Below are 72,089 nucleotides of genomic sequence, written 5' to 3' on the forward strand. Positions count from 1 at the left end.
TATTGGCTTTTGTTTCTTTTTTCCACTTTTTAACCATGTCATTTATATACAAACAGAATAAAATTAGGAAATGACTGCAATCTTGTTTAACTTCCTGATTAATTATAATGCCATACTTATTTACTTTGTTTCAGTTTTTATTACAAATTTGGTTTGGTTGTATAAATTTTTTATGACCCATATGAAGTGTCACGGAACTTCATTTTCTTGTAATACTGATCAGAGTCTTGTCCTGTTTCATCTCTCAAACATCTGGACGCAGTCCAAAAAGGTGTGTGAGTCACACTATTAAATTCTCTGAAGTTATTTATCAATATCTTCAGCGGGTGTTTGATGTAACTGTAATGAATACAAAAAGAGTTCGAAGATAAAAGTTTTACGCTAAGAAAATTCATCACTTTGTATGAAACAATGGTACCTTTCACAGGGCTCTCAAGTAAAATTATAAAAATATTGTATCAAAAAATGACATCGTTCTAACCCGAAGGGATGCAGTACGACATACCAACATAAAGAATCATTTGGTTATCTGAAGGGAGGTATCTCTAACACAATATTAGCTAATTAGTGAATCAGAGAAACAGCATTTGGTTTCTAGTGAATATCACGTCTGTGGTACACAGGACACACACAGGATACGCAATGTGCTAGAGTATGCATAGATAGATAACAGATTAGTCCCCTGTACTGCCAGGGAATTTTGCTTGGTGGATGGACTGCAACAGGGTGCACTGAGGCTCATAATGGAATTTGAGGAGCTGCGTGAATGAGAACCAACGGCCCCAAGGGATGGAAAGTCGGCAACGGCTGAAAGTAGAGGGAAGTTCAACCCTCTCACCTCCATAACGCATCCGCATCCGCGTGACGCCATATGGCAGAGGATGAAACGGCGGCCATTTGGCATCGCTTGGTCTTCGGGGCTTGATTGCACAGTCTAGTTCTCTTTTTTAATTTTTATGTTGACAAAAGTCCCTGGCCACCCGTTGTTGTCATTTCTAAAGGTGACGGCCGTTGTAAGCAACTGCCACTGTTAAACAGCATCATCTTTGGCAAAAGACTTACCATACAGTTCCCATACACTCAAGATGATTTATATTGTGGAGCAAACAATGGTTACCACGTTTTTATGCACATGGAAATATCGCTCTCGTACATCCCAAAGGCATCAATGAAAATCATTTTGAGGCTTTGAGCAGGACACGCTCGCCAACCTAACTGACTTTTTTTCGAACCACAATGTGATTGCCTTTCCATTAATATGATTTTCGCACTAATAAGGAAAATATTTTCTTGCAACTCTTTTCGTGTTGATACAGACATAACAGCTTAAATTAATTTTTCCATCGATCAAAGCTGTTAGTGTGAACACAACACTCTCGTCTAAATAAGTTCATCCGCGCTTATCTGAGTACCAATATTTCAGCTTCAAGCGCACTACCCCCTCAGGTTTTGCGTTGCTGCAATTAAAGCAGAAACCAAGAAGGATTGTTAGGGTTTAAAGTACGGTCGGCTGAGAAGTCATTAGAGACGAAGCATAAGCCGTATTTTTTTCTTTTGAATCAACCAGGCATTTGTCCCAAAGCGATATAGAAAAGCCACGGATAATCTTACTCCGGATGGATAGACAAAATATGAACCTCTACATTCCCAAATACAACTCTAGTGTCTTGAGCACTACGACTACTCATTCACTGAAGCTACAAAAGGGAGAGAGAATACCATGTCAGAATATCGAGGGATCATAATTTTTTCTGCACCTAGAAACTTAGCATTATCCAGTCACAGAGATTAAGATTCGCCATTGGGAAGGTACCACATCTAAGTGGCGAATCTTAATCTCTGTGACCACCATAAAAGGTAGGGATTAGTATAAAGTGACTGGTTGCGCAAAAAAAGACATTTAGAAAAAAACAAATTTAGCTAACTGAATGGAAATTTTATGTATGGCAAATCAAGGCTTTAATACTATATTGTTCGAATCAGGATGCGGGACAAGCGTGGCCGTTTTTGATTCCCGATGTACCTGTAATAGTCCAAACATAGCTATCTGACTAAAAGACGAAGGCGGTAAACGACTAGCCTCAAGGAAAAAACATTCTTTCAGTACCGGAGGTGTCTAATATCCCCCTTTAAAGATAGAGATCCTTCATTTGGTTGTCCCATCACGTAATCGCAGCATCACATAGAACAAAAATTTGTTAAATGCAACTGAGGAAGGAGACGACACCAATCGTTACATTTATGTCATACTAGCTGACTATGTGGCATTGTCCGAGTATATATTTATTCTAATCTTCCGTCAGTTCATCTCCTCCTTCCTCCTCTCTCTGCTCATCTCCACCTCTTCTCTGTCCATCTCCTCCACTCCAGCTCTCTTTATCCATCTCGTCCTTTTCCTTCTCTCTGCTGATTTCCTCCCCCCTCCCAACCCCCACCCCCTCTGCTGTTCATCTCCTTTCCCCTCTCTCTGCCTATCTCGTCCTTCTCCTATCACTGTAAACCCTTTCTCTTTCCTTTCTCTGTCTACCTCCTCTCTCTCTCTCTATTCCCCCATCCCTTTCTCTCTTTCCATCTTCTCCTCCCCTCCTTCTCCCTCGCTGTCTGTCGATCTCCCGCTACAGATTCTTTCTCTCCACATTATGACGCTGACCCAAATAGGGCGCAGTTGGTTCTAATCCCCCACAGTATTTCCTTCCAGAATGTAACAATATGTGTTCCGAATTTGGTTGAAATCGTTCCAAGGGTTTATATGGACTTTTTTCCAGTGGTTTTGGCAGCGTACGTAAGAATGAAATTATTTCACACGTATTTAACATATTCAACATGTGCCTGTACACATTTTTCAACTGTATCTCCTGCTAATTTCACACTGCTGTTTTGTTTTCACGCAGCTCAATTTTTATGACGTCATATCTCCTGAAATATGTGCTGTACTATAATGTAATTTTGTGTTACATTCAGTGTAATATTTTAATAGTGTATTCAAGATGTTTTGCGAACAGAATTACTAGAAAAGAAGTAATGAATTAAAACGTGAAGAATGATATGCCAGTTTTTCACTCATCTCAGTGTTCATGACGTCATATCTTCTGGAGCTATATGTGGTAAAATGATATATTTTTCCAAGTGCATTCAGCGGAATATGTGGATACTGTCTGCGAAATGTGTTGTGAAAAGAGTTAGTAGTAAAGAAAGAATAAACTAAAACGTCATGCATGATGTGGCTTTTTTCACGCACCTCAGTGTTTATGACATCGTGTCTGCTGAATTACATGTCGTACAAGGATTTTTTCTGGTACATTCAGTGGTATACGTGAACACAGTCTGCAGAACGCATATCGAAGTCAATTAGGAGTAAAGACAACTAAAACGTCATGCTTCACGGGGCATATTTCCTGCATGAACAGTAGAAACGTAGTAAATGATGAACTTTTTTCTTTCATCATTTTGTCGGGGTGGTCAGAAAGAAAAGTTTTCGTAAAGGTTTGAAATTATGTGTAATATTTGTCGCAAGTCTCTAAGTGATCTCATTTTCAAATATTGGATGACTAAAATATGAGTATTCGTGGGTGGTGGGCAATACTGCTTTTCTACTCGCACTCCTTTGAGAGGTAGGTGGTACGGTGGTACTTACCGCCCCCACAGTGATAATATCCAGACATAAAGTGATATGTGTACTAAGTCTGGTTGAAATCGATCCAGTGGTTTAAGAGGAGATGTGAAACATACACACATACAAACATCGATATTTATAACAATTAGCGGTCTCGTGTCATAGGACCGCTCATTCTCCCCTCTGCCCCGTCTACCGTAGTGCCTACGATGATCACAACCGCATCAGATGCGTAACCGTTGTGAATGTCTGATTGTTGGGGCAATAATGGTCGCGTGTTTTCTGCGAGTGTCGCCGTATGTCATTGATCCATAGTCCTGTCTTTACCCGGTGTGGAATATTTTCCTGCCACAAAGTCTGGTGTGATTCTCTGGATAATGGGCTGGACCTTGACATGTCTGCATGGAAATGCTCATCACTCGCGCCTAGATTGTCGGCAGTGCATCTACATCTACATTTATGTTCTGCAAACCAACGTTAGGTGCATGGAAGAGGGTACGTTCCGTTGTACCAGTTGTTAGGGTTTCTTCCTTTTCCATTTACGTGGGAAGATTAACTGTTTGAATGCCTCTGTGTGGGCAGTAATTATTTTAATACAAACAACCCAGTTGGCAGAACATCCGTAATTGAGCATTATAGCAGAGGTTGAAAATACTGCTTCAGTTGTAAATTACTTTATTTTCACACGACCGGTTTCGGACTGCTATAAGCCCATCCTCAGTTGCCGTAGCTATGCTGTGGGCATGGTACACGCGGCGTTCGGAAACCACAGCACAGCTACGGCAAATGAGGATGGGCTTATAACAGCCCGAAACCGGTTGTGTGTAAATAAAGTAATTTACAACTGAAGCGGTATTTTCAACCTCTGCAATTATTTTAATGTTATTCTCACGATCCTGTGTGAGTGATACTTATGAAATTGTAATATATTCTTAGAGTAATAATTTAAAACCGGCTCTTGAAACTTAGGAATAGTTTACATGTGTCTTCAAGAGTCTGCCATTTCATTTCCTTCAGTATCTCTGTGGGACTCTCCCACCTATTGAACAAACCTGTGACCATTCGTGCTGCCCTTCTCTGTATACGTTCAATATCCCCTGCACAAGCGAGGGTTGAGCGCTGTTCCCTTTATCACGCGTATGTTGACAAATGTTTGAACAGCGTTTTTATCACACCCGCTACTATAGTGCGTTTAAAATTAGTTGCGAGCTTTGACGTTTGGTTCATCGGAGGGGACGTGACGCCGTTGCCTAGGTAACACCAATGGCGAGCCGGCCATCTCTACCGATCCGACAGCTGCTCGGTTGGTAAGGCGCTACACTGTGGATACACATTACCACGTGGTGTCGCGCAATAGATGCATCTACGTTCGTCATCTCTCGTTGGGGAGTGGTATTTTCTGGCGCTGAAGTGTTATGCTGTCGTTAATAAAAACAGTACATCACGTCTTAAAACACTAGATTCGTAGTTAAAGTGGACGTTCAGGAGTACATTCACTGGCTGTGAAAATAATGTCCTGCTGCAAAATATTCCTCCGAATCCGACAATAATAATGGACATCGCGCCATACCACTATGCTGTGATGGATAACGCTACAGCAATGCAGAGGACGAAAGCGGATATTTGGTTCTTGGTATAAAGAAATTTCCACTAGAGAAAGTTTAACGTAGGGTGTATAAGGCGAAGTTAATGGAACTTGAAGTGCTGTACAAGCCAAAAACCCCACGGTACCACTTCGACAAAGTGGCTGATGCTAAAGGACGTAGTTTAATCAGGCTTCATCCGTATCACGTTAATTTAAATCCGATTCAGAATACGCTCTGTGAGGCTAAAATGCTAAAAGAAGAAGCCATTTGAAATGTTACGCCACAGGACAGGTCTCGAGTTGTCAGTCGTACCAAGAACGTCGTTGAGGAGAGATGGATTCACGAAGGACTACGGTGAGTTCTGAATAAGACATATCTTCTCTTGTTGCCATGTTAAAATCTGCTCCTATTGTCAACACATAGCACAGTTTACAAATATTCATCTCACTAACATTCTAATGCGGTTGAAATTGCGACAGAATCATACAATAGTGTATTATTACGCTAGTAATTGAGGGCAAGTCAGGTCCATAGTTTATGAAACATCCCATTCTCAGAATAAAATAAACGAGTAACTTTTTCGCTAATATTGTGACAAAACCCACAGCAATGCTCTATTCACCAGCTATCTTGGTCCTAAAACATTACATTATTTCATTGAAAAAATGCTTTATTATCGTGGCACATATGAAAGTTCCGCATATTAATCATATGGCGAAATACTCTGCTCTTTCTATGCCATTTTTTGCCAAAATCGTGTTTCGATGCCTCGAACGGTTTATGAGATACGTGTGATTCATGACTATTTCATCTGGCTTTTTCGCTGGCGCGTGCTTTCATGACGGAGTGGTTTTCTCGAAACTGCAAATGGCGCAAATGGCTCTGACCACTAGCGGACTTAACAATCTGAGGTCATGAGTCCCCTAGAACTTAGAACTACTTAAACCTAACTAATCTAAGGACATCACACACATCCATGACCGAGGCAGGATTCGAACCTGCAACCGTAGCGGTCGCTGGGCTCCAGACTGTAGCGCCTAGAACCGCACGGCCACTCGGGCCGGCTCGCTCAGGATTGGCATCATGTTCTCTTCACCTATGAGTGTCGCATATGCTTTCAACCAGACAATCATCGGAGACGTGTTTGGAGGCAACCCGGTCGGGCTGAACGCCTTAGACACACTGTCCAGCTCGACCAGAGTGGCGAGAATGTTCTCCAGAAATGAACCCTATGGAACATGCTTGGGATAGATTGAAACCAGCCACTCTGAGGGATATACGCCGAATCTCCGCTGAGGAGTGGGATAATCTGGACCAACAGTCCGTTGATCAACTTATGGGTAGTATGCCACGACGAATACAGGCGTGCTTCAATGCAAGAGGACGTGACACTGGGTATTAGAGGTACCGGTGTGTACAGCAGTCCAGACCAGCACCTTTGAAGGACTCACTGTATGATGCTACAACATGCAATGTGTGGTTTTCATGAGCAATAAAAAAGGTGGAAATGATGTTTATGTCGATCTCTATTCCAGTTTTCTGTACTGGTTCCGTAACTCTCGAAACCGAAGCGATGCCAAGTTTTTTTGATGTGTGCACTTGTCTTTTTTTAGAAACGCTTTTCTTCTTACTGCCAGTCAGTCATTTTGCTGCCGAAATAGCGAAACCTGTCTACAACTTTTAGTATCTCATTTCTGAAACTAATTCCTTGAGCATCGACTGATTTAGTTGCACCAGATTTCACTACTTTGGTTTTCTTTTCTTAATTCTCGTCTTCTACAGCGTTTTCAAGACATATCCTCTCCGTACAGGTGCTCTTCCAAATCTATTGCTACCTCTGACACATTTAAAACGTCATTACCAAAAGTTAAAGCTTTTATACCGTCTCCCTTAACTTTAAATCACTCTCCAAATGTATCCTTTGTAAGGTAGCAGGTTTTGCACCTTACATGATGCTCAATCATTACTAATACACCGAATAATAATTGATAATTGGCCCACCGGTAGGAGAGAATGGACACAGAAAAGGAAGTTGTGTGTGTCATGTCAGACTAACGAGATGGGCTCAGAGGCTGGAACACGGCCAGAACCCCTAAGGAAGGTGTTTATGTCATGTCAAACTGACGGGATGGCCGCGGCCGGATCCCTTTGTCGGCTGGCACCTCAGACCACCAAAGACGTTCGGAGAGGCTGGGCCATCACAACAACAATCGAGAAGGAGCTATATGCGAAAGAGAGAAAGACGATTTCGCGCCAAAGTGGAAAATTTGCGGAAGACTGTGACGGGATTGGCGCAGAGCGCATAGAGATACGTGTTAAAAGTTTGGCGGCAACAGTAACCGTGGGAGAATTCTGTGTAGTGGTTGGGCACAAACGGGCACGGATACATGGAAGTCTGTGTCGTGATTGGCTACCAACGCGCACGGATCCATGCGGCGAAGAACGGCCAGCTTTGCAAAAACTTTGAAGGGGGACTCTGGGATCGGCTGTGGACGAGAGCAGTCGCGCTGTCTCGCTGCCCTGCTTGGAAAGCGTGGAGAGAAGTAGGTTGGAGAAGTTACCGGCATTGAGTCCAGTGGTTACTCTCCAAGTCTGAATAGTTTAGAGCATACGACTCCACACACCTAGCATTATCTGTACCTCTGAGGAGAGAAACAGATTTGTACTAACTTGTGGTGTTCATATGCAATCTGAAGTGCACCTTTGCTGCCGCGCACTTGAGTCGACCAACTACTCTTGGCATATCTGCAAGTAGCTTGAGTACTGACTAGTGACGGACTCCGCAATTGAACACTTACGTACAGGAGTTTACGGGCGCAAACCACGTCCACGTTGGAGATTAAAGCCAAGCTCGCTCACGGGAAAGACGGCATCACGACGTTGGCTGGGCCGACCGTCGTAATCATCACGGAGAATTACGGTGATATTAGCAATCATCAGCCAAAGTAGGGCACTGTAATTCTAAATGAGTTCGTATTCCGCTAGCTCTTTGATTGGCGCTCTCTGAGTCTGTGTCCGTTCAGGCAGCACTGCAATTGAGTCACTTGCGGGTTCAGTGTTGACTTAAGTAGTTAGGAAAAGAGGATACATTGTGCCAACGATAGGCTAGTTAGGTTAGCAAGTGTATTGTATTGTCATGTTATGCTAGAAATATTGCTCATCTTGTTCTGAATAAATCTTAATTTGGTATCATATGCTAATCACCGAGTTATAGCTAGCAATCACCATATTTTTGTTTAATAATTAGAGTGTAATGATAATTTCGATGCAAATGATACTGGGGGCATAACCACTCGTTTAAACAGGGCCAACTTAAGTCAGAAAGCAAATCAAGGTCGACTAAGACTACCAATAGATATTCTTCAATATATCGATAATTTTACAATAAACCCCCCGTACGCTGCACCTTGATTTCCTTTTCTGCTTGCTCAATGTACAGACTGAATAACACCGGGAGCAGGCTGAAATCCTGTGTCACGCTTTCCCAACTATTTGTTTGTACTCATGTCCTCAGACTATTTTAATTGCAATCTCATTTCTACAGAAGTTATGAATAAAATATGACTCCTTGTATTTTATCCCTCAGAATTTGTGAGTGAATAACGCAATCATTACTCTAAACAGTTTGTCAAATGGTTCTTGCTTCAAGTTTGTCAAGAGCTTCAAGGGGACTATTGATCTGACGGCAAATATGTTAACTTACACAGATGAGTGTAAATTTATTCGTCCTCTCAGTACGTTAAGCAGACGGATCGCCACTTGCCTCAAAATGTTCTGTACCTATATGCTGTTTAACTGGGTGACCCGCTTACAGGATCGCTGTGTCTACTGCGGACCATAACCTGGCCGCTGTGATCCACTGTGCGCCCTGGGGGGAGTTTGCTGTCGGCAGATGGCTCTCTGTCAGATCAACAGGACGGCATATATGCAGTAGGAGCCGGACGGACAGGGGGTGGAACTGGGGCGGAAGGACGCGAACAAACACCATGATGTATTTATAAATACAGCCGCTAGCCGCGCGTCCCCGCAGACGCGTAGGCCCACGGGGTCTGAATTATTGGTCTCCGCTGCTGGCTACCGAAGCTGCCAGCCAGTATTCTCTCTTACTCTCCCTCGCTGCCTCCCTCTCCCACTCTCTCTGCCTCTCATCACATCAGTCCCTCTCCATTCATCACATATTAATTCGTCTAAGTAAATAACGTGGGCAGAGAGCACGGCACCGCGGCCGCTGCACGAGTGTGATTCGGTGTACTCGCCGCTGCGGGACAATCGGTGCGCAAACACTGTGCGGAAACTAATGACGGTAATGCGCCGTCCCAGCCAGTGCGATTCTGACAACCACTCGCCATCGTGTCGCGTAGGCACCAACTGTGTTCAATCTAGATATCAGTGTGGCGGCTCCTACTGAGCTAACTCGATCGCGAATCTCCCTAAGCGCCGCTCTCTCCACATCCTACTACGAAGGTACGACCGGTGTATCCCTCCACTGAGACTTTCCGTCGTGTGTGCAAGTGACATTTTACAGCTTTTATGGAAGGAAGTATTATAACAACTAAGGTCAACGTTCTCAAAATTAATACAGTTTTAAACGTGGCTGTTTCTCAGCAACCGTATATTAATTTCAGCATAGGAATCATACAGCCAACCGGTTGCAAATACCTGTTTGGTACATTCACCTAGGTTTCGACACCTCTAAGGATGTCTTCATCAGTATGAAATTTTGAGGAACCGTGAAATTACTTAGCAAGAAAGCAATGGTCAAAATTAAGAGCAAGACATGCGCAAATCAAAAAAATAACATAAAAGACGTTCCAGCCTTTGGCACGTGTTCCTACCTAGGAACAATATCAGACTTTTTTCAGTTGAGCGCATCTGCTCTTAATTCTGGACATTTCTTTCTCGCAATGTAATTTTAGGGTTTCTCAAAATTTCATTCTGACGAAGACATCCTTTGAGGTCTCGAAACATAGGTCAATGTACCAAACAGTTATTTGCAACCGTTGGCTGTATGATTCCGATATTGAAATCAATATTAACAGCTTCTTTACAGTTTAAGCTTTTCCATTATGGACATTTTAGAACACATGACTGTGTATTAATTAAAAGGAGATAATACAGATAACAACTAGCAGTCAATTGTGATATACTTGTTAACTTCGGTAAACTAGTTTTCGAGCCTCTTCAGACTCACTTTTAGATGGGGCACTCATTTTTATCTTCGAAGCTTGTTACTGGGTACTGGCTTGACTTCATTCCGACGCACAGGGCGCCAACTTGCTTTAAAATGTGAATATAATAGAAAAAAATGAATATAAAATACTAAACAACTACGTTATTTCTAAGTACTTCGGTCGCTGATTAGGAATCAGTTACAACATTCGAAGTGGTGCATCCAGTATGGCGGGTCAAAAATTATAAATTTAGTGCAGTCAGTAAAATTTACGGTATAAGGTTCTGTGAGGGGCTGATACCTAACTATAAGTAGAAACTGTCGTATTGAAATGTTTAATTCTCCATTCTGTATTTTAACAATCGAAATCACAGTCACAATCGCCGCTTGTGTCATTGCTCAGTAATTCAGATAATGTCAGAAAGGTTGAAAATATTTGTGACTGGGTAAAAAAAAAAAATCAAAGGGAGTTCCACAAGGTTCAGTTTTGAATCCACTCCTATTCCTTATACAGGGTGTTACGAAAAGGTACGGCCAAACTTTCAGGAAACATTCCTCACACACAAAGAAAGAAGATATGTTATGTGGACATGTGTCCGGAAACGCTTACTTTCCATGTTAGAGCTCATTTTATTACTTCTCTTCAAAACACATTAATCATGGAATGGAAACACACAGCAACAGAACGTATCAGCGTGACTTCAAACACTTTGTTACAGGAAATGTTCAAAATGTCCTCCGTTAGCGAGGATACATGCATCCACCCTCCGTCGCATGGAATCCCTGATGCGCTGATGCAGCCCTGGTGAATGACGTATTGTATCACAGCCGTCCACAATACGAGCACGAAGAGTCTCTACCTTTGGTACCGGGTTTGCGTAGACAAGAGCTTTCAAATGCCCCCATAAATGAAAGTCAAGAGGGTTGAGGTCAGGAGAGCGTGGAGGTCATGGAATTGGTCCGCCTCTACCAATCCATCGGTCACCGAATCTGTTGTTGAGAAGCATACGAACACTTCGACTGAAATGTGCAGGAGCTCCATCGTGCATGAACAACATGTTGTGTCGTACTTGTAAAGGCACATGTTCTAGCAGCACAGGTAGAGAATCCCGCATGTAATCATGACAACGTGCTCCATTGAGCGTAGGTGGAGGAACATGGGGCCCAATCAAGACATCACCATGCCTGCCCAAACGTTCACAGAAAATCTGTGTTATTGACGAGATTGCACAATTGCGTGCGGATTCTCGTCAGCCAACACATGTTGATTGTGAAAATTTACAATTTGATTACGTTGGAATGAAGCCTCATCTGTACAGAGAACATTTGCACTGAAATGAGGATTGACACATTGTTGGATGAACCATTCGCAGAAGTGTACCCGTGGAGGCCAATCAGCTGCTGATAGTGCCTGCACACGCTGTACATGGTACGGAAACAACTAAACAACTGGTTCTCCCGTAGCACTCTCCATACATTGACGTGGTCAACGTTACCTTATACAGCAGCAACTTCTTTGACGCTGACATTAGGGTTATCGTCAACTGCACGAAGAATTGCCTCGTCCATTGCAGATGTTCTCGTCGTTCTAGGTCTTCCCCAGTCGCGAGACATAGGCTGGAATGTTCCGTGCTCCCTAAGACGCCGATCAATTGCTTCGAACGTCTTCCTGTCGGGACACCTTCGTTCTGGAAATCGGTCTCGATACAAACGTACCGCGCCACGGCTATTGCCCCGTGCTAATCCATACATCAAATGGGCATCTGCCAACTCCGCATTTGTAAACATTGCACTGACTGCAAAACCACGTTCGTGACGAGCACTAACCTGTTGATGCTACGTACTGATGTGCTTGATGCTAGTACTGTAGAGCAATGAGTCGCATGTCAATACAAGCACCGAAGTCAACATTACCTTCCTTCAATTGGGCCAACTGGCGGAGAATCGAGGAAGTACAGTAGATACTGACGAAACTAACATGAGCTCTAACATGGAAATTAAGCGTTTCCGGACACATGTCCACATAACAGCTTTTCTTTATTTGTGTGTGAGGAATGTTTCCAGAAAGTTTGGCAGTACCTTTTTGTAACACCCTGTATATACAGGGTGAGTCACCTAACGTTACCGCTGGATATATTTCGTAAACCACATCAAATACTGACGAACCGATTCCACAGACCGAACGTGAGGAGAGGGGCTAGTGTAATTGTTTAATACAAACCATACAAAAATGCATGCAAGTATGTTTTTTAACGCAAACCTACTTTTATTTAAAATGGAACCACGTTAGTTTTGTTAGCACATCTGAACATATAAACAAATACGTAATCAGTTCCGTTTGTTGCATTGTAAAATGTTAATTACATCCAGAGATATTGTAACCTAAACTTGACCCTTGAAACCTCCGACGTTCAGTTGCGTTTTGTAACAAACACGGGCCACGCTCGGCGAGCAGCATATGCAGGGACATGTTTACGATGACGACCGTGTTTACGAGTGTGGCTGTAGTGCACTGTTGTGGTTTCGCCTAGCTGTCGCAGTGCCCGCATGTAGCGCTTGCTGCTATTGTTATTCTGCATTCGTCTCCGCACGCAGACCAACTGTAGTACACTGTGTTGCCAGACGTCTGTGATAGTATAGTGTTGTAGGAACTGTGACCATGGTGTATTCGAACTCTGAAATGGCGGAGATGATACTCATCTATGGCGAGTGTCGACGAAATGCAGCTGAAGCCTGCAGGGTGTATGCAGAACGGTACCCGGACAGAGAGCATCCAACGTGCCGCACACTGCAAAACATCTACCGCCAACTGTATGCTACAGCTATGGTCGTAGCACGCAAACGGGTCCGTAACAGACCCGTCACAGGAGAAGCGGGTGCAGTTGGTGTGTTAGCTGCTGTTGCCATGGACCCACACATGAGTACACGGGACATTGCGAGAGCCGGTGGACTGAGTCAAAGTAGTGTCATGCGCATACTGCATCGTCACCGCTTTCACCCGTTTCATGTGTCGCTACATCAGCAATTACATGGTGATGACTTTAATCATCGAGTGCAATTCTGTCAATGGGCATTAACAGAGAATGCGCTGCAGTTCTACCTGTTTACCGATGAAGTGGGTTTCACAAACCACGGGCAGAGAATCTACGGAACATGAATTACTGGTCCGTGGACAATCCTCGCTGGCACAGACAGGTAGAGCGACAGCGACCGTGGACTGTAAACGTATGGAGCGGAATCATTGGCGGCCACCTCATTGGTCCTCACTTCATTGCAGGGGCCCAAACAGCTGCAACATACATCGCGTTTCTACAGAATGATCTGCCAATGTTGCTCGAAAATGTCCCACTGGAAACGCGTCGACGTATGTGGTATCAGCATGATGGTGCACCTGAACATTCCGCAATTAACACTAGGCTGACCCTTGACAGGATGTTCGACGGGCGTTTCATTGGACGTGGAGGGCGCATAAATTGGCCAGCCCGTTCTCCTGATCTTACACCTGTGTACTTCTTTCTGTGGGGTACGTTAAAGGAGAATGCGTACCGTGATGTGCCTACAACCACAGAGGATATGAAACAACATATTGTGGCAGCCTGCGGCGACATTACACCAGATGTACTGCGGCGTGTACGACATTCATTACTCTAGAGATTGCAATTGTGTGCAGCAAATGATGGCCACCACATTGAACATCTATTGGCCTGACATGTCGGGACTCACTCTATTCCACACCGTAATTGAAAACGGAAACCACGTGTGTACGTGTACCTCACCCCTCATGGTAATGTACATGTGCGTCTGTGAAAAAGACCAATAAAAATGTGTTAGCATGTGGACGTAATGTGCTGTTCCAGTCTCTTCTGTACCTAAGGTCCATCACCGTCCCCTTTGGATCCCTACGTAATTCGGTGCTCTCCGATACACACGATCGAACAGCGGAGGAGTGGTACTCAAGCGTCGACTTTAGGTTACAATATCTCCGGATGTAATTAACATTTTACAATGCAACAAACGGCACTGATTACGTATTTGTTTATATGTTCAGATGTGCTAACAAAACTATCGGGGTTCCATTTAAAAAAAACGTAGTTTTGTGTTAAAAAACATATTTCCGTGCATTTTTGTATGGTTTGTATTAACCAATTACACTAGCCCCTCTCCTCACGTTCGGTCTGTGGAATCGATTCGTCAGTATTGGATGTGGTTTACGAAATATACCCAGCGGTAATGTTAGGTGACTCACCCTGTATATAATATATATACAGGGTGAGTCACCTAACATTACCGCTGAACCTCTTGATAAGTATGGAAGTGTGATTACGCATGTCAATCACATCGCGATTACGGGAAGCATAGGGTTCACGCCTGAGCCTCAGGACGTGCGCTAGCAGCGCATGTCGGGTGTTTCAAGCGTCAACTTCGCGTCTTAATATCTCGGGATTTAATGGAAATATTGCGATGCAATCAACGCCATTGTGTATGTGCTTTGTCATGCTATGGATTGCTGAAGAAACAATATAGGAGGTTAAAAAAACATAAGTTTGTGTTACAAAACACATATGCTTTCGTTTTAGAATATTTCCAAATATATACATTCATGGACCCCAGACCTACATTGATACCGGTGAAAGTCGTTTTCCAATAGCCGTTATTGTTCCAGGGATATTTTGGGTGGACAAGATAGCTGGGACACCCTGGGACACTTAACATTCAACAAGCAAAACTGCTACTTTTTGCAGACGACACTAGCGCTATAACAAATGCCATCAGAGAGAAAATAACAGAACAGTTGGTATATGATACTCTCTGAACAATTATTAATGGGTTCTCGAAATGGACTCCCTCTAAATTCTGAAAAAATTACTACATTCAGTTCTGTACAAAAAACACATACCGACAAATAAATTAGCTCCTGAACAGGAGCTAGTACATAGAGTAGAACACCTCAAAATTTGTTACTGTACGTGTTGATGGAATCTTCATATGTAAGGAACTTATTACTGAGATTCTCAAACAATTAACTTAGGCAACTTTTGCTCTTCGTATAGTTGTTAATCTTGGAAACAAACGAATTAACCTCCTGACACATTTTGCACATTTCCCCTCAGTAGTGTCATAAGGAATAATTTTCAAGGGCAACTCATTACTTAGAAAGAAATTGTTGATTCCACAAAAGCGCCAGTAAGAATAAAATGGGCAGTCCACTCACGGACGTCATGTACGTACCTCTTCAAAGAGCTAGGCATTTTAACTGCGCCATCACAATACACTCATTCCCTAATTATTTTCGTCATAAATAATCCATCACAATTTGAGAAGAACAGTGATGACCATAACTGAAACACTAGAGGGAAAAGTGACCTTTATTATCCATTGTTAAAGCTGTCAGTGGCTCTGAAAGGATTTCAATATGCAGCAACAAAAATTTTAGGGCATTCGCCCAGTAATATAAAATGTATGACTGGTAACGAAACAAATTTTAAACTCCATTTCAAACCTTTTATTCAGCACAACTCCTGCTACTGCAACGAAAAATTTCTGCCTAAACTCTAGTAGCCAGTAAAAAAAAAGAAAAATAAAAAAAATTGTAGCATGCATAAGGCTGAATATAAAAATGTGTTCACTAATGTTAACACTGATCATGTATACGTGTCCTGCAAACTAACTTTTTCCACATCATTTCAATAAAAAATCATTCAAATGACCTTCGGAACAAATAACTAACTAACTATCGCTGTTAGAAAGTTCGCTATCGGGCTGTCCACTGTCATTTTCTGGACTCTCAAGATGAATGGCTCTGAAGATGCCAGAAGCAATGGAATACGACATGCATCTTTTTCTCACCGAAATATTTGCGGGTTAAATCGCGGCAACACTTGGTATCCTTATTCCGAGCTCCCTGCCCATCTTCATACATCTGCCCATCGGTAATGGAGCAGCTTCGATTATGTTATATCTGTGAATGAAATCTATGTCGATCGATGTCAGCCTCAGGTATTATTGCAGAATATTCTGAGCCCGGTGTAATTGGCATCTGACTCTCGAGAAATACACATTTTTGCTGTTCTTGATAGATACGTTTTACAAAATTGTTGAGGCTTTCGTGGCCACTTGTTGACAAACTGCCTATTGGCTTCTGTCTCGGGTTCTTCGGCCGACGTTCATCTAATGATTTTTCTGACGTTTCGCCAGCACGAGTGGCTGGCATTGTCAAAGCTTCACCCTCCATTGCCGGCAATGGAGGGTGAAGCTTTGACAATGCCAGCCACTCGTGCTGGCGAAACGTCAGAAAAATCATTAGATGAACGTCGGCCGAAGAACCCGAGACAGAAGCCAATAGGCAGTTTGTCAGATACGTTTTAGTTCTAGAGTTCGGTGCATAAAATTTTAATAGTTCTGTAGTACTTCGTGAAAAAGCAATAAAACTTGGGGAAATTTTAATCTTGTAAAAAAATTATTGGCCCAAATATCTCCCCAAGAATTTTACAGAAAACTCTAATGACATTTTTTAGGCAGATCGTAGTCTACTTCCTGAGGTAACTGCGATAATGAGGGTAGTTACAACCTATGAAGTACCATTCAAAGTATAGCAGACTTCAATGATAAAGCGCGACACTTAAACAAATTAAAATGGAATGTAAGTAGCATTCTGAGGAAAGCAAAGCAAGATACATTGTTAACTGTTGGTATAGTGAATGACAGCAACATGCCTGAAACAGCACTGAGCAATAAGAACATACTTAAAAGAACAAGAAATATAAAAAGGATGTAAGCAGATTAAGTTACTATGAGAAAAGGGTAGGGGCAGGACGGGAGGGGGGGGGCTATAGGGCAAATATGAGTCATTCAAACAAATGAAGCAGGTATGCATGATAAAGTATCCTGTATGAAATTACGAGATTGAAAGTAGGCTTCATAAATGGAAACAGAATTCTGGAGAAGTAAAACTTGGCTACGCGGCCGCAAGTAGCGTCTCAAAGCCTTCGAGGATATGTCTGCTCCCAGGCTGGAATGAAATTTTCACTCTACAGCGGAGTGTGCACTGATATGAAACTTCCTGGCAGATTAAAACTGTGTGCCGGACCGAGAGTCGAACTCGAGACCTTGGCCTTTCGCCTTTCTTTCAGGAGTGCTAGTCCTGCAAGGTTCGCAGGAGAGCTTCTATAAAGTTTGGAAGGTAGGAGACGAGGTACTGGCGGAATTAAAGCTGTGAGGGCGGGGCGTGAGTCGTGCTTGGGTAGCTCAGTTGGTCTACATAAGTCACGCTGCATGAATGTCGGTCGAGGATTATAACCGGGGGAGGAAGGCCCGCTCATGTTAGTTAAGACCATACAATGTCTAGGTGTTACGTTCCACACGGATGTGCAGCGGACGTGCAGCAGATAACTACCAACGCATATTGAAGCTGATGCGGACAATGGCGCTATTACAGAAATTAAGAGCGTTGGATATGATTCAGAGGGTGACTTATGTTAACGTATACCTAGCACCGAGACTCACTCACGTAGCGCATGACCTACCTTTAACGCGCACCATGGCATCACGGATTCAAGCAACTTTCGGAACCTACGTGAGTGTGGGACACCTGTTTAAGATCCAATACACAACGCTTACGCTACCACCTAGAGAGAGTGGACTTGGTCTAGTGAACGTATATTGAAAGGCACGGGCGTTATTCGTCAGTACGATTTTACGACAGTGGCGCGGCCAATTTCGCAATATCTCGGGTGCGTTGTGCGTTGGCCGATGTACTAGCGGCCACTTCAATGCTGCCCACAGTCAATGTGGGCCACATTTCACCAAAGATGCCACATTTCAAGTTTTTTTTTTTTTTTTTTTTTTTTTTTTTTTTTTTTTTTTTTGAGCTTAGCTGTGTCAGAGAATCGTTCCCAACAACACGACTACCGACGACGCGAGATGTATACCAACTCACTGCGACGGTACCCCACGAATACCCTGGAAAAGAAGTACCCAGACAAGAACTGGCGACCGATATGGCGCGTTATACGGAACGTTTACCTCCCAACGTCGGTAGGCTCAACATGGTATGTGGTGGTAAATAGGAAGTTCGCAAGGAATCAACGGCGGCACGCGATTCATTTGGCAGACACTGCAATATGTTTAGGCTGCGCAACAGTGGACACTGATGAACATCGTTTAGCATGTAATGGAACGGCTCCAGTGTGGCAATTGGCACAACAGATATTGGCGTTCCGGTTACGCTCCGGCCCTGACACAATTTCATCAGACACAGTTTTTATCCCCCCAAGAATCTTATTTTCCGGTCCTAAAAACCAATGCACTGACATGGGTACGGGGAATGGTGGTGGGCTACGTCTACCACGAATCGGAAAAGGACAAAATGGATTTTTGGCATTTTCTCCTGGGTGGACACACGAAGCTGCAACAGCACAAGAAATATGGGCAAGACTTCGCTAATTACTTGCGACTTACATTTACCGACCCGCCGGCCAGATGTGGTGTGACGGGTGAGAGATGAGATAGACGAAGAAGCCGAGATAGACATCGATCACACTTACGGACCCTTAGTTAACTTCGAGAAGACGACCCAGTCTTACACCAACGTCTGGAGAACGAGTCGATAGATGGCTCTCTTGCTCTATCGAACGTCGGGTCGTGAGCAGGTGTCACCCCCGACACGAATTTCATTTCATTGCTACAGGAGCATGTTTCTTTTGTATTTGTACTATCCGCAGTGTCTCCATGTCTTTCATTTGGACATTTGCAGTTTTATTCATTTCCTTAATTAATTAATTTTCTATTTAGCCACTATTTGTCAACATTTGGACATTGTAGACACTATTTATGCGGTAGTACAACAAAATGTGTGTCAGAAAAGGTTGTAAAGTCTGACATTGAAACAAAATAATAATAAAAAAAAATAAAAAAGAAGTGTAGCGTTGAAGTCTCAGTCTGAGCTTCAAATCACATTTACCCCATTTTTCTTACTTTAATACATTAAAAAAAAAGTTGGTAGAGCACTTGCCCGCGAAAGGCAAAGGTCCCGAGTTCGAGTCTCGCTGCGGCACACAGTTTTAATCTGCCAGGAAGTTTCATTGTCATATTTGTTCGCTGACTGTTTGAGAATTTCAGGTTCTTCCCATGAATCTAATCTCCTCCCTTTTACCTCCCTGCTCTGAATAACGATATCCTCTAAATTTCTAGATTATAATAAACTGTAAGTATACGATCTGCGAAGGTGGAATTGTATACATTACCACCTTTCGTTTCCAGAAGAAGTTCTATGTCTATCACCTTCAATGACCTACCTTTCCCACATACAGGAATCCACAAAATTATTGGCAGTAACTGTCCAGTTAATATACAGGACAACCAAATGCAAATGCAAATGGAAATAATTAGCACTGTTTACCTGAACCTGTTTGATCTTTACATGCCATATGACTTAACCGTTTCCGTCCCCCACATTTTTGCAATTTTTATTCGCTTTATTCTGTATTAATTATAGCTCTTAACTATTTTATTTACCGAATCAGGCTCTGGCTGCTCAATGTTGCTATGCGCACACTCGTCCTCGCAGTGAGCGCCACCTATCATAGTTCACCTACTGCCAGTGCCTGCATATCCTGTAACATCTCATGTCAATAGCCACGTATGTGTCAAACTGTCAGCTGGGTACAATGTCATGTGCGTTTTATTTCCAAAGTGTTGTGATAAAGCCATACTAAATGTCAGCTGGATTCAATGGCACTTGCGTTCCCTTTGAAAAAATTTACGATAAAACTCTGCATTATTGTGTTATTAAATTCACTTATGAAATTTTAATTGGTGATATTTTTGGTCGACGTGCACATTGTGCTAAACAAGAGCCTTTTGGCACCAACAACCTGTTTTGTCAATATATGATTCCACGAGTGAATATGCTCTACTCTAAAGAAAATTGTAATTTATTGTTTATAGGTTTTTGTTCCTTTTCAGGTTGACTTTTGTAACTACGTTGTAATAATTTTTTCAACAGGCCGATTTCCTTTTTGAAGAAGACCAATTTATATTTCTCGAAACCATGGTAAAGGGTTAATAATCTTTTAATTCTGCAATTGGTTGGCTGTTTTTTTACTCACACGAGGTTCCTACGTGCACCTTTTCTGAAGCACAGCAGTGTTCAAAATTCTAACTTCGTCTTGGAACAGATGTTCAGGGATTCCTCTTCTTCTGTTTCTGTTCATATCTTATCTCTGTGAATTCTGTGAAATACTTTTTCATAATCGATAAACGCTATGTGATTTCCAGATTAAATTCTCTCTTCTTATGTACTTCCATTTTTAGTGCGAAGCCATCGTCTATACACGATCTTCACTTTCGGAAACCTGCTTGTTTCTCCATTAGAACTGCGACCGAAATATTTCGATATTTCGTAGTCTTCTAATTATTATTGCACATTTTGTAAACAATATTCAGAATACTTATAAGCCTGCAGTTAGATGTGCTACTTATTTCCTCTTTCTTATAGAAATAACCTTTGCTGATATACGTTCCTGTGGTATCTCATATTTTACGCAAAAGATGTTAAAAATAATTAACAAATTCTCAGTAGAATTAATGCACAGATTAGCAAATAAATTCTAGAAGGTCTTATGTTTATAATTGTGGTAGAAAGGTGCATCAGAAGCATGAAAGGTTGTGGTGAAATTGAATACCAAGAGGGATGAAAAGGCAGTTTTACAGTCACCAGATGAAAGAACTACCCCTCAACTAAGATAGGAATCAAGCGATACTGCTTGTTTTATGTACGAAAGAAAAGAAACAAAACGAAGCGGAGATAGCGCACATCCGATATTCCATTGTCCTTTCATCGGGTTCCGCACCGTTATAAGAACGCGTGGAACTTCGCTGCAGTTCGCTGGATAACAATCGCGGGTAAGCGCGGTATTTCATTAGATCTGTTTTTATTATTCCCTGGAGCCACGGGCAAGGATCCAAGGCGCGGCGGTTTTAATTGCTGTGGTAATCTCTGAATCGCTACGAGCGGCTAGGTATCAATTTCACGGGGGGCCATCTGAGATGTGCCGGGGCCGATCTGAGCTGCAGTATAATAAACACATTGTTTTTACAGGTGTACGGCCGGCGAGAGTTATAGGCCAATATAATTCAGTTAGAGCCGGCGCGACCCGACGCCCTAACCTAGCGTGGTGCTATACGAGCAGCTAGAGGCGAAATGCAAGGCGCCACGGCGCACGGGCAGAGGGAGTGTGTAATTACACTCCGATAGCACCGGCTGTAAATAAAGCCGACTGCTCTGCTTGCCAGTTTTATGTTAATTTTCAATTAGACAGGGCAGACTGTTTCGTTTCTGACACGGCGGGTGCTCTCCATTCGAGTCACTATGATCAGATACTGGCGGGCGGGTCAGACGCCTTACAAGCCGCAGGTGGCTCTGCTGGTATCCTGTCAGGGTCACCATCGCTGAGAATATTCACAGCCCATTGTGTTGAGATAGCCTGACCAGGTCTCTACTGGAGTTAGGCATTCGTATTACTTAAGCACATCCTGACACGAACTGTAGTTTGGTTACTAGAATAATGGAGGCAAATAAGGCATCTAAGTATCATACCTCAAAAATAAAGGTTAAAAATGAAAATTCTTGATCGAATAAGCTGAAAACAAGCACAAGATCATTGTAACAATGTTGTTGGACTGGTCGGTTTATCAGATAAACACGGCGCAAGATCTCGGGAGTGTATGGCAAATTGAAATTTTCTAAAACCTTATGAGACTGCATTTGCAGCAGATGGTTGATATTTGGCACGTATTTAACCACAACAAGAGTGAGAAAAGAGGAAAAATGAGGTTAAGTTCGAGTTACCAGCTATGTAGTACAGAAATTCCTCTGTTATTTGCTAACTATCCTGAACGTTTCTATAACTACATCTACATCTATACTCCGGTAGTCACCATACCGAGCGTGGTCGAGGTTACTTTGTGTACCACTTTTACTTGCTGTTGTTTTGTTGCAGTCACATATCGTTTGCATGAAGAATAATTACTGGTGAGCCTCTGAGTGAGCATGAATCTCTCTCATTTTGTCTTAACGGTCCGTTCGCGAGATATACGTAGCAGGAAGTTTATTTTGGTTGACTCTTCTAGGGAGATACGCCGTATCAACTTTAGCTGTAGACCATACGTGATTGCCAGCACCTGTCTTGCAGCATCCGCCACTGTAGTTCGCTGAGCACGTGCGTGACGTTTTCATGCTGACAAAATGAACCTGTAGTAAGCGCGAAGACACCACACAAATGCTCATCCAACTCCAGGAGCAGACACTGCATGAGGAATATTCTGACCATGAAAAGGTCTCTTATTAAGGTTGTTGAAGAAGCATCGCAGGAACTGAAAAAAGAAACTTCGGAATTGGAAGCTTAATGATAACTATAAACTTCGTTGACAACATAGACTTTCTGGAGGAAATTTATAATCACCACATAGCCATCGAAATTTTAAGTTTTCAGTAGTTTTCCTAAATCACTAAAGGCATATCCTTCGCCAAGAAAGCGCCGATTTTCCTCCACATCTTTCCCCAAACATATGTTGCTCCTAACGACTTCGTTCTCGGCGGGATGTTAACCCTAATCATACTTCCTTCTTCCAGGAAGGAAGAATGTAACAAGCAGATTTAGGTAGTTACTTTGAAAAGGACACGGTCAGTTTAGTTTCCGACGCATTGCCGACCATCTCCCAGTCCAGTGACCCCAAAGCCGACGTAACAATAATTCAAGATTTTCTTCCTTTTCTACAACACGAAAGTGTTCAATGCTAACGACTGGTTTTGTATCATGTAATCTGAGTTTAACTCTAAGAAAATGTAGGATTGATGGGATAATGCGTGCAGGAACAGTGAATAACGAGTTTAAAAGATAAATACACTACTGACCATTAAAATTGCTACACCACGAAGATGACGTGCTACAGATGCGAAATGTAACCGACAGGAAGAAGATGCTGTGATATGCAAATCATAAGCTTTTCAGAGCATTCACACAAGGTTGGCGCCGATGGCGACACCTAGAACGTGCTGACATGAGGAAAGTTTCCTACCGAATTCCCATACACAAACAGCAGTTGACCGGCGTTGGCCTCGTAAAACGCTGTTGTGATGCCTCGTGTAAGGAGGAGAAATGCGTACCATCACGTCACCGACTTTGATAAAGGTCGGATTGTACCATATCCCGATTGCGGTTTATCGTATCGCGACATTGCTGCTCGCGTTGGTCGAGATCCAATGACTGTTAGCAGAATATGGAATCGGTAGTTTCAGGAGGGTAATCCGGAAAGCCTTGCTGGATCCCAACGGCCTTCTATCACTAGCAGTTGAGATGACAGGCATCTTATCCGCATGGCTGTAACAGATCGTGCAGCCACATATCGATCCCTGAGTCAACAGATGAGGACGTTTGCAAGACAACAACCATCTGCACGAGCAGTTCGACGACGTTTTGCAGCAGCAGCATGGACTATCAGCTCGGAGACCATGGCTGCGGTTACTCTACACGCTGCATCACAGACAGGAGCGCCTGCGATGGTGTACTCAACGACGAACCTGGGTGCACGAATGGCAAAACGTCATTTTTTCGGATGAATGCAAGTTCTGTTTACAGCATCATGATGGTCGCATCCGTATTTGGCGACATCGTGGTGAACGCACATTGGAAGCGTGTATTCGTTATCACCATTCTGGCGAATCACCCGGCGTGATGGTATGGCGTGCCATTGGTTACAGGTCTCGGTCACCTCTTCTTCACATTGACGGCTCTTTGAACAGTGGATGTGTTATGACCCGTGGCTCTACCCTTCATTCGATCCCTGTGAAACCCTACATTTTAGCAGGATAATGCACGACCGCATGTTGCAGGTCGTGTACGGGTCTTTCTGCATACAGAAAATGTTCGACTGCTGTCCTGGCCAGCACATTCTCCATATCTCTTACCAATCGAAAGCGTCTGGTCAATGGTGGCCGAGCAACTGGCTAGTCACAATACGCCCGTCAATGCTCTTGATGAACTGTGGTATCGTGTTGAAGCTGCATGGGCAGCTGTACCTGTGCATGCCATCCAAGCTCTGTTTGACTCAAAGTCCATGCGTATCAAGGCCGTTATTACGGCCAGAGGTGGTTGTTCTGGGTATTGATTTCTCAGAATCTATGCACCCAAATATCGTGAAAATGTAATCACATGTCAGTTCTAGTATTACATATTTGTCCAATGAATACCCGTTTATCATCTGCATTTCTTCTTGGTGTAGCAATTTTAATGGCCAGTAGTGTATTACACACGATATTGCCGTGTCTGTGTTTGTATGAAGTACGTTGTAATGTTCTTTCGGACATGCATACATCAATTGTGTCGTACTTCTTACAAACACGGGCAGTGCAATATCGTATTTATCTTCCGATCCGGGCTAGTGACTTTCGATTGAAAGTTACAGTAAGCAAGAACATTTGATGACGTATGGACGACGACATTGGGTCTTGCAGTGAAGCCTGCATGGATAGCCGAAACACGTCAGGTAACTGTTCGCGACAGGCGGGAAATTTGGGTTAGAATCACGGTCCGGGACAAATTTTCGAAATCATCATGCCATTCTACAATTATAACTTGCCCGTATTCGCAACTGTGAATACATTTTGTGGAATCCTGCGTTGACGTCAAATGTTGTGGGGTCTAGGAAATTTGCCTTATCAGATTGCTACGCAATCAGACAAATCGTATTAATGAGTTTTGTTATGAAATGAACAATAAGAATACGTAACTTTGACAATAACACAGAAGTGTCGTAAGCAAAGGGCGACATGTAAATAAGAAATCTCTCAGTATATACAATTCCTAAGTCACTGGTGTTTGAAGTATGTAATCTTGGTGCTGCTGTAGAAGTGGTCTGCCACCAGTCGGGAGTGGCGCTTATGTTCTCTTCACATACAGGCCGCTGCCATGGCATTGTCGTCCTAGAGAGGGACTGGCGTTACGGCGCTTGACTTTACGCCTCAACAAATTTTCTGAATAGAAATATTAGAATGACATAGTAAAAGAAAAGAAAAGAAAGAATGTTGTTGTCTAGGTAACAAGATTAAGAAGATGGCTGAAGAACAGATGTAGCAGGCCGGAGTGACCGAGCGGTTCTATGCGCTACAGTCTGGAACCGCGCGACCGCTACGGTGGCAGGTTCGAATCCTGCCTCGGCCATGCATGTGTGTGTTGTCCTTAGGTTAGTTCTAAGTTCTGGGGGACTGATGACCTCAGACGTTAAGTCCCATAGTGCTCAGACCGATTGGATTTGAACCAACAGGTGTATCAGAAACACAGTGGAGTAGGTGAGGAATATTTTCATAAATAAGAGAGCTTTAGTTATATCACGAACTGAAATGAATCGGTGAAACAGTTTCTCATACCTTATGTCTCGATCTTCACTCGTTCAAATTGTTAGACTCATGGTGAATAGTTGTTGGGATATTCGTTAGAGTCGATGAATGGCAACACACTTCTGTCCGCGTTGCATTCCCTGTACGCGGTCAAAACTTTCGATATTGTACCTCTTCAAACACAAAACATCTCGACTACCATGGTTACGGAAGCACCAACAGTCTGCCAAGATTCGAATTCACTTATCTGCGATAAACGTACTCACAACTACACAAAACACAGTTCTGACCACAACTGACATTTGCAACGTATTGAGGACATTAAAAGGTCACGTTCGCAGTCAAATACAATCTGCAGGCTTCACTAGCATCTGCATTTACGTTCAAACATGCATTACCTCCGTATTTTTGTCCAGTTCCTGAGTATCATACCACAGCGAAGTCACGATAGCATTGTACTTCAAAGCAGACTTAAACTGTGTGATGATCCAATTCTAACCCAAAATCTGTCATTTAGATTGGCTTATGCTTAACGATTAGTTATCCAACTACGTCTCTCGCACCACACTCATAGCTTTAGTTACGGCAATACTCTATCCCGCTTTCCAGATTTCACAGCAGTCCTTCCGAATACCCGGCTGGACTAACATTTCGAAAAATAAGTGTAGTCACCAAGGTATCAGGAGACACAAATCTCTAATAGCCAGCCAGATGCAGTCTCCTATGTGAGAGTAGGACACACTAGTGGAAGTGCAGTGATGAGAGTCCCGTGAAGCGCAAGGGCGCTAATGAGACATAATTCAATTAACCATCATGTGTTAGCACTCTGCGTTCTTCCCGGTGCTGCCTAGGAACGGCCGTGCCGAACGCGCGTTGAACGAAGGAGCAGGGTGACACGTCAGAACCCGGCGAGGAATCTGCAGGTTCAGACGTTGTCACTCTTGCAGCCCCGTCGCAGTAGGGTCCGGCGGCCGACGAGTCGTTGCAGGCCGACGTAGCTGTGGACAAGTTTCGCAGCCTCAGCGCTCTTGTTGAGTGATTCTGCGTTTAGGCTCGGCCACCAAAACCTCCGTGCCCTCGTTGTCGGTTGTCGAGATGGTGTGTAAGCAGAAGACCCAACAGTGACACGAAGGAAGTGCTGGGAGGTGGTCGAAGCATACAGCGCATTGTACACGTTACACAAGGGAGTTTGGCAAGTCAGTCACAGCTGAGTGTTGCCTGGAAAACGGGCACAAAATACAGTTTAAAGTGATGAGACTCTTGTCTCGTGCTTCAACGTATTGGGGTTTCATTAGACAGGAGGCAACGGTTTTAACAGAGACCAGGGGCTTACACTTTGAAGTCGGAAGGGTGGAGGGGGATTTGGATACCGAAAGAAAGCAAAGACGGATGCTTGACGCTTGTAGGGGTGCGAGAGTGGCAGTTTCAAACGTGGTGCTGCGCCGGCCCCTGTCGCCACCTAACGTCACAAGGTTTCGCGGCGAGGCCCACGAGAAAGAAAGGCCGCGGCGGATACTTCACGAAGGTAGTCCTGAACTCGCTCACTCGCTCTGCTCAGCAGACAAAATGCGTTTCTACACCTGTTAACTCGCAGCTGGGAGTGTAAGTACTTACGAGAATTGCATCTTCCACAGGAATCTGCTATTATGAACTCTTACTGATAAACAGTAGTACAGCAAAATTTTATTTAAGATCAATACTCGATATAAATGGTATAACGGCTTCTTTATAGCGTTTAGTCTCTTCTGCTTAACAGTACTCATTACATGCTGGAAGTGGTGCGTTATGCAACTGATAATCATTTTACGAGGGCAGTTCAATAAGTAATGCAACACATTTTTTTCTCGGCCAATTTTGGTTGAAAAAACCGGAAATTTCTTGTGGAATATTTTCAAACATTCCCGCTTCGTCTCGTATAGTTTCATTGACCTCCGACAGGTGGCGGCGCTGTACGGAGCTGTTAAAATGGCGTCTGTAACGGATGTGCGTTGCAAACAACGGGCAGTGATCGAGTTTCTTTTGGCGGAAAACCAGGGCATCTCAGATATTCATAGGCTCTTGCAGAATGTCTACGGTGATCTGGCAGTGGACAAAAGCACGGTGAGTGTTTGGGCAAAGCGTGTTTCATCATCGCCGCAAGGTCAAGCAAGACTGTCTGATCTCCCGCGTGCGGGCCGGCCGTGCACAGCTGTGACTCCTGCAATGGCGGAGCGTGCGAACACACTCGTTCGAGATGATCGACGGATCACCATCAAACAACTCAGTGCTCAACTTGACATCTCTGTTGGTAGTGCTGTCACAATTGTTCACCAGTTGGGATATTCAAAGGTTTGTTCCCGCTGGGTCCCTCGTTGTCTAACCGAACACCATAAACAGCAAAGGAGAACCATCTGTGCGGAATTGCTTGCTCGTCATGTGGCTGAGGATGACAATTTCTTGTCAAAGATTGTTACAGGCGATGAAACATGGGTTCATCACTTCGAACCTGAAACAAAACGGCAATCAATGAAGTGGCGCCACACCCACTCCCCTACCAAGAAAAAGTTTAAAGCCATACTCTCAGCCGGTAAAGTCACGGTTACAGTCTTCTGGGACGCTGAAGGGGTTATTCTGTTCGATGTCCTTCCCCATGGTCAAACGATCAACTCTGAAGTGTACTGTGCTACTCTTCAGAAATTGAAGAAACGACTTCAGCGTGTTCGTAGGCACAAAAATCTGAACGAACTTCTTCTTCTTCATGACAACGCAAAACCTCACACAAGTCTTCGCACCCGAGAGGAGCTCACAAAACTTCAGTGGACTGTTCTTCCTCATGCACCCTACAGCCCTGATCTCGCATCGTCGGATTTCCATATGTTTGGCCCAATGAAGGACGCAATCCGTGGGAGGTACTACGCGGATGATGAAGAAGTTATTGATGCAGTACGACGTTGGCTCCGACATCGACCAGTGGAATGGTACCGTGCAGGCACACAGGCCCTCATTTCAAGGTGGCGTAAGGCCGTAGCATTGAATGGAGATTACGTTGAAAAATAGTGTTGTGTAGCTAAAAGATTGGGGAATAACCTGCTGTATTTCAATGCTGAATAAAACAACCCCTGTTTCAGAAAAAAAATGTGTTGCATTACTTATTGAACTGCCCTCGTAGTAAGATTTTATTTTATTGTACGCTAGTACAGCCGTAACAAATTATAAATAGGTCCATGGACTTCTCATCATTATAGGACTAATTACAGTAAGATTCCATAATAGCAGATTCCAGCAGAAGATTCAGTTTTCGTGTGTACGGACACTCCTAGTTACGAGTTAAAAGGTGCAGAAACGTAGTCTGTCTGCTGATTTGAGCGACCGAACCAGTGCAGGACTACCTTCGTGACGTACGCGCCGCGGCCTGTCTTTCTCGTAGGCCTCGGTTTCGCGACGAGCCGGTGCTGCTATGAGCTTCCCAACTAACATTTCGCAATCACGTTTTTACATCTTACGACGATGGCGCAGAGTGTTTTATTCGAACTGACCCGGCTTGAAAACCAAAAAGATTTGATTTAGGCATGCAACCGCGAAAGTGTGTGAGAACAGAACTTAATAGCATTTTCAGATGAAACAAAAAGTGCTGAAATATGACTGGAAAAATGACAGAAGTGACGGAAGCTATCTTCTAAGTTTCATGCAGTAGGTGATGGTCTTTCTGCAGCATAAAGGAAGAATATGATGTCGGTCTGTATAGTCTCGTCACGTTATTTTTTTTTTCTTTTTATTTACTGCAGTTCGTGCATCGAGTTAAAGCAAAGGCTCCTCATTTGCTGTTAAAAGATGGGTCATTGCGTCAATGAAAGTGTTATAGATTTTTTTTCAGTAGGTTGTGTTGCATAGGTTGAGTGTATCATGTCACCCCAAAAAGCTACTGTAATAAATATATATTCACAGACACGTGACTAACTTCAAGCCATTGTTCTTATGTTCTGTTTCATTTCATCATCAAAAAATGATGGGCCAGAAATTCAGTTCTTTGTATTCTTAATATTTTAATCAACAGTACCAAATGTCTCTGAAATAAAAAAATAAATTCACATTTATGACGTTTCGTCAAAGCGCGCGCACAAAATACGCAGTTCCAAGTTTAACAGGAACTGATTGTTCTTACGAATGCTGTTGGCATTCAAAAATAATTCGTGTATGAAACACTGTTCTCTAAATACATTTTTAAAAACTTTTACAGCTAACAATAGCGTTCCACAGAATTTGAATTTGAAGCTACTGGGTAATTTTCAAAATTACAGCACACCGACACTTTCATTTCGTTTTTACTTTGTTTTCGGTTAGTCTCCGCTAATGATTCACCGTTTTCAAGAAGACCCCGAAATATCCGTTACACACAACGTAGCCCGCATCTCGTGGTCGTGCGGTAGCGTTCTCGCTTCCCACGCCCGGGTTCCCGGGTTCGATTCCCGGCGGGGTCAGGGATTTTCTCTGCCTCGTGATGGCTGGGTGTTGTGTGCTGTCCTTAGGTTAGTTAGGTTTAAGTAGTTCTAAGTTCTAGGGGACTTATGACCACAGCAGTTGAGTCCCATAGTGCTCAGAGCCATTTGAACCATTTGAACACACAACGTACTGAAATCGGATTCCGGATTTTAAGAGATTCTCAAAAAGTACTCTTCAACACTCTATGGTAATTATTTGTTCTGGATGCTGCCAAAAATAGAATTGGATGGAAATCATACGTCGAGTAACGGAATTGTTTACTTACGTAAGGAAACCTAGTAACAAGACAGCTATGCTCATTCCGCCAGTGACATCATTTAACGAAAATGCTAGTCTGATTCATGAAACTATCAGGTCGGAAGAGACCCTGTATCTCACAGATATACGTGTAATTATACAGAATTCTCATAGCTCGCTCTTCGACTCTGCTGTTGATTCCTCGCTCTTCCTACGCTCTTCGTGCTTTGAATTCATTGTAGAGAGATTTTGGGCCTGTGTGTGGGAGCTACTGCAGGCTTAAGCAAAGACAGGCGCGAAGATTTCTTTATGGAGATTTAAATTCTCTTATGGTGTATTGCTGTAATGGCTTCAGTTTATAAGCCTTACGCGACCAGTCGTCATGGATAAAGATACAGTAATTGATTGTTTTTCGGCAACAACAGAGCTCAAAGTTTTGCTATCATCATGTCGAGTTCGACAAGTGAGAGACACACCAGCCCTTCAGCAAACCTAACACGCTGTCGTTCCGTAAAGTACTTGACGCAGTTGCGATACTTACTCCAAGCAATCTATGTATGATGTTTCACAATTGGTATTACGGTCTTCTAGGTGCTGTGGAGGGGACATGATAGATAAAGTGTTCATAAGGAACCAATTCTGGGACATGTACCATTTAGATGGTAAAGAAAGTTCACGATCGGATCACTTTCTTTCAAATCTCATGGTTCAACTTACTTATACAACAGAAACAGTGAACTTTAATTTTTAAGAACATTTCTCGTAGATAAACCTCGATCTGGCTAAAAGTACTTTAAAAATGGATTACAAACAGTCTCAGTCGAAAGAAAAAAAACATTTATTTCAATGGCTACCGATTTTGGTCAGTACGTGTTATGATGGTATGCGGTGACCGTGAATGGAGCGGCTTTTGTAACTTCACCGGGCAGTGACGTTCGTGGAGTTACAACACCTGCTCCATTCGCCGCCGCCACCTATCATCATGGTATGAGGGTCTGAGGATGGTCAAAGACTGACCTAAACCGGTTACCATCGAAATAAAAGTTTTTGCTGTCTGTATTGTTTGTAATCCATTTATCAAGTACAATGAACTCTGATCTGTGTATCCTGCAGGAGCTGCTAGAAATGGCGACCGTGATTTTCATTGCACAAGAAATGCCTACAACACATCCTTTCATAGACACAGTCCATAAGCCATGCTGCACGTCAACCCTCCTAGTCGTGAAAGTATCAGTTTCCCGCAGCCGTTGTCGTAGTGGTATGTGATGGACTAAGGCGATCGGGAAAACGTTCCCGTTACAACCATTCAAGCATTACGTACTGCTCCGCGAAGCAGGAGACTTGAAAGTTTTCCAATCTTCAGACTTATTTCATATCCAAATGGTACATTTCTGGAAGGGGGTTTCTTATCAAAACTTTATGTGTTAAGTCCCGTCTGCAGTCCTGAGAAGCACTGTGTAAACCCTGCGGCCGCTCAATGACCGGTGTTACCCAGCGAGGTGGCGCAATGTTTAGCACACTGGACTCGCATTCGGGAGGATGACGTCCGGCCATCCTCATTTAGGTTTTTGGTGATATCCCTGAATCGCTGCAGGCAAATGCCGGCATAGTTCCTTTGAAAGGGTGCGGCAGACTAACTTCCCCATTCTTCCCTAAACTGATGGGACCGATGACCTCGCTGTTAGGTCCCCTAACCCAAATCAACCAATCCACCTAAATACCTCTTTCAAACCTGATATTCCTCATTTCCCAGTATTCTTAGCTGATGAGCGGTGATGCTAACTTATAAAGCCAGTCGCCAACCACCATAATAGCGACTTTCGCTATTCAAATGGTTTTCGCCTCACAATGGAATTCATTAGCCTCTTGATTCGGGGCTGCACTGAATGGCTTGACGAGGAATCAACTTTCTCTGAAAAAAATTCTAGAATGTAACTTTTGAGCCTGTAGCCTTAAATTTTTTCTCAGTACGAGACGACCGCACAATGGCTGCATCGATCACATTAACGTACTTAAGTAATTTGATATCAGAGTACGGTACCATAGTTGGAGAAGACGACTTTACTCATCAGTGCAAAAAGCGTTCACTAATCACGGTTCCAGAATTCATGGAACATTGGAGACAGTAGCTGATCTTTGAACAACAGTAGCAAATCAAACAAATCAGCTGATCAGTTCGTCCCAGCAGCAACAACAGACAATCGCGCCCACACTTTCGCCTCATTTCCATGGTTGGAGAATTTTACTATTTTCATGTAAGTAGTCTGCAACGGTTTCTGATACTCTGCAAGGCAAATTATGCCATGGATTCATCCTGCCAAAGAATTTGATTCCTTTTCTACTGTAACAAGCTATATCAACTGGTGCAAAATTTGGCACCATCATCAGAGCAAAGTAGCTCGCCGTATTCGGCAGTCAGTGATTTGCAGACGAAGTATTAGGGGTTCTAAAAGTCACACAATAGGCTTTGGTGATATGATTGTCCTCTTATCTCCTCAGCGAGAAATACGAACGAAAGTACTTTTATCATCCCATCCTTTTCTCCTTGAAGTGCTGCACTTAGTTAAATTACTTCAAATTTCTCTTTTTGCACATAAAGTGCTTCACAACAGCACTGCGGAACATACCAAGTCGACGCTGTGATCAGTTTTCAACAGGTGAACAAAATACCCTTTCTTTTTGAAACGGTAAAGAGCTAGCTGATGGAACAATAAGCGCTGGACATAATCTAAATGTATATATACTTTCAACGTCAATTTATTTACTATAAATAAAGAGTAACATGAAAGACCATTTAATATCTTGACAGTCTCTCCACTTAAAATTTTAATTAGAACCTATTAACCTTGAATGTTAAATTACAAACAAAAAAATTATTAAAAATTTTCTTAAAATTTCAATTCAGGAATATTAAAATTTTGTAACACAGAAAGAGACATATGTACTGGATTAACAAAACATATAATAAAGTAATCGCCTCTGAAGAGTAAAATAGGTTACCAAATAGGTGAATCGTATTAAAGTTCGTGTCATTCAGGCAAGCCAGATTTCTAAACGTGAAGGCCGTGTTTGAATGTGGTAGCAACAAACTACTTGTGGGTAGCAATTCTGAAAAACAAGAGCCTCCACGTAACCACTTTTAATTTCAACAATACAGCAAACCCACCAAAATCTTTAAAGACAAGAGCAATAAATAATAGATATAATAAATAGAAGTAAGTTCAACATCACTAAGTGAGCTACTTTTGTCGACAGAATTTAATCAGTTCACAAATAAACCCTCTTGCATGACAACTCTGACCATGACTAAGCAAGAAGTCACTCCTTCACTTTATCTGAACATAGCATAGTCAGGATGTGCGCGCAAAGTGTGAAAAATTCGAATCGCAGTGCAATTTTCGTGAGAACCAGGATGGCGGAACCTGATGGTACACTGCAGGGGCCAGAAGCCCTCACTAGCACAGGATAATGATAAGGCACATGCTCTCGAAATAAATCACATAAATTCCTTTAGAAAGATCGCAAGACGAAGCGTTTACAATTCAATCCTTGCAGCCAGTAGAGTACTTGGAGTCTCGGCTTCAGAAGTGCGGTCTCCCTCCAGCACAGACAGCAAGCGACGGCTCCTGCTGAAGTGCAGCAACCATACCGGAGGCATACACGGCCGCTCTACACCAACAGGCGAAGCCTCTCTGTGAACCAGACCCTCAGCCGTAAAGCAGAACCACAATGCTCGTCGCAGCCCACCGAAAGCCATTCTCCTTCGTTGCACCAGAACCCACTTCCCACTTACGCCAACGAAGGCAAGCAAACATCACTCCTCTATATGGAGCGCATGTTCACACCCTTATACAATTGACTTGCACGCCGCTGCCCCCCCCCCCCCCCCCCCCACGATGTGACACCGCAGCACCAGACAGCCGACAGCCGGTCAGAGACCATATTCCCACAGCGACAGCAATCGATGGTACCTACACCACGTCTTACTTTCCTGGGATACACTGTTACACGGTATTGTAGCATGTCAACGTGGGCATCTTGGTATACGTAATTCGTCCCCGAGGTACTACAATAAACACATCCGGCGACCCTGCCCGCACAGAGTCAGGAGGTGCTTTTCCAACAAGGGGCCCAGAGATCATGCTGCCGGGTGTCTTCGCAAACAGATGTCAACGAACTGACGAACCTGTTACCGTTGGACCGATTGACATGTAGATCACTCCTCATAAACTCAGATACGAAACAGAATCCTTCCTCCATGGCCCTAAAATAATTCGATTCCATCGTGAATTTCGAAAGAGGGATCATTTTCAGCCTTCATTAACGCATCATTCTTGTAAATAATAATTTGTGTTAGGCGCCCTGAGACGTCTTGGCATTAATTAGTTGCCATATAGCTCGTAGAAAACAGAGAGCGAAATTTTGTGAAATTGTAGTAACGATGATAGACTTTACCATGAGCATATGTGAGCTAAATGTTCTATGTAGAGGACGACATGAGTGGTGTACAATAACACAACTTACTCTTATTGTTTTCATTTAACTGAGCTTCAGCTTTCGCTGTTGATAGTTTTATACCGTAGTTTCACTTTAGCTTATGTGTAAACGGTCCTAAAGACATCCATTCTGTTACTGCACAAATTAATAAGAAGTAGAAATAAGAAAAAATTTATTAAAACTGCACCACATTGTCACCGGCTAAATCAAGTCACTTCTGAGACAGAGATGGAGGTAGGAATCTGGCCTGTATGTCGCAAGTGGGCCAAGTCGTCGACACATTACAAGACTGTCTCCCGAGTGAGGATACCCATTCAGCAGAAAGTAGACTGCGACAGAAGATCAGGGAAGCGACTCAAGCATATTCGTTAGCTCATACATCATGTTGCAAGAAACTCTATCTCTTTCACAAGAGCACACAGTGAGGAACTGACACAGCAGTTAACAACCTGTTAAGTGAATATAACAGAATAAGGAGGACACATGTGGTCATTACGAACCGAGTCTTGTGTCATAGTATCACATCAGGTCCCTTTGAATTTCTCATTTCACCATCTGTCATCAGGATCTGATCATTGGGATCGATGGAATTAACAGTAACAGCTCTCCAATCCACTATTATGATACTGTAATGAATCTATGTCCTATATGCTACAGCACAGTCTATGAACTATCCGAAGATGTGCTCCAGATGATGGCCTTGACCTGATGAACTTCATGCTCCTCATCGCCTACCATATACTGAGGGAGAAACCGACTGTCACATCATAGAGAGCTGCTACTATGGAACTTCAAAGCAGAAGCCAACGACAGGATGTCATGGGGTCAACATTCCTGTTCAACTCTCAGGTGCCTCCAAGCGTGGAAACAACCAGAGGTAGGGAGTATATCAACCTACCACATGACTCCTGGCACCAGTTCCATTACTGATGTTTCATCATGATTCACCATAGAATTCGGAGTGGGACCAAGGGCACTTCGGCCGTCAACATGAGAATCACTTCGTGCTAGGCAATGGAAAAACCTGCCCGCCGCAATCCCACCGTGGCGACAAGGTCGCAGACATCTTCTCCTGGGCATGCAACCGCTGAGCTCACTTGTCGGGCGTCGACTAGAACCCAACATACAGCTGAATGAGCAACAACCGAGGCTGGTGCAAAGAACGACGATTTGTAAACATTGCGTGTAAATGATTGAAATTTAATGATGTTTTACTAACATTGTTGATGCTTCACAGGTCCCAAACAGGTCCGTAGTGTCTCCACTCGGGCCTCTGTAATTCACGTGTAGGTTGAAATCAAAAATGAACAGGATCAGGGAGTGACAAGGAAGGACTAGGCCCCATTAACTATCATCATTTATCCTTCTGACAGCAATCTTTTATAGTAATAACAGGTCCCCTGTAAGAAAAACAGATAGAAAACTTCCAAGTTAATTTACCATGTTTAACTTACAGACTTGAAGGAGTTCACCTCAAACAAGATGGAAGAAATTGAAACCTTAACAATATGGGCCTTTCAAAAAATTTAAATTTAAATTTTTTTCTAAATAAACTACGCAGTTAACATAATTACAACTGAGTTCTAGATAAATTTCTTCAAGCTAGCTCAAATCCAAGCCATTAGGCAGATCCCCAAAGATAAATATCAACTAGTTAACAAGACATAACAATTCGCCATCACAGCTTACTAAAAACTTTTTGACTGCCCCTTATGAACTGTGATCTGACTCTATACCTTCTCCTTGGTACTCTTCGTAATCCGATATCGATATGTCTGTCCGACCTTGGTGTAATCCAGCTGGGACATTGCCGTGTCTTTGGTAGTTTCCAAGTATACACTTCTCCTCTTGTGATTTTTTAGCAATCTATTCGCTGTTACTAGCTGAAATTTATTGCAAAACGATAGTAATCTTTCTCCTCTCTCATTCTTACTATTAATCCCAATTTCTCCCGTGAAACACTACCCTTCGACTATGGGTTTCGGTCGCTCTATCCCTCTGACCTGCCATTCATCACCTTTTACCTTTCTACGGGCACAGTTTTCTGAAGTACACCCACATCCAAGTAATGTAGAAGTAGTTACACAGCAAATGTTTTTACATTTTCGAGCAAGCACAACACAATTATTCTAGTTTTTAAAATTCTAACCAAATAGTTTTTCTTTCTATGCACAGATCAATATGTCCTGTAGTTTTTTTTTTTTTTTTTTTTTTTTTTTTTTCTTCTGTGAGTTTCTTCAGACATGCACATGCTATACGGCTAGAGACTGTGTAACTGCTGATGAATGGATGTTTGGTACATTACGATACAGAATAATACCGAGCCGGCCGGTGTGGCCAAGCGGTTCTAGGCGCGTCAGTTTGGAACCGCGAGAAAGCTACGGTCGCAGGTTCGAATCCTGCCTCGGGCATGGATGTGTGTGATGTGCTTAGGTTAGTTAGGTTTAAGTAGTTCTAAGTTCTAGGGGACTGATGACCTCAGATGTTAAGTCCCATAGTGCTCAGAGCCATTTGAATAATACCGAAATTATCCAAAACATCACACTGCTAGGATGTTTCCCTGCGATGAATTAGTTCTCGTGTTACCAGCTTTGTAGATATCACTACGAGAGAGATATTTCAGAAATAAACCGAATTTTTACACTTAGAAAATGTTCAAAAGGCTATATTTATTTTCAGTTTATGCAGCGTGTTAGATACAGAATTTGGCACAGGTCACACATAAAAGAAGTCGCACAGCGAAATCTTGAATGGGATCTTGTCATGAAGTAGTTTCGAAGTTCGATGTTTCGTCTGAAGTATCTTACACAGAACGATTGGTAAACTTATACTTTTAAGCAAAACTTAGATTTGGATGTGTTTCGGGAAACAGATGACTGTTGCGACTGTGCATAATGACTACAGTGAACAATAAGTCCCGGTTGACGGTGTTTGAGAGGGTGCTTCAGGAGCATTTCTGGAGTAACGCCTTATGTAAAGTATGTAATGAAATGTCTTCAATATGTATTACACTAATACGCAGAAGATTAATTTAGTGCCATAAACGCTTTGAGTAACCCCGTTGCTCGTTAAATTCGTCTATAAGTCTCGCCGGCTCTTCTCACCTTCCCACTATCGATAGCTTCTAGCTGGCGTCACACCAGGAGGTACGTATTACTCCCCCGTGTGGTTATCGCTGCTCAGGCTAGGCTTCAAAATCGGCCTCTAAAGCGGCGTCGAAAGGCCTTGGAACAGCGCAGTGCAAAGAGTTTACTTTTACTCTTTACGCAGTGTGCAGCTGAGGCCAGCGGCACTGCTTGGAGCAACGGACACGTGATGTGGATCGGCACGACGTCTTCTACGGATGTATGGTGAAAGGTGGCTACACTGAGTCACAGCGCCAGAGATTGCGCCAAAGAGTTTTATTCCGCCGCCTCCACTGGCAGTGCTTGTTCAGAAGTTGCTGTGGGAAGTAGTAGTTCTGAGGTTTCCGTAGTTAGTGCTTGTTGAGAGGATGTCGATAGCAGTACTAGTTGTGAGCATGTCGTTTGCAGTTGTTCTGATGGGATAGACAGCCGATGATGTTCGATTGGGGATGTTGTAATGATCAGAGTGTATATTTCGTCAGTATATATGAAGGTAAAAAAACATTTTTTTTATTTCAAATTTCCTAACTAACAATGTCTCTTGGTCACAGGTTCAGTCAATAAAGCATCTGGCTTGTGTTCATGTATTATAGTGTAATTATGGTTTCTATGTGCAATCACAGTATTTCTGTTCTTTTTAATTACTTCATTGTAAATGACGTTTAAAGCATCTTGTCGTATTGAGGAAGAACCGTGCCAGATGTGTACGTTGAATCACACTTCCACACACAGAACAGTTACGCTTGTGCTTTGTTGTTTCGGAGTTTTTGTTTCGTAGCTTTTATAGTTGCTGGGGATTTAATTAATTAATTGTGTTAACGGAAATTTCCTTTCATTCTTTGTTGTTATTCTATGCAGTCAGATTGCGGAGTAATACTAGTCAGGGCCAACCGGTTACGAGACTGCGTAACCGGACAGACAGCGACTAAAATTAAAAATATTTGCATTATATATAATTAAGCCCCCATGCACGTGGCGACCGCTGCTTCAGATCGTCCCTTGGAATTCTTTTGATAGTAAAAATAGCAAACAGTAGTATTGTTGAAGTAATTTGTAGTTTAGTAATTGTAGTCTATATTGCATGTGTGGATTTGGTAATGAACATTTGTAGTTGTCTTGTCTTTCTTCTAATGGTATTTTTGCAGAATTTAATTTTTGATGTCTTGTATATGCGTTTGACAATTTTGTGCAATTATGAAGATTTCAATTGTTCGTTAATCGTGTTTGAGGGAAGCATTTCGTGTGAATGGTATTGTTGGTGATAAAGTGTCATATTGTGTGTAATTTTCGTATAGTGACGAGTTTTGTATGTTTTGTATATGATTACGCGATCGATGAAGAAGGCAAAAAGGATGGATAGTGAGAATGACGAAATTGTTAACATGGCGAACTCGCCAACACAGGAGAACAGTATGATGAATAATGAAGTAGAAAACAATTTAATAAGCAGGGAAAATAGTCTGGAACCAGTTCAAAATTTTTCACAATCAAAAAATTCACAGAATACGAGATTAACGATAGAAGATTCTGAAATAGTATCGAACACAGATAGCTTTACGGCTATGCCGAAGGAAGTTAGTTTTACGGGAAATGTTAGGGGCGAAAAGAATTTCGAACCAGTTAATATGGAGCAATTGATGAGTGCAATATTAAATTTGGGATCACAAGTAGGAACAATTAAAACAGATATGGGAACATTGGCAACACGGTTAGAAACTGATATGGGAACAACGGAAACACGGTTAGACTCACTGGGATCACAGTTAGGATCTGAATTAAAAACAATGGAAACACGGTTAGACTCACGAATAGGGACATGTTTCAAAAATATGAAAGATGAATTAAAGAAAGAAATTAGAGAAGAAGTACAACCGATTTTGAATGCTCACAATAATAGATTATTTTCAATAGTCATTAGACAAAAGGAACATGATAGAGAACAGGAAGAAAGTGATCGCGTGCTAGTACAAAAATTTTCAGAGTTAAATTTACAACGTGCACACGATAAGGAAGAAATATTTGAAAGAATCGAGGAATCAGTACCAATTGACAGAATAAATAACCTAACACAACAGTATGAACAGTTAACTACTAAATGTAACAATACCGAAACCCGAGTCGCGACACTTACGGAAGACGTAAATAAACAGAAAGAACTAATAGGTGACTTATCGGAAAGAGTTGAGGAGATTTAAGATAAACTGACAAGTCTTAGTTTAAATGGGGACAGAGATTCAGATGATACAGCTCCATTGCCATTTGCAGAAACCGAAGAGTACCAGAACATAAATAAACATGTTGAAAATCAGGGAAAATTTAATGAACGCGTTAAAAGGGAATTTGAGGCGTTACGAAAACAAGTCAAACAAATTGAAAGCGAAATCGTAGGAAAAGACGGTAGAAGAAATTTGGAAAAACCGATAGCAGCGGGTTTTGAAGATAATAATTTATTTCATTTACGAGATGCAACAAGAGAGCGCCAGGCGCGCGAACTTGACAATAATCGACATTCGGACTGGGACAGACGCGGTAGGTCTTTGTCGCCACGAGGCGAAAACTTTGGCTACAAACACTTTTTAACTGTTCGGAAATTTAAGATCTTTCGCAGTTCTAAGAATGACATACATCCATATTCATGGTTAGATCAATTTATGTACGCACTTCCACCAAATTGGCCACTAAGTCACAAACTGGAATTTATGTGTGAATATTTAGAAAACGAACCGGCGACGCGCATGCGCGCACTTATTAGAGATTGTAATAATTTAAATGATTTTTATCATGCATTTCTATCGGCATATTGGCCTGAAAACACGCAAGACAGAGTCAAACATAGTCTTATTATGCAGCGTAATTTTAAACAGTCTGAGTTCCGCACGCCGGCAGAATACTTTGAAGACATGATTCGAAAGAATCAATTCCTTTCCAACCCTTATAGCCCGACTGAATTAATTCGCATTTGTTTAACTAAGCTGCCACAATCGATAAGACAAATTGCTTTAGCCGGAAGATGTAAAGACGACATTGAGACTTTTAAGACTTTGCTACAAGAACTTGAGTATGACAATGACGACGGGACTTCTTGTAATTTTTTCAGTAACGGTAATCACAATAGATTTCCAAAGAGAAGGGATAATGATTGGAACGGACGTTATATGGGTAATTTTGAGAATGACAGACGAAACAGACAGGACAATAGATACCAGCCTTATGACAATAACAGACGTACTAACAGAAATTACACAGACAATTATAATAATTGATTATAATGATCAATCATACGGAAACAGTAATCGGTATCATCAAGACAGAAATTATTCATACAATAATAGAAATTCTTACTACAGAAATAACCAGGGTAGTAGATATAACAATAATTTCAGAAGTGACAGTCGAAATTACACAAGAAGCAGTCATGCAGATAGACAGGAAAATAGAAATTTTAATAACAGACACAACCAAGAATTTACATCTAACAGACAGGAGGGACTTAACTGGCATCCTCCGCGTGACAGAAATTCAGAGAGACAAGTGCAAATCGTAGAAATTGATCCGCGAAATGACGCGAATAATCAAAGACGTGACGCAAACAATCGACAATGACTTGTAGCTTCGGCTTCTGGCAGCAATATAGACGGTTCAGAAAGTAATGACACTACGACTTTACACTACGTACGCCTGGAAGACGTGAGAGACATTTTTCTACACGAAAAGGAAAATACTGTAGACGCATTTTTACATCCTGTTATTGAAGTATGTGTGGGTAAGAATAAATTCACTGCGGTTTTAGATTCTGGGAGCCCATTGAATGTTATTAGTGAATCAGTTTTTCGTATATGTGTAAGAACTATTGCTTGTCCTGTGTTACCTGCATCTAAAACTATAATTCGAGGAGCTATTTCTGGAAAAAGTGTGGAAGTCAAACAACAGACCAACCTAAATTTCATTTGTCAAGGATACGAATTTTCTGCTAATTTTATTATTGTTCCATTACTCAGTACACAAATTATATTAGGTATGGAGTTTCTTAACACACATAAGGCAATTTTAAACTTTAAAGAAGGAAGTGTGAATTTGACTGTTGCCGGAATGCCGAAATGTTAGAAATTTTTCGAGTGTTTAACAAAATCTGAATCAGACACAAAATGTTTAAGGTTTCTTACTTCTGATGTTTTCGCTGAGCATTATGACGAAAATGTGTTCATTCATGACAACGACAATAGATACAGAGACGCGATGGATGATATAATTAATAGCATTAATGAAAAGACTAAGAAAGCTGAAGTGCCAGATGACGTCGCAAGAGAAGAACTGCACCAAATTTGACTTCACATGCTACAGTATTTAGTCATCACACAGGAACTGTATAAGGCTTACAATATTTATTTGAAGTAAGAGAACACACACCATTTCGGAGGAAAACGTACGCTATTCCTTTGACTTACAGAGACAAGGTTAAGAGTGAACTTCAATACATGTTAGATCAAGGCATTATTGAGCCAGCAGTCAGTCCTTATACCAGCCCATTACACGTCGTTCTTAAAAAGGATGGGTCAATTCGTTTGGTTCTGGACTCCAGACATAAATATTATCATCATTCCTGAAACTGACCGTCCACAAAATCTAGATGAACTTCTTCAACATTTCCATGGAATTAAAGTTTTATCCACGATTGATATGCGCGCAAGTTTTTGGCAAGTAGAACTCCACCCTGATTGTAGAAAATACACTGCCTTTTTAGCCTTTGGTAACTGTTACCAATTTCGGAAATTACCGTTTGGACTTACTGTATCTTCTGCAGCATTCATTCGTAGTTTAAATGAAATTTTACCTGTTTATCTTCGTGACAATATTACTTCATATGTTGACGATATTCTTATTGCTAAACGTTCTTGGAGTGAGCATAACAAAATTTTGGATTCATTATTACGTATTTTTGCAAGAGTTGGCATTACAGTGAACTTGGAAAAATCTGAATTTGGTCGTTCTCAGGTGAAATTTCTTGGTCATATTATTTCTACAGAAGGTATTCTTCCTGATCCAGAGAAACTAGACGCTATTCGCAATTCTGCTGTTCCTTCTACAAAACGTGATGTTCGTAGTTTCCTTGGTGTCTGTAATTTTCTTAGACGCTTTGTTAGATTAGACAATTTGGCCACACCTCGTTTATGTGAACTATCTGGAAAGAATTCTAATTGGTGTTGGGATGAGGAAGCTCAATCAGAATTTGAACAACTTCGTGATGCTTTAGTTGCTGCTCCACTTCTTTCACATCCGGATTTATCTAAAGATTTTTGATTGGCGACGGACTCATCATACAAAGGCCTAGGTGCACACTTATTTCAAGAGATAGAAGAAAACGGCGTTGTAGTACAGAAAACTATTGCATTAGGAAGTCGTGTTCTCTCTAAATCAGAAAAGAATTATTCGATTACGGAACTTGAGGCTTTGGCTGTTGTTTGGGCTTTCACAAAATTTCGCATATTTTTGTATGGCAGACATACTAAGGTTTACACCGATCATCGAGCTCTGGAATTTCTTATGTCGACAAAATTAACTCATGGAAGATTGTCACGATGGGCGCTGTATCTACAGGAATTTGATTTTAGTATTGTTTACATACAGGGTACTTCAAATATTGTTGCTGACGCTTTATCACGTGCACCTATGGGTTTGAAACAAAGTGGTGAGGAGGACTGCAAGGAAAACAATTATTGTTTGATGTATATTAAAGGTGTTGCGTTTGACAATTTTATTTCTTCTTCGCTCCAGGACATCGCTAAGGAGCAAAATAAGGATCCAATCTGGAAGGACATTAAGGAGAAGTGGTGGAGAAAGGAAAGCGTAGCGATTAGACAGTACTATTTAGTTCACAATGATATTCTTTTTAAACGAAAATCGGTCGACAACTCTGTTAGGTTAGTTTGTATTCCTGATGAGTGGGTTAATAAATTGATTTGGTCTACACATTTCAGTTATGCACACTTTGCTCCCAGAAAATGCTTTCATAAATTACGAGAAAATTGCTACTTCAGTAATATGGAAAAACGTATTCGATCTGTTCTTGCCAAATGTAAATTATGTCAAAAGGCTAACCGCCAACTATTTCTCACAGAGCACCGTTGTTTCCTATCATTCCAGCGAAATTAAAGGAGATGGCTGCAGTCGATTTGTTCGGTCCAGTGGTTCGTTCTACTAATGGTTTTGCTTACATTTTGGTAGCAGTGGAATTGACATCAAAATATGTGTGTTTTACGCCTTTACGCAAAGCAACAGCTCGTTCAGTATCTAACGCTTTCATCAAACATTTTCTTAAAGAAGTGGGTCATGTTGATAAGGTTATATCAGATAATGGATCACAGTTTCGCTCTAAAATTTGGCTTCGTACTCTATGGAGTCGTAAGATTAAACCAATTTTCATTTCACTTTTTCACCCTCAATCTAACGCTTCAGAGAGATGGATGAAGGAAATCAATAAATTGTGTCGACTTTATTGTCATCAGAATCACAGAACTTGGGATCAGTATCTTCATATTTTTCAAAACATTCTGAATGAGCTCCCTAATGATTCAACTTCTTTACCGCCTATATTGATATTAAAAAATAAAGCACCGACAAATCGCATTTCTGAAATCGTTCCTTTTCCGCCTTCACGGAAACTGCGGCATTCTGAAGTTGTCAACCTGGCTCTACAAAATATTGCATCTGCAGCTGCTAGAAGAGAGAAATCAGCTAAACGTCCTGGTCGTTTAAAAACCTTGTCAGTTGGTCGAAAGGTGTTAATTAAGTCTCACTGTTTGTCTCACAAAGGAAAAGGCTTGTGGCGCAAATTTTTTCTGCTTTATAACGGTCCATATAGGGTTCGCAATATTATTCATGATAACACTGTCGAAGTAGAAACTCTTAAATCTCGGCGCTCTAAGGGAATACATCATATACATCATATACTTTGAGAAAGTAACAGTTATACGTAAACACACGGAGAATACAAGGATACCGCACCGTGCTCCGGCGGCGGCACATACTCAAAGCAACAGTCAAGTCTGCGCGCCGCACAAGGCAGTCGTTGACCGCAAACAATTACTTCCTACGTCACGCGTACCTACAGCTGATCGAGCGCTCAGTGCGAATGCACTGACAGCCGTAAACAAATACACAGTCTAATTTCTCTGAATCAATTCAGTATAAAGCTATAGTGACTTGATAAATTATGTTATTAACGTTCAGTATTTTTTAGGATACGGTTGTATAAAATATTTAAGAACTTCAGGTAAATTCTGTGTGTGTCCGACGTTAGGAGGACTTGCTATCGAGAAAATTTCAGGTAGAATGTAATTTCGAAGAAGAAACTAATAAACTAAAAAGGTAACTATTAATTGAGCTTATTTTTCAGGTAACATATTTCCACTTAGGTACGTACTTTAGACGTAATTTGCTGCTCGCTATTACGTGATTTATACTTTGTGCTTAATTTCATGTTCTATGAATTTACTTGTGAAGCGACGTGCTTGCGTACATTTGCTGATTTTGACAATGTTTTATTAATGAACAGGGTTGTTACTTGTGTATATTATGCATTGCTTGGCTGCTATTCTTTTTCACTGATGTCACTTTCTTTTTATTATGTGTCTGCTGTGCTAATTTATTTAAATTATAATTGTCACCTGATTAATTGTGCTGATATGGTTATGTATGTAATTACACTTTGTGATTTATCTGCTTGCGCCTTCATGTTTACTTATTAAGATTACATACGAACATTTATTTTCTTATGCTGATATGATGCTAATGACCTGTTTATTATGTAAGAAATATATTTGCTGCTTTGCGTATGGATTGCATATTTACACATTTCTGTTTTGTTGTCATAAGTACTCTTTAATTTGGTATATAGAAATGCTGATATACTGTGTACGAACATAGAGTTTAGGTTACACTATAATTATAGATTGTTTGCTTGGCAAAGCCTCGTTGTAGGAATTGTGCTGCATCCACTTGTTGACATTCTGTTCTCTACTGGTATATTTAATCGCTGTTGCATGTTTTGCTTACGCTCAGTGCCTCATATTTTAAAATAAGAAAATGAACTACTATAATGCTACGAACGACATTAGTACAAGAAACTTCATTGAAGTCACATGAGCTGTATAAGTTTATGTTAATAGGAAGGAAGCTAACGATATGACATACCAACACTAGGTTTAGACCATTGACAGTTATTACACTGCATTCTTCGTGAGCAATTGAAATATCAAGTGACACTTGACACAAGAAATACTCCACATGTTTGCTTCTGTTTTGCCATGATTATTGAAGTGGTGTACACACTGTGAAATATTACGATCATTCACACTTCGTACTCGTACTTACTTACCGAAAGTTATTCAAACTAAAGGCTGTTAGAGGTCGTGTATGCATTTCTTTTATTTAATGATGGTCAAGGTAACCAAAACGTATTTTATGATTCATAATGAGTAGAAGATTTAAGTCAGATGGATTACACAGAGGTTTTGTGTGGACATTATGTCTTCGGATTGTATGGGATGATGAATTGAAGTTTGCACAAGAATTTTATCTGTACTTGTTCGAGGAGACTGACTAGAGTTGCTATGGAAGTGAAATGATATTGGCGAAATGGTTTATATGTATCGACGTATTGAAGAGGTATTATTGAGGTATTGAGATTGTGTGAAGTTGATGATTATTGGAGTTTTGGTGGACAAGAGATAAGGTAAATGATGTTGATGATAAGGTTTATATGTATCGACGTAAGAGGTATTATTGAAGTATTGAGATTATGTGATGCTGATGGTTATTGGAGTTTTGGTGGATAAGAGGTAAAGTAAGTGAGGAGCATTTCTTTTTTTTTTTTTTTTTGTTGGTTTATATGGAACAAAGAGGATGAAGATGGCAGACTAGAACACTCAAGTAGAAGGAAGATTGTCTACACACACACTTTTTTTAAATCAATAAGCAGTATATACTTTTTTTTGGAGAGAGGAAGTATTTGTATATCTTGGCACACTGACAGTTGTTCAGCAATCATACATTTGATTTGGCTTGGCAAACATTGGTCTTGACATGATGACTATGACGTTGACTAACTATTATTGACTGTTGTACACTGTTGCCACTACTACTTGATACACATGTTAAACATCAAATTTTGACAGAATTGCATTTACACAGTTAACACTATTTAATTACAAATATGAGTGAGTGTGTTTTGTGTGTTTTCCTTTCCTAATCCCAAATAATTGGTACCGACCTATCTCCTAAATATTATTTTACTTGTTTTTTGCTGCTTGCACTGACACCCATAAATATTATAGCTTTACTGATATTTGTGTATTTGTAATATTTAATATGACAATTATCTGATATCATTTGTGTGTTTATTATTATTTGTATGTTTAGTGTAAGAGCATTGATAATAATTTTGTAAAAGCAATTGTGTGTGCATTAAAACTGTTGTTCGTGCTTGCACCTATCATCATTGATGGGTGCCACTTGGAAACGTTTAATTACTGCTGATAAACTCTGATGAACTGTCTCATTAGTGATAGTGAATATTGTGGACTGTTACCTGCACTTGTTCAACATGATGGGTGCTACTTGGAAATGTTTAATTTCTGCTGATAGACTCTGATGAACTGTTTGATTAGTGATAGTGAATATTATGGACTGTTACCTGCATTTGTTCAACATGATGGGTGCCACTTGGAAATGTTTAATTTCTGCTGATAAACTCTGATGAACTGTTTGATTAGTGATAGTGTGCCACTTGGAAATGTTTAATTTCTGCTGATAAACTCTGATGAACTGTCTGATTAGTGATAGTGAATATTATGGACTGTTACCTGCACTTGTTCAACATGATAGGTGCCACTTGGAAATTTTTAATTCGTGATGATAAACTCTGATGAACTGTCTGATTAGTTATAGTGAATATTATGGACTGTTACCTGCACTTGTTCAACATTGCTGGGTGCCACTGATGGAACTGCTTCTACTGACATAATGTCACTTATTGGTGTCTGCACCTGTTCAACATTGCTGGGTACCACTGATGGAACTGCTTCTACTGAGATGTCACTTGTTGCTGTCTGCACCTGTTCAACATTGCTAGGTGCCACTGATGGAACTGCTTCTACTGAAATAATGTCACTTGTTGGTGTCTGCACCTGTTCAACATTGCTGTGTGCCACTGATGGAACTGCTTCTACTGAAATGATGTCACTTGTTGGTGTCTGCCTCTGTTCAACATTGCGGGGTGCCACTGATGGATCTGTTGCTACTGAGATAATGTCCCTTGTTGGTGTCTGCGCCTGCTCGCCATTTCTTTGTGCCACTGTTGGAGCTGTTTAAATAATGCTGATAAATGTTATGAGACTGCTATTAGCACCTGTTGACCATTGCTGGGTGCTACTGTTGGAACTGTCAACTACTCTGAGGAGTGCTACTTGTTTATTGAACTATTGAAAGGGTTTTATGTGAATATTTCTATAAACTGATTTTTTGTGTATTTACTGTTTATGAAATGTTATGAGACTCTTACCTACACCTATTCGTCATTGCTGGTGCCATTGATTGAATGATACTTGTGTAAACTATTATGTAAAATCACATGAATGAAAGCTTTTGTATCCCTTACTGTATTTTATATATTAGGTTATTGAAGGGTCAGTGCAAAGCCAAAATTTATCTAGTTATGTGATATTTACTTATTAATATTATCTTATATTTTTGTCTGTTTCTTTTTGACGAATTTGGTGGTATTTTCACCACCAATGCTGGCAAAAATACCATCAAATTCTAGCCCGTGGAGGAGGGGCATATGAAAGGTGGCTACACTGAGTCACAGCGTCAGAGATTGCGCCAAAGAGTTTTATTCCGCCGCCTCCACTGGCAGTGCTTGTTCAGAAGTTGCTGTGGGAAGTAGTAGTTCTGAGGTTTCCATAGTTAGTGCTTGTTGAGAGGATGTCAATAGCAGTACTAGTTGTGAGCATAACGTTTGCAGTTGTTCTGATGGGATAGACAGCCGATGATGTTCGATTGGGGATGTTGTAATGATCAGAGTGTATATTTCGTCAGTATATATGAAGGTAAAAAAACATTTTTTTTTGTTTCAAATTTCCTAACTAACAATGTCTCTTGGTCACAGGTTCAGTCAATAAAGCATCTGGCTTGTGTTCGTGTATTAGAGTGTAATTCTGGTTTCTATGTGCAATCACAGTACTTCTGTTTTTTTAATTACTTCATTGTAAATGACGTTTAAAGCATCTTGTCGTATTGAGGAAGAACCGTGCCAGATGTGTACGTTGAATCACACTTCCACACACAGAACAGTTACGCTTGTGCTTTGTTGTTTCGGAGTTTTTGTTTCGTAGCTTTTATAGTTGCTGGGGACTTAATTAATTAATTGTGTTAACGGAAATTTCCTTTCATTCTTTGTTGTTATTCTATGCAGTCAGATTACGGAGTAATACTAGTCAGGGCCAACCGGTTACGAGACTGCGTAACCGGACAGACAGCGACTAAAATTAAAAATATTGGCGTTATATATAATTAAGCCCCCATGCAATGGATATGAAGATGATACCTCTCCTCGCTGCAGCACGCCGTGAAGAATGAGCTGCCATTCCCCAAGAAACCTTCCTGCACCGAATTGAACGTATGCCTGTTGAATGGAAGCCGTCATCAAGACTGACGGTAGGCTAACACCATATTGAATCCCAGCATTACCGATGGAGGGCGCCAAGAACTTTTAACTCATTTTCAGCCAAGTGTCCGGATACTTTTGATCACTTAGTGTATCGGAAGATGGCACCTGTTCTTTCGGATTGACTGCCGCGAGTAATGAGTATGGTGGGCAGGGGAACTATAAATGTAGTTTGTGGGCAGTAAGTTGGAAATGTGGGTCTCACGGGGAGCGTGACAGACGTAAGTCCCTGCAGTCGCATTGTCCTCTGTGTCCTCGATGGCTCAGGCGGATAAAGCGTCTGCCATGTAAGCAGGGGATACCGTGTTCGACTCCCGTTCATGGCACATTTTCGGCTTTCCTCGTTGATGTTTATCAATACCTGTAAGGAGCTAATGGTCTGGATTCTACCGTAATTTCATTCTTCTACGGATCGTCGTTCACTCTTCTTCGCCAGAAACGGGTAGGAGGTAAAAGTTTGGTTCGCCTATGCTGTGCGTAACTGGTTGTTCGGCTCTGCGCACCGATTTCCCGCTCCGCAAGCTGTTTTAGCAGATATTCTCGTTTATATTCATTGTGTCGTCATGCACGCTTCTGGTATTTGACTCTATGTGACTGCCCTGTCTGCTCTTATTGTTTTTTAAGTGACTTTTGTTAATCCGCTGGCCAGCGTTCTCTCTAAAAATTTGAATGCAACCTAGCACAACTCTGATGCAGATATCTAAACAGCGACATTTAGTCATGGGGGTTAGTGTGGAAACTTTGTGGATCGCCCCTTACAGTAAAGATGAAGACTGAAGGCTGAAGAATCAGTTTGGCAAGAAGTGGGATTCTGAGGTAATGAGCAACGGAAGGCAGTTCAGTTGAAGACGATTGGAAATACCTGCAAAGGGATGTCACAGAATTTGGAGATAAAACACAGGTACAAGGAAGGTAACTGCGGAATTACATTTTGAAACAGAAGAAATGCTTAAGCTAATCGACAAAAGATAGCAGTAGAAAAAATGTTGAGATAAAGGGAGGAATACAACAATATAAGTCACTTAGGAATGAAATAAGTAGGAGGTGCAGGGAAGTCCATGGAGAAATGGCTGCAGGATGAATGTGAAGGATGTAAACAGATACGGCTTCGGGAGAATTCATTCAGAGTATAGGAACGCAAAATAAAACTTCGGTGAAATTAAAAGCATGCATCAAGAGTGCAACGGGAATCACACTCTTCAACTGCGATCAAGACAGTTAAATAAAAATGTTGTGTTTTCAATCAAGACAATTAAATAAAAATTTTTTGTATCATATCATCGCTATCCAAATTGTTAATTTATGTTAAATTCTATCAAATTTTATTGCCCTCCTAAGAAGCCACGCTCTTCTCAGTCGGCTGAGGTGGCCGTGAGTTGGTACTATGATATGAGTACAGAGTTTTAAAGGACACAGCGGATCCAGTGGGAACCTAGACCTGTACTTGCTGACTGTTGATGGTTTCTTACAAGCTATATGGTAACTTATCAATGCCAAGAGGTCTCAGGGCGCCTAACAGAAATTATTCTTTTCACGAATGGGGCGTTCATGAAGGCTGCAAATGATCCATCTTTAGAAATTCACGATGAAATCGAATTAGGGCCATGAAGGAACGATTACAGTGACATGTCTAATGTTTCCTTTTTTTTTATAAAGTCGAGTGCTTCTAATATGTAAGTAAGAAACACCGGAAACAGAATTTTGTTAGAGGAATGATGGCATTCTTCAGTTTGGCAAGACTGCCCTCGCTGAGCTATCTTGCGTCAGTGCAGTCCCCCGCTGACCTTTCAAAAGGTCAATTACCAGGCACGCCTTCGCACTGCAGACACAAGGGTCTCCCAAGACATCGACAACAGGCACGTGAGGGCATAAAGATCACTCACCTCCTTCAAGCAAACCGAAGTTCTGGAATTTCGCAGTGTCCTCGGATCTTCAGTAGATCAGCAGCGATAGTATGCCACGTGATCGATACCTGTCCTATAACGTAAAACATTTGGCCCCGGTATTTCTCAAAGGCTGCCTCTTCACAGCTCATCTCACACATGCTTTCACTTCAACCGTTATCCATGCCGGCAATGGTGAATTAGCACATTAAAACGAAGAAACCACTCCTTCGTCCTCCATTTGAATCGTAACTTACTTTTCGAAAGCACTGTGTTTCAGTTGCTTCATTAAAATGAGAGGGCATTTCAGATGCGACTCAACTACTTGCTAAGTGCTTTACTGGCATCTAAGCTATTTAAGGAACAGGGAGGATGGAACATTAACAGATTCAAGATTCAACCCATAATCAGTGCAGAGCATATCCTCAAATTTTCTTCTGAATCGTATCACGTAAAGATTCTCATTCTTCTTTCGGATTATGACAGTCTGCCAAAATACGTAATGTACAGTTTATGTGGATTCAAATTACACGATGTGAACAGTTCTCTCATTCTCATTTCCTCTTCATGGCATCTATGACAGACAAGAAAGACGATTGTTAGATTAAACAATGAACGAGGAGATTTAAGCCCCATTATTACAGAGAAAAATTATGACTTACGAATTCACCAGTTTCGGTAGACCTAAATTATTATATAGAGTTAAGATGTTGCCTGAAATTTCAAATTGTGATAGTTTTTGGAGCAACATGTCGGTCATTATTTCAATGTGGTAGAACGCAATTTACAGAAATGTTTGCATAATTTTACACATATAATTTGTAACATACTTCTGGTTTCAGAAAAGACTCGCACTCTACATGCAGCGGAAAATAGTGGAAAGTTCTCTGCAAGTCACAGAATAGGCATTAAGTGAGAACGGAGTCCCATAGGTCCAGAGACTGTAACAACCTTACGAATCATTACTTGCAATGCGAATGTTGTCAGAAATAAGTGACACAAAAATTAAGAAATCTAGCATCCTTTGCTTACATTCTTTTCGTAATAAGATATTTTTTGGGGTAACTCATCGAGGCAAGCTAATGTTTTCCAAGTTCAAAAGCGTGTAATATTAGTTATTTGTGGTTCGAGCTCAACAACGCACTGAAGAAGTTTGTCCGAGGAACTGGGAATGGTAACTGCTGCTTATTTATTTGTTAATAAAATTCTTCATAGTTGTTATCCAAACCAGTAACTGAGTTCGTGAAAAGTGTACCATAAAGACGATTAACCTTCACAAAAATTGAAAGTGGCTTACCTCGGTCAAGATAGTGTCCATTACTCAGGAACACACATTTCCAAAAAAAATGCCAGCAACCATAAAAACTTTAACTGCTGGTAAAGATCAGTTTAAGAGTAGCCTACAGCATTCATTGATTGCCAATACCTTTCATTCCTTGGACGAAGTGATTGTAGAACCGACTGAGATGCACATATTATATTCAACAATGTGAATGTTACGCAAAATCTGATTTCTGTCCATCTTCAGCACAATAATGTGACCAACCTAAGTGTTGTAATTCAACAAACTGAACGTGTTCACTCTGTTATAACATGTAGAACTCGTAAGTGCAGTAATTGTATGTAAGTGATAAAAATAAATAATTATTAAAAATAAATAATTATTTTTCTTTACCAAAAAATTAATAAAGTAGTATCAAGGCTCACCGGATTATTAATATACAGGGTGATTCAAAAAGAATACCACAACTTTAAAAATGTGTATTTAATGAGAGAAACATAATATAACCTTCTGTTATACATCATTACAAAGAGTATTTAAAAAGGTTTTTTTTTCACTCAAAAACAAGTTCAGAGATGTTCAATATGGCCCCCTCCAGACACTCGAGCAATATCAACCCGATACTCCAACTCGTTCCACACTCTCTGTAGCATATCAGGCGTAACAGTTTGGATAGCTGCTGTTATTTCTCGTTTCAAATCATCAATGGTGGCTGGGAGAGGTGGCCGAAACACCATATCCTTAACATACCCCCATAAGAAAAAATCGCAGGGGGTAAGATCAGGGCTTCTTGGAGGAAATCGATTCTTTTAATCTTATCAGCTGCAGACACTGCTTGAACCAATTTCAGACGATAAGGTTTCATAACTAACCTTTTTCGTAGGACTCTCCATACAGTTGATTGTGGAATTTGCAGCTCTCTGCTAGCTCTGCGAGTCGATTTTCCTGGGCTGCGAACAAATGCTTGCTGGATGCGTGCTACATTTTCATCACTCGTTCTCGGTCGCCCAGAACTTTTCCCTTTGCACAAACACCCATTCTCCGTAAACTGTTTATACCAACGTATAATACACCACCTATCAGGAGGTTTAACGCCATACTTCGTTCGAAATGCACGCTGAACAACTGTCGTCGATTCACTTCTGCCGTACTCAATAACACAAAAAGCTTTCTGTTGAGCGGTCGCCATCTTAGCATCAACTGACGCTGACGCCTAGTCAACAGCGCCTCAAGCGAACAAATGTACAATGAAACTTAATAGCTCCCTTAATTCGCCGGCAGATAGTGCTTAGCTCTGCCTTTTGTCGTTGCAGAGTTTTAAATTCCTAAAGTTGTGGTATTCTTTTTGAATCACCCTGTACATTAGGAACATTTCAGTATGTCAATAAATTTGAAGCAAATAGTCTCCTTCAAAAAATGGGTATGTGAACAATGTAAAATAAGGAAAGAATCTCGCAGACCATGCATATCCATTCACGTGTGTTTTCAACACCATGCATCCTAGGGTTAAGTGATGGATAATTATCCAGTGTCTATACCGGATTACTATTATCTGTTTCCTCACCTCTGACGTGACTGTTGTTTATCTCCATATCTGTTGTACTGTCATGGAGCGGTTTGCTATTCCGCATATTCCGCATTATACTGTAGTAGTTTGGATGAAGGTAAGATTGTGTTACCTCGAAATGAACAAAGTTTTAGTTACGCTGTGACGCATCAAAACCGCTCAAATAATTGATGAATGTGTCGATTTGTTTAATAAAAGGTAATTACACTTCTTTCGATTTCATCTCGTGTCGTTCCGCAAAGCAGCGACGATAGAGCTAAAATAAAATAATTCGTATTTCAATTACATCAAGGTAGTAGCATTCAGTCCTCTCCTCTCACGGTCGGATAAATTTACAAGCTTTCGTTCTCAAAAGACTTCCAAGCAAATGAGTCGGTTCAGAAGTGAATATCGGAAATAAACGTGGAGAGCAAGCACTTTTCACGGCAGCTGTTCCGTCCGGAGACTTAATAAAACATACGCCGAAAGAGTCAGTCTCGCCGAAGCGAGATCGAAACGCGGCGCGGCAGTATTATATCTTACTTCCGACCGCACGCCGTGCTCTCGACAGATATATAAATTAGTTTAATATTTATGGGTCTTTATGAAATCGGAGCGGCTGTGAATTTACGGCGTCGAGGCAGTGCGGGCGCCACCCTCTGGCTCTCCGGGGGCGGCGCACTTAATAACCGGGGGCGGATGACAGGCCTGCCCCCGAGATGGATGGCGCACCTAATTGTAAAGCCAGGTGCGTCGCCACGGCCCCCATCCGCGCAGCCAGCGGCCGGCCGCACCGGAGCTCCGCAATCGCCCCGTGGATGATGTCCATCTCCCGCACAAAAAATGTGTCCATTACTGTCTAAAAAGTTGCGTGGCTGGGTGGTCCAGCTTTCAGAGAATATGTGACGGATATGAGTGGGTGGTGTAAAGTAGTATGTTAAACGAAGTCAAAGGCTGGTAGAAAAACAGAGGCTGAATATAGCAAAAATTCGTGTAATGCGAGAATTCCGTACAAACTGATTTATATATATAGATAGATCAACCACCGCTGGAATAAGAACGTCGACAGTTTTAGCATGTAATCCATATTGACACTGGAAAGACATACACTTAGCGATTCCTGAGAAAAAGGAGTCTTAACAGGAGAACAGACAGTCGGATAACAAAAGACAAGAAATTATTTTTTTCGTGTGATGTAATTACAGATTAACAATCTCAGAATTTGTTCCCATACTTCTACTGTGAAACCGTGCTTCTTGCGGAATATCATGATTCTAGATCGACAGGAAGTACCACGAAGGTTTCGACGAATGATTGCGACTGTCCAAGTAAGTGACAGAAATGGCCATATCTTTTCATTGCGTTGGCTTACAAGGTTAAATTTCTTGCACCACTAATGGACCGTATGTACGTAGTTGTAAATCTTGTAGGATTGGCAAACCCGAGTGACAAGTAGACGTGCATTGGTAGGAATGCGGAGGGAAACGTCACGAACGCACGACGTCGCTCCAGATAAAAAATCTGAAAGACTACAGTCTATTTCTGCCAGCTGAGATTGACGGTCAGTTGGACCTATTGAGACAGTATTGTACCAGCTACGAAATTAGCAGGCACGATTTTCATGTGTATACACATGCAAAAGGAATGTGTAGTTAAAATGTGTGAAATCTTATGGGTCTTAACTGCTAAGGTTATCAGTCCCTACGCTTACACGGTACTTAACCAAAATTATCCTAAGGATAAACAGACACACCCATGCCCGATGGAGGACTCGAACCTCCGTTGGGACCAGCCGCACAGTCCATGACTGCACCGCCTCAGACCGCTAGGCTAATCCCGCGCGACAGGAAGGAATGTGTGGGGAAACTGACAATTTGTGTCGGGTCAAGTAGCCATGGGGTAAATGCTCACCATGCTTCGGACACTGTAGCAACGGTCAAGGAAAATCGAGCCAGGGAAACCAAAATACACCAGCTGAGAAGGGCGATAAACAGGGACTGGAAAATGAATACTTACTCACTTAGATGACTGACTTCAATCGATATTCGATCAGTTTTACGTGAACTTGATGACACGCATATCATTTTAGGTAAAAAGCTGGAACAACAGTTACACTCCTGCCAATCGCGGAATGTACTCTCTTAACTCCTGCTGACATCGGACATCGCCCCGTGTTGAACCAGTGAGTGTCACAGTAATGTGAGATCAGTTCTCCTCATATTTTTGTTTACGTGGTTGCCTTAGAAACTGCGTATTCTCAAGAGCGGACCCTAAAATGGTTAAGATGGTTGCGGACGTAAGACATCTGCCCTTACCACCCCTCCCCCCCCCCCCCCCCCCGTCTCTCTGGTTCCCTGAAATATGTGGGAGCGGGAGAGGAGTGAGTGTAACAAAGCCCCCCCCCTCCCTTCTCCCAGAACCAGAACCGATACCTAGATACGTTATGCCACTAGAATCACCACCTTGTTGGTGTGAGGAGTTAGCAATCAAGGAACAAAGGTTTTTGAGCTGAATGGTGATATAAAAATTATTGGTCAATACAGTACTTCTCAACCTGGGTGTTATCGGCCACTCAGTGGACTTTTCACTTGCCGAGGGTGAAGCGAAACGAAAAGGAGTGGCTCGGGAGCAGCGGGGAAGCGGCTGTCCGGGGGGGTGGGGGCGGGGGGTGGACCGCAGTGAGCAGAGACTGAAATGAATAGAGGCTCTGCGAGTTGGGGTTGGTGGAGGTGGGTGTTCTATGTTTATTCTGAAAATTGTTCTTCTAGTTACTAACACACAAAAATAAATCATAATTGACTTCAGTTTCCTAAATACTTGTAACACAATGTACTGCGACATCCAGTATCATTGAGCAGAATGATATTTCGTGTACCAGTCAATTTCAAAATGAGACCAGAACAAGATTAAAATGGAATATGTACGAGGGTTGCCCAGTAAAGCACCGCGTTTTTTTTTTTTTCAGCCGAAAACAATGCTACGAGCAAAACCTTACCTATGTATTATTTGAAGTCTCTTGAGTGAGCGAGCCAAGTTTCCGTCAGTTCCAACAGATAGCATAGCTGCAGAACAGTTTCAAAGTGGCGTCTGTAGGTGATGTAAGTTACAAGAAACGTTCCGTCATTGAATTTCTGATTGCACAGAAAGAAACTCTGGGGAATATTCACACGCGCTTGTACAAAGACTATGGAGCATCTATCTGCTGTCGACAGAAGTACAGTTAGTCGCTGGGCACGGAGGGTGAGGTCATCAGAATGCGGTTCGGTGGAGCTCCACGATTTGCAGCGGTCGGGGCTGACATGTTGCAACGAGTCGATGTTATCATTCACGAGGACAGACTCGTTAAAGGATGCCATTCATGGAAGACATTTTGAGGACGATGGGTAGGCGATTCACACTGTGAAGCACTGACTCCGCTACAAGGACAAGAACTGGTACCGGCAGGGCACACACGTCATTGTTTCTCCTTTTCACGGAACGGGATGGATATTACGTGGAAAAATAGGGTGTGTAGAAACACCATTCTTTCGTGTGTGTCATTGTCATTATGTTCAATAAAGAACTGTTGAAGGAAAAAAAATGCAGTGGATTACTTTCTGGACATCCCTCGTATAGGAAGATGAAACAAGATATGCGCTCATCAGGTGTATGGGAGCCACTAACAACACTGAGCCATGTGATTCTTGTAAAACAACGTTGTTTATTATTATTACTATCGTCATATGTTAAAGAATAATGAGTAACTTCCATTTATTTTAATCTCTATGTTTCTAATAATTAAAAGTTGATTTATTCACTCTGTGAACAATTTTGTACCCATAATATTGTATCCACCATCAACTTAAAGAACATAAAATTTTGAAAAGATATGTTTCGTATTGTCAAAGCAATGATTTAGTTCTAAAAAGGCAAGCTTGTAAAAAGTTTGTAGAAAATATTAAAAATAATTCTAGGACATATGAAAAATTTATCTTCATATAAAGGTAGAGCGTGTAACTTTTTTCCCTATATCCAGATATGGTAATGACAATGTTTCCTATTAAGGAGGATTTGCATGCAAAGTAATCTCTGTGCTTTATCTATGAAGACTTGTGGTAGCAATCGCGACAAAAGACTGGAGGAGGGGGTAGGTCATCGGTCACCATTCCAGGTATAACGTTACGCGTATTTAGGCGAGTTAACCGGGCGCTCAGTATTTTTACAAGGTAAGATGAATTCGTTGCATGGCTGAATGCTAGCGGACCCAGGGCACGGACGCGAGGCGGACAACACGGATATTTCACTGTTTCCAGCCACTCAGGGGCAGTAACGAGCAGATTCAGCGGAAAGGAGAAAATTCCGGTATGGTGAATCTGGAGGGCGCGTCGATTGCTTATGATGGCCGGCTGCGCTCCCACCAGCAGTAGCAAGCTTTGAGACAAACTGAAAGATGGTGTCTTCCTGCTCTTTCAGAGCCTATAATAACTTACACTCAATTATTGATGCAAATCGAAATAAACCTGCGATATCAGAAAAATGAGGCACATCCAGCGACACAACAATACATCAATACCTTGAAACGACAGACTTTAATATTTCACAGTGAAGAAACATTTCCACAATCCACATTTGAATTGACAACTTTTAATCACGCAATGCGATTTCTGCAGACGACATCTCAGATGATAGCACTGCAGTATAGCTATCAACGCCGCAAGCTACGTATCTTAATCTATTTTATTTATTCATTTACGACGTCTTTTCGGTCTATTTCATTATGCAAATGTTTGTCAGAACATTGCATCCATCTCAATTACCCAGCAAATAAATACAGCATGATTCCTCATGTCATACTTGTGTAATTATTTAATGAACAGTTTACTGTTTTGCCAGTAACTTTACATAAATGTTGATTCCAAGTGCTACTAAAACACTGTGCTAATTAACACTAGTGGGACCGGCGTTAGTTTGACAGGTGACGTTTACCTCTCTTTCTTTGATTAACTTATTAAATTAATTCAGTACGGTGTCTTTAAAAGTCGCTAGTGTATTTTTCTCATCCTTCTGATGTCTTATGCTTAATTTTTGTATAGAAACTGTAATTAATTAAAGAAAAAAGAATCGGAGTAAAGAATACTGCGTAAATTCAATAGTCACAGAAATTAAACTATGTTATTAAACTTCCACATCCAAATAAACATACACTTATAAAACACGATTTTTTGTCTCTATGACTTGCTCTAAATCCAAGCTCCAAACAGGACGTAAACGTATGTTTATTAGGAAGTACTAAGAAAAATTGTCATAAACTGCTGTTGCAGTTACGAGAAAATAACATTTTCTTTTTCTGTGACATGTTTTCAGTCAAAGCCACCATCTTTATCAAAATATTTTGCACACCCGTACTGAACACTGAACTATGAATTTCTATCAATGCAAACGCAGATTTTTTTGTTTTATTTAAACTTCTGCGTCCTCCTATCTGACAAGTCTTCCGCTTTGGTACCTTACATATATCAGCAGTCACAGTAAATGTATGAACAAGTCCTTTTCTTTATTATACATAAAAAGAGGTGATCTGGAAAGAAGTATTAACCAGATAACTTTTTTTCCTGTTGTCTCTCTGCAAGGGATACGTGCACAAGCTCCAGCAAGGTCTGAAACGTTGAAAATATCGTGCATGTTCCATCTGCGACAACCATATAGGACAGTGTACAGACGAGACATCTGATTCAGAATATTAGTACCAAATTTTATGGAATTGTACAATCTAATCGGATTTAAAACACCGATGCACCATGATAATGAGAGGCACTAAACTTCCGCACAACACAACAACACACTGACAGAGCACAGCAACTAAAGTATGTGCACGGTTCCTCTAAATAAAGTAAAACAGAAGGAAAAAGAGGGAACGAGATCACAAAAGAAATAAAATAATTTCAGCGGATGTAAAAATTTTTCATTACGCCTTTTAGAGACATGAACCCTAAAATACATCACACTGGTCAAAATAAACGGCTGCCGTCCTTTAAGGCAAAAATTTTTATAATTCATTAAGTTTTTGTAACACATATTAGAATTTTACAGAAATTATAAACCATCAAAGTACATTAAAAGTCATGACATGGAAACAGAAGAAAAAGAAGAACTTACTCTGTTTATTAACTAATAAACGACGCTCGCCACCCAGATAGATCTGTATGGTCCTTCTTGTGTTTAATGTGGTCAATTGCATGTGTTAACGAACACCAAAATTCAAATGAGAACCAAAAGCCGCTTATGTCAAGAAGCCATAAACAATTATTTCAATAATATTTAACGATGATTCTTCGTAATTAACGCGAGCGCACTTGCGAAAGAATACTGGCTTATTTACTTATGTAAAAACCTTCATTTATAATTATTGTAAATTACCTGAGTGCGAGAGGATGACTATAACGTTTTTTTATTTAAATACTGTTATAATATATTAGTTTAGTCCGGGAAGTGCTCAAGATGTTTTTTGGTGGTGATGGTCTTTCACCAATGCAAAAGTAGATGGGAGTCAAGTGGAGACTGGGACTTTTCGAATGAAGAGTTCAAAAGAGCGATTCTAGGAACTTATACGCGAGTCCTGGAAGAATGCAGACCTGCCTGTTGTAACGAGCGGTATTCGATTGTGGAGGTGACTGATTCTGGGCAGTGGACGGCTGCTACCATATTTTGCCTTCTGAAGGGGCTTACACTTCGAGAAGTTCGAATGAGCTCCAGAGCAGACCTCTAACTTTTGCCGCTTGATTTACGGAACTGAGATTACGCGGAGTATGAGTTACTGTTCTTTGCATCGCGTGTGTTAATTTGTGAATCATCATGTTGATTTTCAGCTGGTGAATATTTCGTGTATTGTGATTGTGAAATGGACTTCGTTTCCGCCCTATTTGCCCAAGAAATTCACAGTGCCGTAGACACTGGCGAGCAGATTGATGCCGTATTCCTGGACTTCAGGAAGGCATTTGATACGGTTCCGCACTTACGTTTAGTGAAAAAAATACGAGCTTACGGAATATCGGACCAGGTTTGTGATTGGATTCAGGATTTCCTAGAAGAAAGAACACAACATGTCATTCTTAACGGTTCAAAATCTGCAGATGTAGAGGTAATTTCGGGAGTACCGCAAGGAAGCGTGATAGGACCTTTATTGTTTACAATATACATAAATGACTTAGTTGACAACATCGGTAGCTCCGTGAGGCTATTTGCAGATGACACGGTTGTCTACAAGAAAGTAGCAACATCAGAAGACTCGTACGTACTCCAGGAAGACCTGCAGAGGATTAATGAATGGTGCGACAGCTGGCAGCTTTCCCTAAACGTAGATAAATGTAATATAATGCGCATACATAGGGGCAGAAATCCATTCCAGTACGATTATGCCATAGGTGGTAAATCATTGGAAGCGGTAACGACCGTAAAATACTTAGGAGTTACTATCCGGAGCGATCTGAAGTGGAATGATCACATAAAACAAATAGTGGGAAAAGCAGGCGCCAGGTTGAGATTCATAGGAAGAATTCTAAGAAAATGTGACTCATCGACGAAAGAAGTAGCTTACAAAACGCTTGTTCGTCCGATTCTTGAGTATTGCTCATCAGTATGGGACCCTTACCAGGTTGGATTAATAGAAGAGATAGACATGATCCAGCGAAAAGCAGCGCGATTCGTCATGGGGACATTTAGTCAGCGCGAGAGCGTTACGGAGATGCTGAACAAGCTCCAGTGGCGGACACTTCAAGAAAGGCGTTACGCAATACGGAGAGGTTTATTATCGAAATTACGAGAGAGCACATTCCGGGAAGAGATGGGCAACATATTACTACCGCCCACATATATCTCGCGTAATGATCACAACGAAAAGATTCGAGAAATTAGAGCAAATACGGAGACTTACAAGCAGTCGTTCTTCCCACGCACAATTCGTGAATGGAACAGGGAAGGGGGGATCAGATAGTGGTACAATAAGTACCCTCCGCCACACACCGTAAGGTGGCTCGCGGAGTATAGATGTAGATGTAGATGTAGATGTAGATGACTATTTTACTTGGAGATTTTGCTACCGTTCTCGTAACGCTTTCAATGCAACTTTACTACATTTAATATGGGTATTTTCTGTCCGAGTTTTGAATGAATATCGTAGGAATGGTTCCCGTTTATTTGAAATTTTCTTTCTTGAATAAACATTATTCAACATAATTCCCTGTCAATTACAGACGTTAGAACAGAATCCCTGTTATTAAATTATTCATTTATTTTTAATTTTACGTGTATTTTATGAACTCGAAATTCTAACCAATGCATAGAGTATTTGACTGTAGGATCTCAGCTACAGTTTATTATTTGCAGCGAATTAGCTGCGAGCCTTGAAAGCAGACGTGTGCAGCTCGACCCTGTGGCTAAATGGAGCTATCCTTTTTAAAGAGAGGCGTACGTAGCCCCAGTACCTAAAGTACGTGAACCTGCATGTAATGACGCAACTGGTTTGCTCGTATGGACTGCTGTTTTGAAGAGCAACTACACTCAGCAGTAACCTTTAATAAGTGTCACACTGGACAGCAAAGAGGAGATAAGTTGATGAAGAAAGTTGTAACCGCAGGATTAATCGACAGGCCGTTACTCCCCCCAGCCTGTTTAACCGAATCAATGCATTTACGTGTTACCGAGAGACCCCCATACTGATCGCATTGTTGAAAGAATTAGATTTTCCTGTCCTAATATTTACTTGTCTAATATTTGGAGAACGTTACTCAGGAACACCATCACCTCGTTCCCTGAAAGACAGATTCATTAGAGGCAGTCTTTCTCCGCTGCCATGTCGTTCCGTTCTGAGTCGACATAGCACTTCCCGCAGAAGGTAGAGCTGCAACGTTCCAGTCCCTGTCCAGCTACACTGTTAATCTTCGAGGACGTTTCAGTTACTACCATAACAGTGAAATCCATTGCTATACAGATTCAAACTAGTATTTATGAATAAAAACCCAAACTGAGGAAGTTTTGCTGTATTTATCCAGCATGTTAATCAATTTACTTCTTAGAGGCCGTAACCGGACAATAACTTCTGTCAAAGATGTTAACAGGCTGGCGAACGACTTTAAGAAAACACATTACAGGCGGAATTTGAAATGTGAGTACTCGTACAGAATTTTTTTAGTTATCACGTATGATCTCATTTTTCTCCCTTCAGTGACCTTCAAATATAACAAATCAAGTGCGGTTGGCACACTATTTCAACTTGTGACCTCCTTCATCGCAGATGTTTTGAGGAACATGCTGAAGTACATCTAGCAATAACTGTCACAAGAGCAGAAATATTCATCAAAAGTACAGATGAATATTATTATCTTCTATGGTCCCAGATAGAAGATCCACAGATTCACTGTTTCCTCAATTGGATGTTAACTTATTAATTTAATGAAATACAGTCATTTTTTTTTACGTAAAAGAAACAACTTCGACTGTAGATGTCAACACACCTGAAATCTAGCAAACCTAAAACAACTAAGACATGGATGTAACAGATTGCAATAGGAAACCCATCCCTGACCAGTAACTACCGTTGTGTTTGAAGCGGTTATATTTAAAGAGAGCAGTGTCTACGTCACCAGAGCTGAGTCAAATTGCCATTTTTGACTGACATTATTGATGGCTAAAGATAAAGTTCAAATAGAAACAACTAGTTTATCATTTTGAATTGCTTCCCTCACAGAATATTGATTCCTTTGGTACTGAATAAATATTTACAATTATTAGATTCATATGTTGCGCATGGTTAGAGCCTAGAAGTCATAGTCAATGGCACAAGTATATTTTCATATCATCGCGCTTCTAACAATAAGAGGATCGATTACACAGAAGTCTTGTAACGAAAAGGTTAAAGTGAAACCGACAAATAACAGAATACGATACTGTCATAGAGTTCTTTATGTCTTACGTGAAGAGAACAACTGTGGAAAATAAATATAGTCCGCCTAGCTGAGAATGAAAGTCAAGCATAAGACTTCCTTACACGCATATTCTGAGCAGTGATATTTACGTCTACGTACATATCTACTCCGCAAGCCACCACACGGTGCATGGCGTAGGTTTCCTAGTACCCCACTGTTCATTTGCTTTCCTGTTCCACTTTCAAATGGAGCGTGGGCGAAACGACTGTGTGTATGCCTCCTACGAGCAATAACTTCTTGTCTTCGCGGTCGTTACGTTGGTGGCCGTAGGATTATTCTGCAGTCAGCAGCAAATGTCAGTTCTCTAAATTTTCTCAATAGCTTTTCACGAAAAAAAATCATCTTCCCTCCGAGGATTCCCATTTGACTTCGCGGAGCATTTCGGTAATACTCGCGTGTTAATCTAATACACCAATAACAAATACAGCAGCATTCAACTGATTCGCTATCTTCCTACAATCAGATCACATGGACATCCCTAACACTACAGCAGTACTCAAGAAAGGGCCACACTAATGTTCTACAAGCGGTCTGCTTTGTAGATTTGTAGATGAGCTACAAGTTCTTGATATTCTGTCAATAAACTTAAGCGGGCCATTCGCCTTCCCTGCTACCGACCTTCCACGCTCGTTCCCTTTCATATCGCACACATTAGTGAACCCGTAAAAAGATTTCTCGAAGCAGACAAGGAGATTTGTGCACATCACTCGACTTTCTTATACTTGTTCCTTGCACATCTGTAATACGCAACAAGCCGAACGATTTAAAAAGATAATTGTATACACGCAGTTCATGATTTTGTCGGTTTACGGAAGGAGGCGTCGGGCGGTGTGAGCAACAGGTAATCATACGCATTCAACATTTAAAGCTCACTGCCGGACTCTTCCGAGTCCAGTAAGTAACTAGCAGGAACAAGAAGACAGACGCCTTTTCACCTGAGGAACTCTTAAGTGCGAGGCCAATAAAATACGCCAGTTACTTGTTACTTTCAGTAGACAGGAAACAAGAAGATAAGTTTACAGTAATTACTAATTCATTTTTATCTGATTACGTTATTTAAGCCTGTATATAATTGTATCATTGAATCGGTTTCCTTTCTAAATGTAACATTTCAACACAAAGGTAAAGATGGTGTTAGCATGGAATGGCAGACTTGAGCAAGGGAGATCTGAAAGAGAACAGGTTAGCAACTTTTCCCACATTGAATTATACACTCCTGGAAATTGAAATAAGAACACCGTGAATTCATTGTCCCAGGAAGGGGAAACTTTATTGACACATTCCTGGGGTCAGATACATCACATGATCACACTGACAGAACCACAGGCACATAGACACAGGCAACAGAGCATGCACAATGTCGGCACTAGTATAGTGTATATCCACCTTTCGCAGCAATGCAGGCTGCTATTCTCCCATGGAGACGATCGTAGAGATGCTGGATGTAGTCCTGTGGAACGGCTTGCCATGCCATTTCCATCTGGCGCCTCAGTTGGACCAGCGTTCGTGCTGGACGTGCAGACCGCGTGAGACGACGCTTCATCCAGCCCCAAACATGCTCAATGGGGGACAGATCCGGAGATCTTGCTGGCCAGGGTAGTTGACTTACACCTTCTAGAGCACGTTGGGTGGCACGGGATACATGCGGACGTGCATTGTCCTGTAGGAACAGCAAGTTCCCTTGACGGTCTAGGAATGGTAGAACGATGGGTTCGATGACGGTTTGGATGTACCGTGCACTATTCAGTGTCCCCTCGACGATCACCAGTGGTGTACGGCCAGTGTAGGAGATCGCTCCCCACACCATGATGCCGGGTGTTGGCCCTGTGTGCCTCGGTAGTATGCAGTCCTGATTGTGGCGCTCACCTGCACGGCGCCAAACACGCATACGACCATCATTGGCACCAAGGCAGAAGCGACTCTCATCGCTGAAGACGACACGTCTCCATTCGTCCCTCCATTCACGCCTGTCGCGACACCACTGGAGGCGGGCTGCACGATGTTGGGGCGTGAGCGGAAGACGGCCTAACGGTGTGCGGGACCGTAGCCCAGCTTCATGGAGACGGTTGCGAATGGTCCTCGCCGATACCCCAGGAGCAACAGTGTCCCTAATTTGCTGGGAAGTGGCGGTGCGGTCCCCTACGGCACTGCGTAGGATCCTACGGTCTTGGCGTGCATCCGTGCGTCGCTGCGGTCCGGTCCCAGGTCGACGGGCACGTGCACCTTCCGCCGACCACTGGCGACAACATCGATGTACTGTGGAGACCTCACGCCCCACGTGTTGAGCAATTCGGCGGTACGTCCACCCGGCCTCCCGCATGCCCACTATGCGCCCTCGCTCAAAGTCCGTCAACTGCACATACGGTTCACGTCCACGCTGTCGCGGCATGCTACCAGTGTTAAAGACTGCGATGGAGCTCCGTATGCCACGGCAAACTGGCTGACACTGACGGCGGCGGTGCACAAATGCTGCGCAGCTAGCGCCATTCGACGGCCAACACCGCGGTTCCTGGTGTGTCCGCTGTGCCGTGCGTGTGATCATTGCTTGTACAGCCCTCTCGCAGTGTCCGGAGCAAGTATGGTGGGTCTGACACACCGGTGTCAATGTGTTCTTTTTTCCATTTCCAGGAGTGTATTATGCATTGTGGTAGTACATATAAAAATTGTTTTCTAATTTTGAATTAGACAACAAAAGTTATAGAAAAGACAATAACTGAATAGATAACTAGTTCTCCTATCACTGGCCGATTATGGGATGTTAAGAAATACTAAGAAATACAACGAGTATCATCGGAAATCATCTTACATCATACACAATTTGGGAGGCTCTGAGTGCTATTACATACATGAGAGAAAAATAAGAAAAGTTGGAAGAGCTATTAAGCTGAAGAGGAAAATAAGAAATGAAAAGAAATAACAGACTGGGCTGAAGAACGGTACAGCTATTCGTGAATGCTTCAGTGAGCACCCAGAAAAGATGAAAGCAAAGCCAATATAGATCAGGAAACACCATAGATACCGCATATTTCTAGCTCTTGTAATAATGACGATAAGGGTGATTACGGTAGTTAGTTTACTGGTGTTAATATCACTATCTACATAGTGAAGTATCTAATGAGTTATGTTGCATCTGTGGAGAAGTAGGTAAGGACAATTGTGTTACAGGAGTTTTGGGTGCTCCACTTGGAACCATGCTGCATCTGGAGAGGACACCACAGATATTTGTTTGTACTGACTGCTTATCCAAGAAATGAACATTCCAAAAATCGTTAAAACGTGAAACCAAAAGTGCTGACATATTGCATCTATTGTTTAAATATATTTAAAATTCTAATTTCCTAACAGAAATTTTACAACTAATTTAAGTCTGTATTATTTTCACTTATTTGTATTGCATATTGGAATTTGCCTGCACAGCCCTAGCTCCTTTCATACATCGTGCACCCATGCTATATCTAAGTCACTTGTGGCTTTTGTCAACGGGTACGATCAGGAACACCTTGTATCCACCCTAGACCTTTGGCCGGTGACGGCCAAGAGAGCGCTGGCTATACATAGTTCGATTGGTCGCCTCGTATAGTTTGAAAGAGAAAAGTACAATTCGTGTCGGCTTTCGTCGTGAGCAGCACAATGGAGAAGAAGCAGTTCAGCATCTTGTGTTTCGTGTGTGGTATGGACGTATTCGACCAGGAAGTTTTAACAGAACTGTGAGATTGTACAAGTACGGAGCATTCGGGCTGCATTCACACTAGCGGAAGTCGCGAGAGCGTCGAAGCTGGATAATATTGTGTCCTTTTCGCTCTGAATTTCGCCTGTGACATGCCGTGCTTAATGTTGTGTCTTTTTTCTCGTTTTCAGTCGCTTCAAAACATGGGAAGCCCGTTATTCGTCTCTGAATTAACCATCTGTAAATTCAGGTGACTTACGAACGGATTCTTTCGCTCGCAAATCTTTTCTAAACAGTCTGTGAAATTTCAAATAATTTAGTTCCATGATGTTCGGAAGCAATGCTTGATATTCTGATTCGCTGTTTGCCCTTAAACATTCTTATAGCAGATGTGGTCACGTATTATAATGGATTTTTCATGCGTTTGAAGTTCGCGAATTCTTTATACATCCATTGTCTACAGATTCTACCACGAGTACCTTCAAGTCTAAATAATTAAAATTTGTCTCACACAAAACGTGTCCCACTCACTTGTTCCGCAAATTGCGCAGGCGTCGCGCTAGCCATGCTTGTTGTTGTTGTGGTCTTCAGTCCTGAGACTGGTTTGATGCAGCTCTCCATGCTACTCTATCCTGTGCAAGCTTCTTCATCTCCCAGTACCTACTGCAGCCTACATCCTTCTGAATCTGCTTAGTGTATTCATCTCTTGGTCTCCCTCTACGATTTTTACCCTCCACGCTGCCCTCCAATACTAAATTGGTGATCCCTTGATGCCTCAGAACATGTCCTACCAACCGATCCCTTCTTCTGGTCAAGTTGTGCCATAAACTTCTCTTCTCCCCAATCCTATTCAATACTTCCTCATTAGTTATGTGATCTGCCCATCTAATCTTCAGCATTCTTCTGTAGCACCACATTTCGGAAGCTTCTATTCTCTTCTTGTCCCAACTATTTATCGTCCATGTTTCACTTCCATACATGGCTACATTCCATACAAATACTTTCAGAAATGACTTCTTGACACTTAAATCAATACTCGATGTTAACGAATTTCTCTTCTTCAGAAACGATTTTCTTGTCATTGCCAGTCTACATTTTATATCCTCTCTACTTCGACCATCATCAGTTATTTTGCTCCCCAAATAGCAAAACTCCTTTACTACTTTAAGTGTCTCATTTCCTAATCTAATTCCCTCAGCATCCCCCGACTTCATTAGACTACATTCCATTATCCTTGTTTTGCTTTTGTTGATGTTCATCTTATATCCTCCTTTCAAGACACTGTCCATTCCATTCAACTGCTCTTCCAAGTCCTTTGCTGTCTCTGACAGAATTACAATGTCATCGGCGAACCTCAAAGTTTTATTTCTTCTCCATGAATTTTAATACCTACTCCGAATTTTTCTTCTGTTTCCCTTACTGCTTGCTCAATATACAGATTGAACAACATCGGGGAGAGGCTACAACCCTGTCTTACTCCCTTCCCAACCACTGCTTCCCTTTCATGTCCCTCAACTCTTATAACTGCCATCTGGTTTCTGTACAAATTGTAAATAGCCTTTCGCTCCCTGTATTTTACCCCTGCCACCTTTAGAATTTGAAAGAGAGTATTCCAGTCAACATTGTCAAAAGCTTTCTCTAAGTCTACAAATACTAGAAACGTAGGTTTGCCTTTCCTTAATCTTTCTTCTAAGATAAGTCGTAAGGTCAGTATTGCCTCACGTGTTCCAATATTTCTACGGAATACAAACTGATCTTCCCCGAGGTTGGCTTCTACTAGTTTTTCCATTCGTCTGTAAAGAATTCGTGTTAGTATTTTGCAGCTGTGACTTATTAAACTGATAGTTCGGTAATTTTCACATCTGTCAACACCTGCTTTCTTTGGGATTGGAATTATTATATTCTTCTTGAAGTCTGAGGGTATTTCGCCTCTTTCATACATCTTGCTCACCAGATGGTAGAGTTTTGTCATGACTGGCTCTCCCAAGGCCGTCAATAGTTCCAATGGAATGTTGTCTACTCCGGGGGCCTTGTTTCGACTCAGGTCTTTCAGTGCTCTGTCAAACTCTTCACGCAGTATCATATCTCCCATTTCATCTTCATCTACATCCTCTTCCGTTTCCATAATATTGTCCTCAAGTACATCGCCCTTGTATAGACCCTCTATATACTCCTTCCACCTTTCTGCTTTCCCTTCTTTGCTTAGAACTGGGTTTCCATCTGAGCTCTTGATATTCATACAAGTCATTCTCTTATCTCCAAAGGTCTCTTTAATCTTCCTGTAGGCAGTATCTATCTTACCCCTAGTGAGATAGGCCTCTACATCCTTACATTTATCCTCTAGCCATCCCTGCTTAGCCATTTTGCACTTCCTGTCGATCTCATTTTTGAGACGTTTGTATTCCTTTTTGCCTGCTTCATTTACTGCATTTTTATATTTTCTCCTTTCATCAATTAAATTCAATATATCTTCTGTTACCCAAGGATTTCTACTAGCCCTCGTCTTTTTACCTACTTGATCCTCTGCTGCCTTCGCTACTTCATCCCTCAAAGCTACCCATTCTTCTTCTACTGTAGTTCTTTCCCCCATTCCTGTCAATTGTTCCCTTATGCTCTCCCTGAAACTCTGTACAACCTCTGGTTCTTTCAGTTTATCCAGGTCCCATCTCCTTAAATTCCCACCTTTTTGCAGTTTCTTCAGTTTCAATCTACAGGTCATAACCAATAGATTGTGGTCAGAGTCCACATCTGCCCCTGGAAATGTCTTACAATTTAAAACCTGGTTCCTAAATCTCTGTCTTACCATTATATAATCTATCTGATACCTTTTAGTATCTCCAGGGTTCTTCCATGTATACAACCTTCTTTCATGATTCTTAAACCAAGTGTTAGCCATGATTATGTTGTGCTCTGTGCAAAATTCTACCAGGCGGCTTCCTCTTTCATTTCTTAGCCCCAATCCATATTCACCTACTATGTTTCCTTCTCTCCCTTTTCCTACTGACGAATTCCAGTCACCCATGACTATTAAATTTTCGTCTCCCTTCACAATCTGAATAATTTCTTTTATTTCATCATACATTTCTTCAATTTCTTCGTCATCTGCAGAGCTAGTTGGCATATAAATTTGTAATACTGTAGTAGGCATGGGCTTCGTATTTATCTTGGCCACAATAATGCGTTCACTATGCTGTTTGTAGTAGCTTACCCGCATTCCTATTTTCCTATTCATTATTAAACCTACTCCTGCATTACCCCTATTTGATTTTGTGTTTATAACCCTGTAGTCACCTGACAACAAGTCTTATTCCTCCTGCCACCGAACTTCACTAATTCCCACGATATCTAACTTCAACCTATCCATTTCCCTTTTTAAATTTTCTAACCTACCTGCCCGATTAAGGGATCTGACATTCCACGCTCCGATCCGTAGAACGCCAGTTTTCTTTCTCCTGATAACGACATCCTCTTGAGTAGTCCCCGCCCGGAGATCCGAATGGGGGAGTATTTTACCTCCGGAATATTTTACCCAAGAGGACACCATCATCATTTAATCATACAGTAAAGCTGCATGCCCTCGGGAAAAATTACGGCTGTAGTTTCCCCTTGCTTTCAGCCGTTCGCAGTACCAGCACAGCAAGGCCGTTTTGGTTAGTGTTACAAGGCCACATCAGTCAATCATCCAGACTGTTGCCCTTGCAACTACTGATAAGGCTGCTGCCCCTCTTCAGGAACCACACGTTTGTCTGGCCTCTCAACAGATACCCCTCCGTTGTGGTTGCACCTACGGTACGGCTATCTGTATCGCTGAGGCACGCAAGCCTCCCCACCAACGGCAAGGTCCATGGTTCGTGGTTCATGGTTGAATTTACCTTCCGTAATAAATTTTCAGCTATTCAACTAAGGCATCGGTATTGAATTTCTTCGAT

The sequence above is a fragment of the Schistocerca nitens genome, chromosome 5, assembly GCF_023898315.1.
Source record: "Schistocerca nitens isolate TAMUIC-IGC-003100 chromosome 5, iqSchNite1.1, whole genome shotgun sequence".
Lineage (NCBI taxonomy): Eukaryota > Metazoa > Arthropoda > Insecta > Orthoptera > Acrididae > Schistocerca > Schistocerca nitens.